Here is a 72,089-nt window from a genome sequence, read left to right as displayed (position 1 = left end):
GAGATGATGTGACCCAGGAAGGACACCTGATACAACCAAAATTCACATTTTGTGAACTTGGCGTACAACTGGTTCTGCTGGAGGGTCTGTAGTACTATTCTCAGGTGCTCTGCGTGTTCTTCCTGAGTTCCTGAATAGATAAGAATATCATCGATGAACACGATGACAAACTTATCTAAATATTCCCTGAATACTCTGTTCATGAGATCCATGAAAGTAGCTGGAGCATTTGTCACGCCAAAGGGCATGACTACGAACTCGTAGTGTCCGTATCTAGTCCTGAATGTTGTCTTGGGTATATCCCCTTCTTTAACCTTCACCTGATGATAACCTGATCTGAGGTCTATCTTGGAGAACACTGCTGCTCCCTTTAGCTGATCGAACAAGTCATCAATTCTGGGAAGAGGATACCTGTTCTTAATGGTGACTTGGTTCAGTGTTCTGTAGTCTATGCACAAGTGCATGCTCCCGTCCTTCTTCTTCACGAACAATACAGGCGCTCCCCATGGTGAATGACTAGGGCGTATGAAGCCTTTGTCAAGCAGCTCCTGTAGTTGCTCATGAAGTTCCTTCAGTTCTGCTGGAGCCATGCGGTAAGGCGCTTTGGAGGTAGGATTTGTACCGGGAATGAGCTCTATCTCAAATTCGATCTCCCTGTCTACTGCTAAGCCTGGTAACTCTTCAGGGAAAACGGCTTGGTAGTCACATACGATTCGGACCTCTGCTAGCTGTTGGTCCTTGTCCTGACTGGTATTGACTACATGTGCTAAAAATCCCGTACATCCTGAATCCATTAACCTCTGTGCCTTCATAGCTGAGAGAAACTTCTTGGACTTTCTCTTGGGTTCTCCGAGGAACTCGAACTGTGCTTCTGCTTCAGGTTGGAATACGACCTTCCGTTTACGGCATTCTATGGAGGAACCATATTTGATCAAGAAATCCATCCCGAAGATGATATCGTAGTCAGTCATATTTAGCACTATCAGATCACAAAAGAGTTCTCTGTCTGCTATAATGACTGGCACAGCTCTGAGCCAGTGCGTGGATTCCATAATTTCTCCTGAAGGTAGCGTCGTCAGAAACTGACTACTGAGTACCTCTGGAGGTACTGCTAACTTCTCAGTTAATGCCCTGGATATATATGAATGGGTTATCCCAGTATCGAACAAGACAGTTGTACTTTGCTGTAAAATACTAATCTGACCTATAACAACTGTCGAGGCATTTGCTACGTCCTCTCTGGTCAGTGAGTAGATCCTCGCATTGGTCGTAGCTGGAGGGGCTTCTAATCTGCCCTGGCTGATGTGGGGACCATCTAAAACGACCTGCATCTGATGCAACTGTGCTGGCTTGGCCTCGTACTGGATCGGCTGTGGTGGAGGAAAGCTGGCCTTGTTCAGACACTGCTTGGCCATATGCCCTTCCTGTCCGCATTCAAAGCATCCTCGTGCGCCCTTACGACAAACTCCAGGATGGAATTTTCCACAAGTAGCACACTTTTGATAACTCGGCTGCTTGCTGGCTGGTCCTCCTTTTGGATAACTCCCTGGCTTGCGCTTGTTGCTGGAGTTCCCTTTCCAGTTAGAGCCGTGGGAGCTGTGACCCTGCTGTTTCTAAGTGCCTGAGCCTCCTTGACCTTTCAACTCTGAGAGAACTTGCTTCTGCTGCTTGATACTGTTCTGGTAGTGCTCAGTGGTCAGAGCACTGCTGACTAGTTCTTTAGTGGTTTGCGGCCTATGGATGCCGCCAGCCACATTCATCGCTATTTCCGACCTCAGCATCTTGAGCATCAACCGGACTCGTTCTTTCTCTGTGCTGGCTAGTTCAGGGCATAGACGAGCCAATCTATTGAATTTCTTCACGGCTTCCTCAACTGATAGGTTGCCCTGACGAAACTCAGTGAACTCGTCGTAGTGGCGGTTGGTGACCCGCATGTGAAAGAACTCCTCAAAGAATTCCTTCTCGAAGTCAGCCCATGTCATCTGGTTCACTGGGCGCTTCGCTCTGATTCTCTCCCACCACATGCGTACATCTCCTGTCAGACAGAAGGAGGCGCACTTCACCTTCTCATGTTCTGGCCAGTCCAGAAGCTCCATCGTACTCTCCAGTGTTTTGAACCAGGCCTGAGCATCCCATGGTTCACTGGTGCCTGAGAAGTTCTCGGGCTTGACTCTCTGCCACTGGATCAGATAGGCTTCTCTCTTTGCCTCTACTGCTGCTGGGGCTACTGGTGATGTAGGCTGGACTGGTGGAACCTCTAAGACTACTGGTGTTGCTAAGTTTGGTTCCGGGGTGACTGTGGGAGTGTTCTGCTGGTTAGCCTTCAGGGTGGCTATCTCCTGCTGCTGCTCGGCTAGCTGCTGCTGTAACTGAGCCACTAATGTTGTAAGGTCTGGGGGAGGCACTGAACTGCCTGCCTCATGCTGGGGCTCAGTAGCTGGTGCCCTTCTAACTGGGCGTCCTCGTTCCATCTCTAGAGACATGGAGGACATACATGACTAACACAATCATAAGGGAATAACTATTGTTATCATGTTAACTACTATCATAAACAAGCATACTTTAGTTATATCTAAACATGGAAACAAGAAACATGGAGAAAGTGAGAGATGTTCTTACTTGGAAGCTGCAGGTTCAATGCTGATGTGTGTGAAGGAAGTATGAAAACTGCTCTGATACCACTCTATAACGACCCACCTTCTACTAACTAGGCTGTAAGGCCGATCGTCACATTATGCTGTGCTAAACTATTCCCCGACCATCATTAGATCTAGGTGCGGAAGCTGTACTAATTAAAATCTTGCTAACTATTAACATTTCTTTACCCTATGTGTGCTATGAGGTGTAATCTAAGCTATTCAGATCATGTTTTACATCCTCCATGGTCAAGGAACGGAAATGAACATTTTCCAGCTGTTATCAGGCCTCCCAATCGATCAGCTGATCGATTGGAATGGTTGAATCGATCCGGTGATCGATTCAGCAGGCTACTGTATGCGGGACGTGGGTTGGATCGATCCAATGATCGATCCAGCACGCTACTGTGCTCGGGACAATATTCTGGATCGATCGGTTGATCGGTCCAGTCTGGTCAATCGATCCAGCGATCGATCCCAGAGCTCTCTGTTCGCGACCGAAATTGCTGGATCGATCGACTGATCGATCCAGAAACCTACTGTTCATGGAACAAATTGCCCAATCGATCAGCTGATCGATTGGGAACCCCCAATCGATCCACCGATCGATTCGAGTTTCTGATTTCGTGCCAAAGGTCTGATTTCAGCACTGTCTCGTGCCAAATCACATATAATGACCCCAAAAATGGCTAAGAACACCCTAACAATAATAACTAACATTCTAACATCATACAATTAGTGTTCTAAGCATAATAGGGTGCATGGTTAACTAATTCATAGCAATTAACATACTAAAGTGCAAAATGATAAAACACTGAAAAGTTCTAATGCTTAAAACGAAGCTTGCTAAAATTCTCTAAGATCTGCGTTCCAAGTCCCATCCACACACATCTTCATCGCATTGCCCTCCAGCCTCCGCTAGTCCATCTTTCCTTTACCTTTATCTGCAGTATAAGGAAAAAGTATCTGTAAGCTTTCGCTTAGTAAGAAACCATCTACCTCACAAAACATGCATTCGATGCAATGTGCTTTTAAAACATGCTATTTGAAAAATGTACTAATTAGACTGAAATATGGCATGCTATCATACATACGTGTGTAACAAAAGCTTAACATGAACACCAAAGCATGGCATACAAAGTTAACCATAAACTATCATGTGTAACAACAAAGAAAACTGAGCTGAACATGAATTAAGCTAGTCTGGAACTGAATTCAAACTCAACTAACATAACTGATCTTTGTGAGTTTTGAAAAGCTATAATATAATAGATTAAAATACATAATCATGCTGCTAATGGGCCCGGCAACTGTACATGCTATGCGCGCATCCTTAACTAGACCCGGGGTTGCAAATCTCGAATTTAGTAAGGTTTACTAGGTTATCTAAACCTAGGGACCGACTATGAGAGCCCAACCCAGTGGATATCTAATCCTGTACAGTGCCCCTACTGGAAGTAAAATACTGGATCATAGCTAATTAATTTACCTTGCTTTTACTAGGTTATCTGAACCTAGAGGCGACTGTGGGTGCCCACCTATTGGACCGTAGTCCCATATATGCTGTGGCAAGGCTAACTAAACTATTTAAATGCTTCTATTGCATTTACTGAGCTATTAAAATGCCTAAGTTACATTTTTCTATGCTAAATAATTTAATCGAACACTTAGTATGCACTAATTTGCATCCTTGTGCCGAAAGTCTACATACTACTAAACTAAAACATGGAATTCACACGGAAGCTACTTATACTGCAGGTGAGGGGTTTCTTACCTCCTGTGCTAGATTTCTTACAAATCTAATCGCTAGATCTCTGGAGGAGACGATCCTTTCGACGATCTTCTCGCGTCTAAGCGTTCCTCTCGCGGAGGGGAGCGTCCTCGTGTCGAAGTCATCGCCGGAAAGTGTCCTTGGGCCGAACCTCAGCCTTCCTTGTGGTTGGCGCCGAGAGAGGGAGAGGAGAAGTGGGCGGCGGAATTAGGTTGGGGTGGAGAAAGCTACGATCCAAGAAAATAACTCTTCACCTAATTATTTCCTATTTATATTAAGTGATAATTCCGGCCCAACTCCAACTTAAATAAAATTATTTCCCTTTCCTTTCAGCACGGCCCTGCTGGGTTCACTTGGTTACCATGGTTCACCATAAGTCATAGGACCCATAGGTCTCGGGTTCAATTCCCGCTTAGGCCATTTTCGTTTTCTATTTGTTTTTGCTACCTCCGCTACTCTAAAAATTCTGTAAAAATATCCTAAAATTCCAGAAAAATTATAGAATATTTCTAAAATATTTTTGAGAATTTTCGGGCGTTACAGTAGAAGATCAAGAGGTTATTTTTGCTTACAAAGAAAGGTATAACTAGTAATTGTTTTCCGCATCATACTAGTTTTCTTTGTATTGTTATTTTTAGAAATACCAAACACAAGAGGCATATGATTCTAGAGTTTTCGAAATAGTTTTTTGAGTTTGTGTTTTCTTCTTTTTCGAATTTGTGATTTGATTGTTCTTTTTGGTTAACCTAGAGTTATTTAAGGAAATAAATATTAGCTTTCCTTAAAAGGCTTTGCCTAGGCGGTGGTGGTTGCTCCCATATCCAAGAAGGCCATGTGCCTCGCCATGCAGTCCTGGAAGCCAATTTTGGAAATTAATATTTATGGAATTAATAACTTAGGTAGATTTGAATCAATAGTGTTAAGTTCCGCTTGCGATTCAAATCTAAATCATTAAGAACAGATAAGTTAAATTTGGAATCAATGATGTTAAGTCCTATCTGCAATTCCTAATTTAACTTTTAAAGAACACAATAGGTTATTTAAGGAAATGTTCGACACTTGTACAAACAAAATTTGTACAGTGGAACCGGTACGATTTTCTTAGAACTAACCAACATAATCAACCAAGAATCTCCGATAATCCCCCTAAACACATGTACACAGAAGATAGGTACAATCAACATGTACCCTCCAGTAAAACATATCAGACACGTGTATATACAACAAATATACAATCAACACAACTCCTCCGATCATCACACCAGACAAATGTATACACGACATACCAATGGACAATCATCATATGAATACCACTAAAGAAGTACCCCCTACCATACATACTATACATGTAAAAATACCACAGAGTATAGATAACCAAAGTGCAGACTGTATAAGAATTAAATAGATCATCGCAAGGGTTAAGCATCAGTATCAAGCAGGAAAACAACAAACGAACACAATATAAGGTAATGCAGCCTAAACCATTACATAATAACCATGCACTAAGATCAATAAAAACTACATAGAGGACAAGGAAGAAATACCCGTCTTTAAAAGTCTCGTATCCAATAGAACCACCCCACGCCACGTTGCTTATCCAGATAAAAGTCCAATGTCATATATATATATATATATATATATATATATATATATATATATATATATATATATATATATATATATACTACGATGTATAAATCATGTACTAACAGAACTAATTATCCTTAACACATTTACTAAACCTTATTAGTGTCTCCTATCAATTAAATTAACCACTTCTCCTCTCCTAATTGTCTAAAATGGAATAACCCTAACATTCCATAAATAATTAGATTAAACTCCAACATGATTCACCTTTAAATTCTCACCCATATCCATAGTTTCCAATCCAAAATCCCTAATCTAATATCAACAGGGAATACAATAATACCTACCCATAAATCTAAGCAAAACAAAACCCTACAACTCATTAGCAACGCTAATCAAATAGCTTACTACTCAGAAATCAAAAGTATACCCTAGAAATGTGCTTACTGTGAGGTATATCAGTAAATCCAGTAGCAGCCTCTGCCCGAACTCTACAAAAGAAACCTATACACCAATTCTTTCAAAAAAATCAGTCCCAGAAGTAATCATACATCAATGTATCTGCTGGAATCCTACAATCAAAACCACATTCACCTCAAACAACCCCAAAATCTTCAACCAAAACTCTCGACCGCAAGAATGTAGAGGACAGTGATCTGCCCAGAGGAAATCCATCAAGGAGTTGTTCCTATGCCTTCCCCTAATCCAAAATAGGAGAAACATCACAATTAGAACCCTATAAACCAAGAAGAAGGAAACAACATCGAATCGAAGCTAGGGTTCAGGAGGCGGTGGCAATGTCGAGCACTGATCCAACACGATCGGTGAAGATCAAAGGCTCGGATCAGAGACAAAGGAAAAAAAAATGGCGACGACTGACCGAAAGCGAAGAAACAACATCGCTGGTGCTCACGGTGATCCGATGACGCCGTGGGGTCAGGGGTGGATGGGAGGGCTCGATCGGTGGTGCATCGATATGATCAAGTTGCCAGCGACAGTGACGCGACAGCAAGGGAAGAAGCAACGCTCGGGTCCGGCGATCGACCTTGGCTCATTCTGTTAGTTAGAGCCCTAGAGCCAATCATTTGATAATTGTATGGACTCATGTATATCATATTCTTGTATATATATTAAGGCATTTGGTTTTTGGTTATTATGCATATTTGTATTAGTGCCAGATAAAATAAGTACAGTAACGTCCTTGAGTAGAAGGTTCTTACCTATATCAATCGATTGGTTGAATCGATAGTGAGATGATATAGGGAACACTACTCTAAATCATTCCTAGTCAAGTATTAACATTCAAGGACAATGTTAATATAATAAGACTAACATGTAGGTCAGCTCGATGACTTGATCTCACAAGTCATGGATATAGAGATATCAAGCTGACACATGGGTATGCATTAGAGAATGTATACTGAATGACCCGCCATGAGAAAGTATCATGGATCGTTATATGAGTGTCATATACTTTCTCATGTGGCTATTAGTATGACTATTAGTCCTTTGACCTGAAGTCACCATGGATCCCTACATAAGGAGTTATGTACTTTGGTTTCGTCAAACGTCACCCGTAACAGGGTGGACTATAAAGGCGATTACTGGGTATGTAACAAATTATGCAGAGGGATATGAGTGATGTTGATGGGATCTATCCCTCCCATATGACGGGAGCGACATCAATATTCTTGATAGAATTAGACCACGAAGTGCATGGCCATGCCCAAATGAGTCAACATTAGATGTTGAGCTCATTTGATCGAGTGAGTCTACTTGGAGTTCAAGATTTAGATTGATTAGAGGATGACACGGTCTATGCCTCATATTGATCAATCTAGATGTCTAGGATAGAAGGACAATGTCACATATTATGAGGAGTCACAATTAGTAGTCACAAGGTGATGTTGGATCTCAACATTTCTTATAACTTGGGTAGCAATGATGTATTGCTAGATGCCGCTCATTGCATATGTTTCTAAAGGAGTTTAGAAACATTCCCAACGTTACAAGAACCTATTGGGTCACACACAAAGAACAAGTGGATGGAGATTAGGTTCATATGATGAACCAATTGGATTAGGTTCATATGATGCACCAAAGATTGGATTCAAATTAGACTTATTGAGTTAGACTCAATTAGATTCAATTGTTGAATGAGTCTAATTTAAATTTGATTCATTGAGTCAATTTATATTAATGAATTGAGATTCATTAAATTAAAATTGACTTGAATCAAAAAGGTTGGATTTAACTCAACAAGGAAGACAATTGGTCAAGTTTGACTTGACCAAGTAGAAGTTGAAACATCAAGTTTGACTTGATGTATTGCCACATCATAAGGATGACTCATCCTTGCCACATCACCTCCACCTCATGAGACATGCCACCTCATGGGGGTTACACCTTCCTCTTGGCTTTAATGTGGCCGGCCACATTAATTGGGAGGTTACATTGTGTGGCCGGCCACACACTAATGAGGAGGGGTTTTTCATTTGGTGTATTGATTGTGTGGTAATTGTATCTTCTTCTTCCTTGCTTCTTCCCTCTCTTGGCTAGGGGTTGCCGTGACTTTCATGGTGGAAGAAGGTGGGTGAGTGAGTTAATCCAAGAAGTCCAAGAAGAAAGGTAATATTTTTAGATGAGTGTATTGTATTCTCTTCTTTGCTTTCCTTTCTTCTTCCAATCCCATCCGAGAGCCCTAGAGAGTGTGCTAGCACACTTGGGGTCTTTCTTCTCCATCCTTGAGTGCTAGAGAGTACTCCTTGTTCGTGTGGATATCACTAGAGAAGTATCTACCTTGATACTTTGGAGATCCGACACGTACCTTGGACGAGCGGGATTTGCGAAGGGCACGCTTCAATGGTAAAATTCTCAACACATAGATCTAGGAGTAGATCTAAAATTTTGAAACTCATACTCGTAATTTCCGTTCGGTTTTCCTTGCACGGATCTACGACTTTGGGTGATTCGGGGTTTCCGCGACGCGAAAAGCGGTTTTCGCGGCCCGAAAAACCCAACAGTGGTATTAGAGCCACGTGCAAGGCTTGTACGAGTTTAATTTTTGGTTTTATGAAAACTAAACCTTCTGTGATTTTCTGTAAAATTTAAGTTTTTATGTTTTTATGGGTAATTTTTCCGTAGAAGCGAAGCACAAGTGTCTCGGCACTTGTAGGCTTCAGCTACCGGAAAGATTTTTCCAAAACGGCTTCGTTTCGCCCCAAAATTTTTTGGGACAGCGGGCTTGGGTGCCATTAGATCGCTTAGGAGCAACTCACGATGGTTAGATCGCGGGTAGGGGTACTGCCCCTAACCCCGCAAGGGGATTTGCTCCGCGATTGCACCCGAAATAGCTAAAAACGAACCCGCCGGGAAGATTTTTCCGAAACGGCAATGTCTCGGCCCAAATCGTTTTGGGACAGCGGGTTTAGGCGCTGTTGGATCGCAAAGGAACCCTCGCGATGGTTATATCGCGGGTAGGGGCGCTGCCCCTGGGCCCCGCAAGGAGATCCGTTCCGCGATTGCGCCCGAAACCGCTAAACGGGTCCGCCGGGAAATTTTACTCGTAAAAATTGTAAAAATTAATTTTAAAATTACAGAAAATTATGAAAAATATATAATTTTGAATTATATATTAATTTTGTGATAGTCATGGCCCAAAAACCTAATATGATTGGATTGTGTTGTAATTCATAATACGGCCTGCGTGTCGTGTGTTGTATGTTTTTATTTTTCCGTGACCTGCGCGTCGTGCCTTTCTCATATATTCTGGTTGTAAATTAGATTTAGACTCGAATGTAACTCGAGTTTCAAATTGTAATGTACAAATTGGAGCGGTGGAGGGTCCACACGAGACGGAGTTCCGAGGCGGGCACGAGCAACACAAGGTGGTCAAAGGGAGGAGCTTGGAGAAGCTGTTGACCCTAGGTTGACCATTCGATCTTCTCATTGGCTTGAAAAGATCGTAGTAGGGCCATGACTAAATCAAAAATAGATTAATTAGTTAATTGCTTATGTATATGATGCATGTTTAATGAGTAATTAATTAATTAGTGTCTTACGATTAGATTAGATCTAAGTCGTGCACATGATGCACCCTTGCGATTAGATTAGATCTAAGTCGTGCACAAGATGCATCTTTTTCGATTAGATTAGATCTCAATCAAACCAACTTTAAATGCCTAACCGTGCCGTGATACCTATCACTACCTCGATCACATGTATTGTTGAATCTGCCAAAGCAGAGCAATACATATTATCTTGGTAGGGTACGGAGGGACAATCTTGGTCCCGCCTATCAACGCATGGGTGAATACAAACTCAATTAGATTGAGTATTCCTAGTTACTCGGTTGGATCGAGTCAACTATAGGCATTCTTCTAATAGTTGGAAAGGCAAGACAAAATCACGTTTATATTAACTCTCGGGCATATTAGCCAAAGCTAACTTGAGTTTTAATATAAATATGGATCTTGATCCTATAAACAAGAGTTGCATAGAGATGTAATTGGTAATCGTTACCTACCGATCATACTAAGCCTTGGGCGTATTAGCCAAAGCTAACTCAAGGGTAGTATGATGTGGATCTTGTCCCAGAAGAATTATAGAATTCAGTGGGAGCATCATTTAATTAAAGGCCTAATTAAATGATTTTAAGAATATGATATTTATTTCTGCAAATTTTCTGTTGTAGATAATCATGACGTCGAATACGAACTCTTTCTCCCTGCGTTCAGTCCTTAAGAAGGACAAGCTCAACGGAGCAAATTTCCGGATCGCAGGATCACGAGAATAGTTCTCACTCGAACGTAATCAGACGCGTTGGAGCAGCCCATTCCGAGGCTCCTCGCTGCAGCTGGCCGGGATGCTTACAAGAAGCATCAAGATGACGCATTAGATGTATCTGTCTAATGCTCGCAACCATGAACTCGAGCTTGAAGCAACATGAGTTGATGGGTGCTTACGATATAGGTTGCACATCTTCGCCAACTATATCAAGGACAAGCGAGGAAGAGGAACTTCACAGGATACCTGGAAGATCTTAAGAAGAAGAGAAATAAGGTTTCTACTTCAGGTATAAATGTTATAGAAGTCAACCTCTCTATTTCTTCGTCGTGGGTATTAGATACCGGATGTGCTTCGCACATTTGTACTAGTGTACAAGCACTGAGAAATAGCAGAGCATTGATAAAGGGCGAGATAGACCTACGAGTAGGCAATGGAGCACGGGTTGCTGCTGTTGCTATAGGGACTTATTTTCTATCTCTGCCCTCTGGGCTTATACTAGAGTTAGACGATCGTTGTTATGTGCCTGCATTGACTAAGAACATTATATCAGTTTCTTGTTTGGACAAGAAAGGATTCTTGTTTATAATAAAGAACAAATGTTGTTCTGTCTATTTAAATGAAATGTTCTATTGTAGTGCACCTCTGATGAACGGACTCTATATTCTAGACCTTGAGAGCTCTATCTATAATGTTAGTACCAAGAGGTTCAAATCGAATGATATGAACCACACCTATCTCTGGCACTGTCGCTTAGGTCATATAAATGACAAGCGCTTATCCCAGCTCCATAAGGATGGTTTGCTGGACTCATTTGATTTTGAATCATATGAGATATGCGAGTCATGCCTACGAGGCAAGATGACCAAGACTCCCTTTAGTGGGCATAGCGAGAGAGCGACTGATTTGTTAGGACTCATACATAGTGATGTATGTGGCTCTTTCAATGTCACTGCTAGAGGCGGTTATAGGTACTTCATCACGTTTACTGATGACTTCAGTAGATACGGTTATGTGTACTTGATGACACATAAGTCCGAATCCTTTGAAAAATTCAAAGAACTCAAGAATGAAGTACAGAACCAGCTTGGCAAGAGTATTAAAATATTTCGATCAGATCGAGGTGGTGAATACTTAAGCCATGAGTTTCGTGACTATTTAGCTGAGTGTGGGATTCTATCCCAACTCACTCCTCCTGGAACACCACAGTGGAATGGTGTGTCCGAAAGGAGGAATCGTACCTTATTAGATATGGTACGGTCTATGATGAGTCACACAGATCTTCCGACATATCTTTGGGGCTATGCTCTAGACATGGCAGTTTTCATTCTCAACCGAGTTCCATCCAAGGCCGTGATAAAGACACCATATAGGATATGAACTGGGAGAGATGCCCAGGTGTCTTTCATGAGGATTTAGGGCTGTGAGGCTTACGTACAACGTCAAGTCTCAGACAAATTAGGACCCAAATCCGACAAGTGCTATTTCATCAGATATCCCAAGGAAACTAAGGGATATTACTTCTACATTCCAAGTCAGCACAAGGTAGTTGTGGCAAAGACTGGGGTCTTTCTAGAAAGGGATTTTGTTTCTAGAAAGACTAGTGGGAGCGCGTTCGATCTTGAAGAAGTTCAAGATGCGAACAATAGCACTGATGCCTCGATGGAAATTGAACTGGAACCACAAAGTGTTGTGGATGATGTTGTTCCACAAGGAGTTGAGGAACAACAACCGGTTCAAGTAGACATACCTCTTCGCAGGTCTGATAGGGTACGTCGTCAGCCTGAGAGATACTCATTTCTCTTGTCTGACCATGATGACATTGTGCTCATAGAGGATGAGCCCACCACCTATCAAGAAGTTGTGATGAGACCAGATTCCGAGAAATGGCTAGAGGCCATGAAATCCGAAATGGAATCCATGTACACCAACCAAGTATGGACTTTGGTTGATCCACCTGAAGGGGTAAAACCCATTGGGTGTAAGTGGGTCTTTAAGAGAAAGACTGACATGGATGGACTTATCTATAAGGGTCGCTTGGTAGCTAAAGGTTTCAAGCAAATTCATGGTATTGACTATGATGAAACCTTTTCTCCAGTAGCGATATTTAAGTCCATTCGGATCATGCTTGCTATTGCAGCCTACCATAACTATGAGATATGGCTGATGGATTTCAAAACCGCGTTTCTGAATGGAAATCTACTCGAGGATGTGTACATGACACAACCAGAGGGTTTTGTAGATCCACAGCATACTAGCAGAGTATGCAAGCTGCATAGGTCCATTTATGGACTAAAGCAAGCTTCTCGGAGCTGGAATCTTCGATTCGATGATGCGATCAAACAGTTTGGTTTCATCAAGAACGAAGATGAGCCTTGTGTCTACAAGAAGGTTGTAGAAAACACAGTTGTCTTCCTCATATTGTATGTGGATGACATACTGCTCATTGGGAAGGACATCCCAATGCTTCAGTCTGTCAAGACCTGGCTAGGGAGTTGCTTCTCAATGAAGGACTTAGGTGAGGCATCCCGCATTCTAGGGATTCAGATCTATAGAGATAGATCTAAGAGATTGCTTGGCCTAAGTCAGAGTACATACATTGACAAGGTACTCCTTCGATTTGCCATGCAAAACTCCAAGAAGGGATTTCTGTCGATGTCACATGGCGTGAGTCTTTCGAAGACTCAAGGTCCCTCTTCTAGAGAGGAGAGAGACCGCATGGATCAGATCCCTTATGCCTCAGCCATAGGATCGATCATGTACGCCATGCTATGTACTCGACCTGATGTCTCGTATGCTTTGAGCATGACGAGCAGATACCAGTCGGTGAAAGTCATGGATAGCGGTCAAGAATATTCTTAAGTACTTAAAAGGACTAAAGAATATTTCTTGATATATGGAGGCAATGATGAGCTAGCGTAAAGGGTTACGGTGATGCAGCTTCGGACCGATCATGATTATCGATCGCAGTTGGGGTTCGTGTTTTGCTTAAATGGTGGTCTGTGGAAGAGTTCAAGCAGGACACGATGGTGATTCTACAATAGAGGCCGAGTATATTGCTGCATCAGAGGTAGAAAAGGAGGCAATTTGGATCCGCAAGTTCATCACTGAACTTGGGGTGGTTCCTAGCATCGCTGACCCAGTTGAGCTCTATTGTGACAACACTCGAGCTATAGCACAGGCGAAGGAACCTCGCTCACACCAGCGGACCAAGCACATACTACGGCGCTTCCATCTCATTCGAGAGATTATCGATAGAGGAGATGTGAAGATTTGCAGAGTACCTACAGAGGCTAACATCGCAGATCCCTTGACCAAGGCTTTGGCACAGAGGAAGCATGATGGTCACACTAGGTCTTTAGGCCTTAGAGCCTATACTGATTGGCACTAGTGCTAGTGGGAGATTGTTAGTTAGAGCCCTAGAGCCAATCATTTGATGATTGTATGGACTCATGTATATAATATTCTTGTATATATATTAAGGCATTTGGTTTTTGGTTATTATGCTTATTTGTATTAGTGCCAGATAAAATAAGTATAGTAACGTCCTTGAGTAGAAAGTTCTTACCTATATCAATCGATTGGTTGAATCGATAGTGAGATGATATAGGGAACACTACTCTAAATCATTCCTAGTCGAGTATTAACATTCAGGGACAATGTTAATACAATAAGACTAGCATGTAGGTCAGCTCGATGACTTGATCTCACAAGTCATGGATATAGAGATATCAAGCTGACACATGGGTATGCATTAGAGAATGTATACTGAATGACCCGCCATGAGAAAGTATCATGGATCGTTATATGAGTGTCATATACTTTCTCATGTGGCTATTAGTATGACTATTAGTCCTTTGACCTCAAGTCACCATGGATCCCTACATAAGGAGTTATGTACTTTGGTTTCGTCAAACGTCACCCGTAACAGGGTGGACTATAAAGGCGATTACTGGGTATGTAACAAATTATGCAGAGGGATGTGAGTGATGTAGATGGGATCTATCCCTCCCATATGACGGGAGAGACATCAATATTCTTGATAGAATTAGACCACGAAGTGCATGGCCATGCCCAAATGAGTCAACATTAGATGTTGAGCTCATTTGATCGAGTGTATCTACTTGGAGTTCAAGATTTAGATTGATTAGAGGATGACACGGTCTATGCCTCATATTGATCAATCTAGATGTCTAGGATAGAAGGACAATGTCACATATTGTGAGGAATCACAATTAGTAGTCACAAGGTGATGTTGGATCTCAACATTTCTTGTAACTTGGGTAGCAATGATGTATTGCTAGATGCCGCTCATTGCTTATGTTTCTAAAGGAGTTTAGAAACATTGCCAACGTTACAAGAACCTATTGGGTCACACACAAAGAACAAGTGGATGGAGATTAGGTTCATATGATGAACCAATTGGATTAGTTTCATATGATGCACCAAAGATTGGATTCAAATTAGACTTATTGAGTTAGACTCAATTAGATTCAATTGTTGAATAAGTCTAATTTAAATTTGATTCATTGAGTCAATTTATATTAATGAATTGAGATTCATTAAATTAAAATTGACTTGAATCAAAAAGGTTAGATTTAACTCAACAAGGAAGACAATTGGTCAAGTTTGACTTGACCAAGTAGAAGTTGAAACATCAAGTTTGACTTGATGTATTGCCACATCATAAGGATGACTCATCCTTGCCACATCACCTCCACCTCATGAGACATGCCACCTCATGGGGGTTACACCTTCCTCTTGGCTTTAATGTGGCCGGCCACATTAATGGGGAGGTTACATTGTGTGGTCGGCCACACACTAATGAGGAGGGGTTTTTCATTTGGTGTATTGATTGTGTGGTAATTGTATCTTCTTCTTCCTTGCTTCTTCCCTCTCTTGGCTAGGGGTTGCCGTGACTTTCATGGTGGAAGAAGGTGGGTGAGTGAGTTAATCCAAGAAGTCCAAGAAGAAAGGTAATATTTTTAGAGGAGTGTATTGTATTCTCTTCTTTGCTTTCCTTTCTTCTTCCATTCCCATCCGAGAGCCCTAGAGAGAGTGCTAGCACACTTGGGGTCTTTCTTCTCCATCCTTGAGTGTTAGAGAGTACTCCTTGTTCGTGTGGATATCACTAGAGAAGTATCTACCTTGATACTTTGGAGATCCGACACGTACCTTGGACGAGCGGGATTTGCGAAGGGCACGCTTCAAGGGTAAAATTCTCAACACATAGATCTAGGAGTAGATCTAAAATTTTGAAACTCATACTCGTAATTTCCGTTCGGTTTTCCTTGCACGGATCTACGGCTTTGGGTGATTCGGGGTTTCCGCGACGCGAAAAGCGGTTTTCGCGACGCGAAAAGCGGTTTTCGCGGCCCGAAAAACCCAACACATTCACCCCATACGACGAGAGGAAAAGAGAGGAAGGGAGGGTTCGGGCGAATTCGTTAAGGAGGAGAAGATATCGGGAGGAAAGAAAAGGAAAAAAGAAATAAAAAGAAATAAAACCTAGGTTTATTTTAATTAAATCCTAAGTCAAATCCTCGATCAACTCCCAATTAATTTGGATATTCCAAATAGGCCTCCGCTGTACCCTGAAATCATCCCCTCAAAACGGGTCATATAAACTCCATTTAAACCCCGAAAAAATTCTAGAAATTTCTAAAAAAATCCAATAAGATTATTTCTCCAATAACCTTATTTTATAATTATTATTTGGGTGTCGTATTTTATATTCTCCCCCACTAATAAAAATTTGGTCCCAAAATTTCCTGCTCAACTCAGGGATCCATACCCAGGGGTAACAACTAAGCAACAACTCATATACCACTCCATCCATGTATCATGAACAAATCTCCAACTCTAAAGAATGACTTTGTAGGTTATGAGTTTACCCTACTTCTGTTACTCCCACACTGTTACCTAAACAACCGTGAATAAATCAACTATCTCAGAAATCCAAAATCTACTATCAATAGATCCTCCCACATCTGTATAACGCACTCAAACTATCCATTAGTCTAAGGGTGAAAAATCTCTACTAAAGTAAAGCTCCTAACGCAAAATCCACTGTAATCTCGATCGAACCATGATGTGAAATAACGGATTTCCATCTGATACAATACTCAGAGATATACCATAAGGTCCGGTAATCTCTCTACAGTATAACCCCACTAATCGATCCACTGAATCCATCCTACGGATCGATGGAAAGGAAGTAAATTCGTCAACCAAACCACGATTTCCCAAAGCATCAAATCCTCTCTGTATCCTAGATAATCCCACAACAAAGTTCATCATAACATGCTCCCAACTCCAATCCAATGTACGAGTCTACTGAAACGATCCTACTGATCTCCGATGTTCAGTCTCCACTTGCTGACACACTAGACATCAAGTTAAAAAAAATCTGTGATGTCTTTCTTCATATCATTCCACTAATAAGAATACTCTAAATCTCCATACATCGAGTGTCACCTAGATGTATCACAAATTCGGATCAATGTGTGTCCTGCAGTAACTTCTCCTGGATAAGAAGTGACTCGGGAATACACATAATCTCCCACGGAAATAAAGAATCTCATTCTCATTATATGAGAATTCTAACTACTGGCACGAGACTACTCCGCTCATGCTACATCAGAACTGCACCGACTCCTAGGTACGATACATCAGTGTAGAGTACAAACCCATCTACACTAGAAAGTACTACTAAGAAAGGTACAGTTATCAACTTTTCGTTTCATCTACTGAAACTAGTCCCGTAAGCATCTGTCCAAGAAAGTTCTATACCCTTTCTAGATAGTTCATTTAACGACATAACAATGCTGGAGAAACCCTCAACCAATCTCCGGTAATACCCAGCTAGACCAAAGAAGCTGTGAGTCTCCTGTATAGACTACAACTACTCCTAACTGGTAACAACCTCTATCTCCTGTGAATCCACAATATACCACTATTGGTGACCATGTGTTCCAAAACTATCACAGAAGACAATCACAATACGCACTACTGACTTCACATATAGATGTTCCCGTCCAAACATCTTTAGAACTATACGAAGATAATGTACGTGATCTATCTTGGATCGGGAATAGATCACAACATTGTCAATGAAGACAATGAAAACTGATCCAACCACCCTAGGAATACCAAATACATCGAGTCCATAAAAACATCTAGAGCACGGTATGCCTAATTAGTAACACCAAGGACAACAGACTCACTCAACTGTAAGATCCCCAACAACAAGTTTGAAATCTAATCACCAACTATAAATCACCAAATCCATAAATATCACACATGTGTTACTCCTCATGTCGCTATCAACATCAAGTATCAAACAATAGATCATCAAGTCAGATATCCACTAACAAATTATTAAAAATAACATATCACCACACCTGATCTCACAATATCCACCAAACTCTAACCATCCTCCACCTCAATCTCACCTGATAGTCTCTTATACAATATTAGAGAAAAGGAATGCATCCGTCCTTCAACACCCACTGCCAACAATTGAGACATATCCACATGGTTCAACATTCCACGTCCATATCGTACCACTACAGGGGTTATATCTAATGGGGAAGTTTATTATCATAAATCTCTAGTGAGACAGACTAGTCATGTCCTCACAAATCTACTTCCCAATAACCCGCTCTCGTCAAGGGGTACAATCAAGATGTAGAACTATATCACCATCCTACCAAAAGTGTATGACTACAGAAGTCTAAGGGATTTCTCATGACTTCTTGATTGCTAATCATCCAACCTTTAACACTCGCTGCCAACAAACTAGTTGTATCCAAAAAGTCTGCCAAATCTCATCATCTCATCCTCTTAGATACTCAAATATCCATAGTAAAAGAATGTCAATCCCAAGTCACAAAACCTCCTAACTGAGATTCTACCCATCAAGAAGATATCTCCACCACTCTCATAATCATCCTATAAATGTCCCTCGACAAATATTAATAAAAAGTCGAACCCTCTAATCTGAGATATAACCTACAAGACATGGTAAAATGATCATGTGATCAAGGTCTTAAGTTACTTGATAGAGACAATGTTAGTCGAGTCGTCTAACCATTGTCTTGTACCTCATCTTACTGTGATTGCTCCATTTGAGGTTCAGTAACCTCCAGTATTTAGCAATGCACACAAAGGTAAAGGAGCACTATCTCCAAAAAACAAGTCGAAATAACTATCCATCGACGCCTTGCTTCTCGAACCTCATAATCTAATCAAATAACACCACCTTCTCTGTATCATTATGGGTCATAGATCTCTAGGTACATCAAGGATATCTAATCATATCCAATCAGTCCATGAGTCAGGATCTCCCATGGAACAACATTAGGCGAGTCAACTGATCATCGCCTTATAAACCATCATGCTACTGAAAGAGGTAAAGAAGTACTATCTCTCCAAACACCTCAAAGAAATCACTAAGTGATGACCTAATCTCCAAAAAAACATTCTCTGCTTCTTCCTTCACGTGGTACCGGGTCACGTAAAGGTTAAGCAGCTAACTTCAACTTTCTCACGCTAGAACAAATCATATGTCCGTATGTACTCTCCAACTCATACACCCTAGTAACAGTTGTATCTCATAAGTGTTAAGCAGGTACCTTTACACTTTTCCACATCAGTGGAGGTATCCTATCCGAATGTACCTTCTAAGTCAATCAACTAGGTACAGACAGTCCATGGTCAAAGTCCCCATGAAATAGGATACGTCGATCATCTATAAACTGACCAAGCCGACAATGGTATACGGCTAATTCAATCCTTTCTATGACAGTACAAGTCATGTACTCACATACACCTCAAAATATCTAACCAAGCATGAAATAACCCAAAGATTAAAATCCCTATAATATAGAGTTTGTTGGCTCCCTACTGGTCGAACCAACAAAATAAATCGATCATCTACTAACTGATCCAATAAGAATAATCAATCATCCACTGATGAACCTAGCTAAGGTTAAAGTGATACACAACTACCCAAGTCACAAAGGTAAATCGGTTCTCTACTAACCGAATCAACAAGAGTAAATCAATCTTCTACAGACCGAACTAATAAGATCATGAAACCAATTAAGATAAGTCAATCCCCACTGCACAAGTCAAACGGAAAACCAATCCTAAACAGGAGTAAATCGGAACTCTACTAACTGAGTCAACATGAGTATACAGATATCATCCACTACCCAACTAATAATAATAGAGACTAGTATGTGACTCTAACTCTCAACCAACTAATAGTAACAGACACTAAAACTACTAGTAGTATGATATAACAAATCCCCTGAGACTGTAATCTTTGATCTCCAGTAGGGTCAACCGTGATCAGTGATTGACCCAACACATGAAATGCATGCTACAAATAACTGGACAGGTACTAACAAAAGTGTACTAACACATGTCATAACTGGCTATCATGGACAACAATATATATACCAACAGAAATGTATGATAACAATATGCAAATATACCTCCTATAGTCTGGAGATGTCCTGCTGCTGCCTGGTCCCAAAGCCCGAAAAAGCTCGAAAAGTCACATCAATAAAATTGAAACACGAAATCCCAAAACATGAAAAGCAGACATCGTAATCCTGCTCTGATACCAAAAGTTGATATCAGATTAACTCGAAAATCCAAAACAACAGGCATCGTAAACCTACTCTGATACCACTAAATTGTCACGCCCTCAAAGGAGTCCCTATCGAAAAATTTCGATAACATCTCCCCTGTACCGGGTGACAATCTGAAACATACATACATACAAAATACATCAGTCATATGCAACTGGAATATATACACAACCACGCAGTTTATATTCAACTCACTCGGCTGAAACATAATAAAACACAACTACGCAGTTATATATATACAATGAACAACCCACTCGGCTGCATTAAAAACCAACACAGCGGAAAAATGATAACGGAAAGCCAAATACAACACAAATCAACACACTGCTAGTTGGCTAGGCTTTATACAACAACCACAATAACAAATACAACAGCACACCAAATACAGCAAATACCAAATACAAATAAATCATATACAAAACCCGAAACGGTCTTCGGATGTGACGTAGGACCCGGCAAACAGGATACTCCAAGCGACACACCAACCATCTATTTGCCACCTGAAAACATATAGGTATAAATGCGGTGGTGAGTATAGGTAACTCAGCGGGTAATAGACAAGATAGTGCATGGACCATAAATAACATGGAGATCAAAAGTATACAGTCTCAGTAGAGAATAAAGAACATGATCATACTAACATATCCAATAAACACAACTACCAGTATCAGTCTATCTCACATGGTATAACGCTCATAACTAACATACAAAAATTGCACATACTACAACTGACAAAATGATAAACACATACCCAATCTGGAAATGACACATGATACAATGATCAATAAACTCATCGGATCTGCAACAAACCCACTCATGACACCTGTGCAATATAAAACAACTGCATATACATGTAAAATAAATGACATGTATGTAGCATGACAACCATATGCAACAAGCATATCTCAAACAAGTGCAACAACCACAATCACATGCATCTAGTATCTACTAGGCATGTATGCAAATATATCTCCAAAGATGCATCGTGCATCATATGCAAAAATGTGTGTGCATGCTCCATGGTCACCCCCGCCACCTCTCTAGACACCACGACCCCTGTATGGCCGAGAAACTTGGGTCTATGACAAACCGTACTAACCTCCAGTACATGCACCGCTATAGGTGGCCGAAGCAGACGGTCAGCTAAGTAGTTATCTAACTACATAGCTAAGGGTCCCTGGCCACTCACATCTCTAGCCCTCTGACTACTGTACCCTCAAGACTCACTACTCCAGAGTGGTCGAAGCTGATAGAACACTGAGCGGCTGAGTAAGCGCGACAGGACTAACTCCACTCCTAGCTACCACTCTCCATCAGTGGCTGAATGGACAACTATAAAAGACTGACAACCATCTCAACCACAAATGAGACAATAGTCGTCAATATGTAATGAATGATGAACATGATATATATACATAATCATGATACGAACACTGTCATCATCCATGCAAACTCTAAATCCACCTAAGTACCCCACAACATGAGTATGATCATCATGATACATCCACAAGTCCCACCAAACACATATACACAACTACATATGTATAATCAACCAAGAATCTCCGATAATCCCCCTAAACACATGTACATAGAAGATAGGTACAATCAATATGTATCCTCCAGTAAAACACAATAGACACGTGTATATACAACAAATGTACAATCAACACAACTCCTCCAACCATCACACCAGACAAATGTATACACGACATACCAATGGACAATCATCATATGAATACCACCAAAGAAGTATCCCCTACCATACATACTATACATGTAAAAATACCACAGAGTATAGATAACCAAAGTGCAGACTGTATAAGAATTAAATAGATCATCACAAGGGTCAAGCATCAGTATCAAGTAGGAAAACAACAAACGAACATGATATAAGGTAAAGCAGCCTAAACCATCACATAATAACCATGCACTAAGATCAAGAAAAATTACATAGAGACCAAGGAAGAAATATCCGCCTTTAAAAGTCTCGTATCCAACAGAACAACCCCATGTCACGCTGCTCATCGAGATCAAAGTCCTATGTCATATATATATAATGTATCAAATTATATATATATATATATATATATATATATATATATATATATATATATATATATATATATATATACTACGATGTATAAATCATGTACCAACAGAACTAACTATCCTTAATACATTTACTAAACCTTATTAGTGTCTCCTATCAATTAAATTAACCACTTTTCCTCTCCTATTGTCTAAAATGGAATAACCCTAACATTCCATAAACAATTAGATTAAAATCTAACATGATTCACCTTTAAATTCTCACCCATATCCATAGTTTCCAATCCAAAATCCCTAATCTAATATCAACAGGGAATACAATAATACCTACCCATAAATCTAAGCAAAACAAAACCTTACAACTCATTAGCAATGTTAATCAAATAGCTTACTGCTGAGAAATCAAAAGTATACCCTGGAAAAGTGCTTTCCGTGAGATATATCAGTAAATCCAGTAGTAGCCTCTGCCCAAACTCTAAAAAAGAAACCTATACACCAATTCTTTCAAAAAAATCAGTCCAAGAAGTAATCATACAACAATGTATCTGATGGAATCCTACAATCAGAACCACACTCACCTCAAACAACCCCAAAATCTTCAACCAAAACCTTACTCGGCTGCAAGAATGCAGAGGACAGTGATCTATCCAGCAGAAATCCATCAAGGAGTTGTTCCTATGCCTTCCCCTAATCCAAAACAAGAGAAACATCACAATTAGAACCCTACAATCCAAGAAGAAGAAAACAACATCGAATCAAAGCTAGGGTTCAGGAGGCGGTGGCGATGTCGAGCACTGATCCGACACGATCGACCAAGATCAAAGGCTCGGATCAGAGACAAAAGAAAAAAATGGCGATGACTGACCGGAAGCGAAGAAACAACGTCGCTGGTGCTCGTGGTGATCCGGTGACATCGTGGGGTTAGGGGTGGATGGGAGGGCTCGGCCGGCGATGCGTCGATATGATCAAGTTGCCAACGACAGTGACGCAACAGCAAGGGAGGAAGAAACACTCGGGGTCCGGCGATCGGTCGTGGCTCATTCACCCCATACGACGAGAGGAAAAGAGAGGAAGTGAGGGTTCGGGCGAATTCGGGAGGGAGGAGAAGATATTAGGAGGAAAGAAAAGGAAAACGAAATAAAAAGAAAATAAAACCTAGGTTTATTTTAATTAAATCCTAAGTTAAATCCTCGATCAACCCCCAATTAATTTGGGTATTCCAAATAGGCCTCCACTGTACCTCGAACTCATCCCCTCAAAACGGGTCATACAAACTCCGCTTAAACCCAAAAAAATTTCTAAAAATTTCTAAAAAATCCAATAAGATTATTTCTCCAATAATCTTATTTTATAATTATTATTTAGGTGTCGTATTTTACACACAATGTGAAGTCGTCTAGCGTCCTCCATTTCCTCAACTTGGATGCAAGTGTCGTTCGCACAGATGACGCCAAATATGTTTCTGTCCTAAAGTTAAGGCAACGGATGCTGGGAATGTGGCGTTCCTACTGATCACGTGTAGACTTCAATCGAACTTGCAACCACAACTACGTCAGTGCCGAGCCTGGGAAGGGGTCCCCGACGTTGGCCCTCTGATGCTCAAGTCAGTCACCGACGTGCATGTGGAAGCAATGAAGCAAATGAACAGTAGCGGCAACAGTAGAGCGCATACCTCTACTGAAACTTGGACCCCCATTATATAGAGCTCCTGTAGCGCGCATGCACGCTTCCCAAGGCATGCATGCTTCTCTAAGGTTTCCCTGAAAAGACGCGTTAGTAAAGTGTGCATGACACAATACCTTAACAAACTGAGCATATCTCTAAAGTGACAGTGGAAGCTTCCACCATACGATCTTCTGCCTGACATGCTGGCAACCATGCTGCCTGTTAGTGGCACTAGCTCCCAAAAGGATGTCGAGGAATAGACCCCCTTTTGTTTGTTGCTAGGCCGAGTGGAGTAGCCGCTCGGTAGGCGTTCCGCTGTCCGAGTGATGTCTGCCACTAGGCCAAGCGGGATAGCCGCTTGACCGACATTCCACTATCCGGGCGATCTGTTGATGGGCTGAGTGGGATAGCCATTCGGTTCGGATCTCCCTTGTCATGCTGAGTTTGTCGCTAGGCCGAGTGGGATAGTCGCTCGGCCTGAATATCATTGTCTATTCGGTCCTGCTTCTGCATATCGTGCCGTTTGGCACACCTTTTTATTGAGCGGCAGGTGCTCGTCGTGCTGCCAAGCCATAGCTAATGTTGGATCGGGCCTTCTTTCTTCAGGTCGAGTGACCCACGTGCCCGACCGGTTGGTGCTATCGGCACGTTTACCATCTTGACTTTGACCTCCACCGTGCCACTGACCTTCCATAGGGTGGGCCCCTCCTTATCACCGCATCAAATCTTATCATGAATTCCCATTAATTAAAATTTTTTATTCTCTAGTTGAATCTCTCTTTAAATTCGCAGACCAGTTGAAAATGTATATATCTTTATTAATATTATTTCAATGGCAGTTATTACCTTCTTTCGCCTCCTCCTACTAATCTCCTTTGTGCTCGCCCTTGTCTCATCAGACACTATCTTCGATGTCGAACTGGTCGACCGTGACTCCCCCAAGTTGCCACTGTACAATATCTCGATGACATCATTCAATCGCCTATAGGCCGCCATCGTCCTTAGTCAATTGAGCTACCTACTTGGACAAGCGCATGGACATGAAGACCTCCATCGACATAGAGCTCGGCTTGAGTAACGATGACGGGGAATACTTCATGGGTTTCTAGCTAGGCACACCAAACTCATAATTTGTGTTGTGCATCGTCAACACTGGTGGCGGACTAACCTGGGTCAACATCGTTGGCTGCAAATGCTTCAAGAAGAAGACCACCACCCTATTCAATCCTAATGCATCCCTCTCCTACAAGGAGTTATCTTGCTTATCCAATGAGTGCAAGAGTTTTAGACTGGCTCTTTGCAATTTTAATCGATTGTACCAGTACCATGCCACCTACGGTGACGACTCCAACGTCGACAGAATTTTATCCTCAGAAACCTTCAGTTTCACCTCAATAGGTACGAACCAAAATATCGTCATTCCAAATATAGTATTCGGTTGCAACTTCCGATCCTTGAACAACCAAATTGACGACCCCGGCACTTCATTGGATTGGGCCCCAGGTCATCGTTTCTGATCCAACAGCTCGCCCCTAAGTACATTAGCAAGTATTTCTCCTATTGCCTGGACATGCACCGTAGGGGAGCCGCCAACAGGCTCTTCTTGGGGCATGGCAAACAGACGGTCACCGGAAAGACGATGGTCACGCCGCTCATGACGTAAGACGGCTTCTACGCCGTGCAACTTCACACCATCTCGATCCCGGGTGAGTTCAACATCTTCCTTACTAGGAGGTCCAAGTGGGGGGCTAGCAACATCATCTTTGACTCCGGCACTGTCATGACCATGCTAGACACTCAAGTGGCGAACCAGTTAGTGAGGAAATTGATTGATTACATTAGCTTGTAGATTGTGAAGACCGGCGATTACAAATTGTGCTTCAATGTGTCCTCGACAGAGCAAGAGGAGCAGCTACCAGGGTTCTTCTCGTTTGATGGGACATTGGGAAACTTCAAGATGAGCCCTTATAACTTGTTTAGGTGGTATAGTGCTAATGTGAAATGCATAGTGATACTGGGAACGAGTGGTATATAGATCTTTGGGAATATTTTGCAAGAAAATAATTTTGTTGAACATGATCTAGATAAAATAGAATTGACCATTATAGAGAAAAAGTGCACCGGATTATACAATTCCCAATAAGCATGTATTTTATATATATGAATTACTAAGTTGAGCATTCAATTTAAATTTATATTTATGGTCATAAATCAAGGAATTTCAATAAAAGGAAATGTGCATTTGTTTTTTGTTTTTTAATTATTTAATTAGATAATTTAATTAATTAGGATTAGTCTGATTGAATATAATTTTCTTTCTATCTACCTCTTTTAAATCATACAAATTAACTTTACATGTCATTTTAAAATACTAGGAGGTGTTTGTAATTTTTCTATATTAAAGTTATTCGAGTTCCATATCCAACTATTGAGAATTAGAGAGGGCGAATAATGGCTCGCGCACATTCTTTTCAATTGTTGATAGTGTTCTCGTATATAAGATGTTAATGCATTATGAAAAATAAATGAATTTTACTTTAACAAGTATTTCCTCATAATAAAAATTTTTCTCTAATTTTTTGATCCAATATCAATCTATTAGTAACATACTAGAAAATACAAATCAATCTATCTGAAACCTCATGCCTCTATATATATATAATAAATAATTAAAACTATTAAAATTTGAGGTTATAAAATTAATTAATAAAAATAATATAATATAAGGGATAATTTAAAAGAAAATAGATTTATATGAATTAAAAGAAATTTTAAAATATTTTCTAGATTTTATTTATTCAATTCGGTCCCACCACTATTCATACATATTTTTTTTTGGCAGCAATTAATGATCTATATGTGAGCAACATTCAATAATGGAGTTTGGTTGGTAGATATCCTGTCAGAATCAAAGCCTATCCACTGATTTTGAATGCATCAAATACAATTAGAATAATTTAACTAAACTTGGAAGCGGATCAAAGTTCCTTCCAAATATATATCAATTAGTCGAAGGAGTGTAAGAAAACTTACAACTAGTTCCTTTTGGAATTAATTAATTATATAATAAGCAATTAATGATATTTTTTCCACTTCAAACTTGATTTGGACCATTAATCAAATTGATGAGATTCATAGCTCCCATTAATTTCCAATTCCTCTCCGACTTTTCAAGTTAAATGCGATTCCGAATCTCACTTCCTTCCAAATTTTATTCAATCAATCTTATCATTAATTCCCATTAATTAAACTTTTTTATTCTGCCGTTGAATCTCTCTATAAATTCACAGACCAGTTGAAAATGTCTATATATATCTCCATTAATATTATTTCAATGGCCGTCATTAGTACCTTCTTTTGCCTCCTCCTACTGATCTCCATCGCGCTAGCCCTTGTCACGCAGGACACTGTCTTCGACGTGGAGTTGTTCCACCGTGACTCTCCCAAGTCACCACTGTACAATAGCACGATGACACCCTTCGATCGCCTACAGGCCGCCGTCGTCCGATCGATCAACCGAGCTAGTTACTTGGACAAGCGCATTGACATGAAGACCTCCATCAACATAGAGCTCGGCTTGAGTAATGATGATGCGGAATACTTCATGGGTTTCAAGATAGGCACGCCAAACACGCAATCTATGTTGGGCATCATCGACACTGGTAGCGGACTAACCTGGGTCAACAAAGTTGGCTGCAAATGCTTCAAGAAGAAGACCACCACCCTATTCAATCCTAATGCATCCCTCTCCTACAAGAAGTTATCTTACTTATCCGATGAGTGCAAGAGTTTTAGTCTGGGTCATTGCAATTTTAATCGATTATGCTAGTACCATGCCGCCTACGGCGACGGCTCCAATATCGATGGAATTTTATCCTTGGAAACCTTCAATTTCAACTCAATAGGTACAAACCAAAATACTATCATTCCAAATATAGTATTCGGTTGCAACTTTCGGTCCTTGAACACCCAAATTGACGACCCTGGCAGCTTCATTGGGTTGGGCCCCAGGTTGCCGTCTCTGATCCAACAACTCTCCTAAGTACATTAGCAAGTACTTCTCCTATTGCCTGGACATGCTCCATAGCGGAGCCAACAGCAGGCTCTTCTTGGGACGTGGCAAACAGACGATCACCGGAAAGACGACTGTCATGCCACTCATGACGCAAGACGACTTCTATGCCGTGCAACTTCACACCATCTCGATCTCGGGTGAGTTCAACATCTTGCATACTAGGTCCAAGTTGGCGGCCGGCAACATCATCTTTGACTCCGACACTGTCATGACCTTTCTGGACACTCAAGTCTTGAACCAATTAGTTAGGGAATTGACGGATTACGTTAACTTGCCAATTGTGAAGACGAGGGATTACAAGTTGTGCTTCAATGTGTCCTCGACAGAGCAAGAGGAGCAGATGCCAGGGGTGTTGTTCTCATTTGATGGGACATTGGGAAACTTCAAGGTGAGCCCTTATAACTTCTTTAGGTGGTATAGTGCTAATGTGAAATGCATGGTGATACTAGGAAAGAATGGTATATAGATCTTTGGGAATATTATGCAGGAAGATATTTTGGTTGGGCATGATCTAGATAACATGGAATTGATCATTATAGAGAAAAATTGCACTGAGTTATACAATCCCTAATAAGTATGTATTATGTATATGAAGTGCTAAGTTGGGCATTCAAATTTATATTAATGATCATGAATAAAGGAATTTCAATAAAAGGAAATGTGCATTTACTTTGTATTTTTCAATTATTTAATTAGATAATTTAATTAATTAAGAGTAGTCTTGATTGAATATAATTTTCTTTATACACTACAAAAAAACTGTAATTTAGCGACAAATATTTGCGACAAAATATATTCGTCGCAAATTTGCGACAACTTTTGCGACAAAAAATATTTTATTGCCAATTAGCAACAAAATAATATTTGTCGCAAAATTTATTGAAAATTAGCGATGAACAAAATAATTTGTTGCAGAAATTGCGACAAAATTAGAAATCGTTGCAATTTTTGCAACGAACTTAGGTTTCGTCGCAATATTTGCGACGAACTCAGGATTCGATGCAAAAAATCATCTAATTCCCAAGCAGCATCCAAAATTCAAAATTTATATATTTAAAAAAACTGAAATTTGCGACGAATTTAAATATTCGTCGCAGAATCCATGATGAATTTGTAATTCGTCGCAGAATCCGCAACTAATTTGAAATTCGTTGCTGAATCTGTGACGAATTACAAAATTTGTTGCTGACTCTGCGACAAATTTCAAAATTCGTCGCAGAATTGTATTTTTTTTTATAGTTAAAATTAAATTTTCCGGGCCGATTGAGGTACCTAGAGAGCTCGGAATGAGATGAAATCAGATCCTATGGGTTCCTAAAAATCCCCTGATCATGAGAGTATCATCAAAAAAATAAATTTACCCATTATACTTATTCCTAATTTGCTAAATCAATTATGAGCATTTTTGGACTTAGTTAAATTTTTTATACGAATGTATAGATTTACAAGTCACATGTATTTTGAAATATCCGAAGACGGTTGAGGTACATAGAGATGTCAGAATGAGGTGAAACCGGTTCCTATGGGTTTCTATAAATTCCCTGATTTTATAATTGTCCACAACCTCTAATTTTATGCTACCGGTGAATTTTTTACATCAATAAGGTCCAGGAAATGGTATTCACCTTCATAAGACCAAATATATCAATTTAATATATCAAATTTATTTTTTGATGACATTTCCATGATCAAGGGATTTTTAGGAACCCGTAGGATCTGATTTCATCTCATTCCGAGTTCTCTAGGTACCTCAATCGGCCCCGGAAAGATTTTTTACATATAAAAAAATGAAATTTTGCAACGAATTTTGAAATTCGTCGCAGAATCTGCAACGAATTCAAAAATTTGTCGCAGAATCCGCAACGAATTTCAAATTTCGTCGCTGAATCAGCGACGAATTTCAAAATTTGTCGCAGAATTGCATTTTTTTTATAGGCAAAATTAAACTTTCCAGGCCCGGTTGAGGTACCTAGAGAGCTTGGAATGAGATGAAATCAGATCCTATGGGTTCCTAAAAATCCCCTGATCATGGGAGTATCATCAAAAAATAAATTTACCCATTATACTTTAGTTAAATTTTTTATATGAATGTGTAGATTTACAAGTCACATGTATTTTGAAATATCCGAAGACGGTTGAGGTACATAGAGATGTCAGAATGAGATGAAACCGGTTCCTATGGGTTTCTATAAATTCCCTGATTTTATAATTGTCCACAACCTCTAATTTTATGCTACCGGTGAATTTTTTTACATCACAGAGGTCCGTAAAATGGTATTCACCTTCATAAGACCAAAAATATCAATTTAATATATCAAATTTATTTTTGATGACATTTCCATGATCAAGGGATTTTTAGGAACCCATAGGATCTGATTTCATCTTATTCCAAACCTCTAGGTTAGGTAGGATTAAACATATAAAAAAAATGCAATTTATGACAATTTGAAATTGTGTCATTTAAATTGGTAAGACTAAGTCATTTCTGCCAATCATACCATGGAAAATTAAATATTAACTGTAAGATTCTGAGGTACCTAGAGAGCTCGGAATGAGATGAAATCAGGTCCTATGGGTTCCTTAAAATCCCCTGATCATGGGAGTATCATCAAAAAATAAATTTACCCATTATACTTATTCCTAATTTGCTTAATCAATTATGAGCATTTTTGGACTTAGTTAAATTTTTTATACGAATGTGTACATTTACAAGTCACACGTATTTTGAAATGTCCAAAGACGATTGAGGTACATAGAGATGCCAGAATGAGATGAAACCAGTTCCTATGGGTTTCTATAAATTCTCAAATTTTATAATTGTCCACAACCTCTAATTTGATGCTACCGATGATTTTTTTACTTCGAAGATGTCCGAAAAGCGGTATTCACCTTCATAAGACCAAAAATATCAATTTATTATGTCAATTTTTTTTTTGATGGCATTTCCATGATCAAGGGATTTTTAGTAATCCATAGGATCAGATTTCATCTCATTCCGAGCTCTCTAGATATTTCAATTGGCCCCGAAAAATTTATTTTATATATAAAAAAAATGAAATTTTGCTACGAATTTTGAAATTCGTCACAAAATCTGCAACGAAGTTCAAAATTCGTCGCAGAATCCGCAACGAATTGCAAAATTCGTCGCTGAATCGGCAACGAATTTCAAAATTCGTTGCTGAATCAGCAACGAATTTTGCAACGAGTTATCTTTTTGTCGCAAAAGACCTAACTTTAATCACTCCACGACAGCCCCTTTGCCTTAACTTTGGTGGCGGCTCGATCCCTCCTTTTGCCCTAGCTTTGGTGGCGACGCAGAAGCTGCGATCCGAGGACGGAGGACGTCGGTTAGGGCGATTTCAGTCCAGGTAAACTTGTCTCCCTCTCTTCCAACTCCGGTGGCAGTTCGCGCTGGGCGGTCGCAGGTGCTCGCGCCTGCCTCTGGTTGGCCGCGGGTGGTCGCGACTGCCGCTGGCTGACCGCGGGTGCTGTCCTGCTGCTGGGAGGCCGCGCCTGGCGCTGGCCGGCCTCGAGAGTGAGTTGCTGGCCCTGGCCGGACACGTGGGGCAGCTCCTTGCCCTGGCCGGACACTCGAGCTAGATCATGGATATGGTCTGGCGGAAGAGGCCGAGGTTGGCCCTTGTCGGTCGCGCAAGTCAGCGGCTGGTCCTGGTCGGCCACGAGAGGCCGCAGTTGGCCATGCCTGGCTGCTGCAGAGCTTGGCTGGCCCTGGCCCTGGTCGACAGCAGCTGGCCCTGGCCCTGTCCGACAGTGGCTACCACTGTCCGGCAGCGGCTGGCCCGACCGCAGGTGGCCCTTGATGTCGTTGGCCAGCCCTTACCCGACACTTGCTGCCCTTGCCATGGCCAAGACGGCCAAGACTTATTGGCTAAACCAACCATATAGTCTTGTTTATAGCGACCTTATTTGTGTTATTTGACCTATATAATTGACTGTGTACATTGTTTATGCAGGTGTATAGTAGATGTGTTTGAGAGACCCTCGACGTCTTTGTTGACCTCTGTTTGGTATACCTACACCCTTGACTTTAATTAATAATGATAGCATTAGTATACAATTTTATGTTATTTATTTTCATTTGTACGTGCGCTTGAAACATATTAGTGATTAGTGTATTTCTTGCTATATATCTAATATCTCATTCTTAAACTTATATATATTATTTGTTAATGCTCTGTATTTCTTGCTATATGTTATAGGTGATTAGAGGTGATATCTATCATCAAAGGAATCTCACACAATCTCTTTTAATAAATATGGTAAGTTTTTTTTATGTTATTTATTATGCATCATTATTTTTTTAACTTTATCCTATTTTTGAATTTCAGAACATCTTTAGACGGGGGGAACTAACGAAGTTCACATGGCCATGCAGCAACTAGCAGTGTACCTACGCCTATCCCTGATCAGCCTGTACGACTATCAAATTCACCTTCGCCAGTACAGCCAGGACCATCACATCTCTCTACGCCAGTACAGGCAGGACCATCACATTCCCCTTCGCGAGTACATGCAGGACCTTCACATTCGTCGTCGCCAATACATGCAGGACCATCACATTCTCCTTCGCCATTACCTTCACCGCAAAATTTGGCAGATCCGGTTCCTACCAGATACTCATTTTCTGAGACTCAAGATGTTCGAATATTTATTGTCCCCTCCGGAGATTCGTAAGTATAAAATTAATATCTTAATTTTTTATTCTATATTTTTTAAGTATGATTATTGATACGGTTAGTAATGGAGGGGCCCAAGAGGAAAGGATTAGGGGAGTCAAAGGTCATGTGACGGTCAAAAGTCAAGAGGAGGTGGCAGTCAATAGTCAAGGCGACCTGGCGGTCAAATAGTCAAGCTGACGGGGCAGGCAGAGCTGAGCAGAGTTAGCTCGAGCTACAGGTCTGCAGTGGAGGGCCAGGAAATACAAAGCGCAGAGGCAGGTTGGGATCGGCAGAGATGAGCAGAGTCAGCTCGATCTACAGGTCTGCAGTGGAGGGCCAGGAAATACAAAGCACGGAGGTAGGTTGGGATCGGTAGAGCTGAGCAGAGTCAGCTCGATCTACAGGTCTGCGTTGGAGGGCCAGGAGATACAAAGCGCAGAGGCAGGTTGGGATCGGCAGAGCTGAGCAAAGTCAGCTCGATCTACAGGTCTACAGTGGAGGGCCAGGAAATACAAAGCACAGAGGCAGGTTGGGATCGGCAGAGCTGAGCAGAGTCAGCTCGATCTACAGGTCTGCGTTGGAGGGCTAGGAGATACAAAGCGCAGAAGCAGGTTGGGATCGGCACAAATGAGCAGAGTCAGACCATCCGGCAGGTGACACTTAGAGGATGGAACTGATAGGGAGAAGCGAAACCGGTACAGGTCACAATGGATCGGAGAAGCTAGGGCAAGCGAAGGCGGAGGTTCCTGAAACGAAAAGATGCCCTCACAACCAGTAGCAGCCTGCCAGCTGTCCATCAATACAAGACAAAACCTATGTGCAAAGGCGGAGGTTCCAAAACAGAAAGATGCTTTCACGAAAAATGGCAATACGACAGGTGTCCGGGACTAGACGACAAAGCCCAACGTCTAACGTTTTCTGACAGGATGGCAGGTTCTAAGGAGGACAACGCATAAAAGGGGAGAGATCCCTCGGACGTAGGTACGCGCAGACACTCCCTCGTCACTTTTCTTCCACAACTGTTTTTTCTTCTTCTCTCTGCTTTTTTCAGGGGAAAAAGGACCTGACTTGAGCGTCGGAGGGCCTGATCCGGGGACTTTTTCCCTGGGTTTCGGTCTCTAACGTGAAGGGGGAGATCGTCTGAGTGTGCGCAGGGTCCTGTAGCAGCGTCCGCCACCCGTGGGAGCCGAATCACCTGCGACTTCCCGTCAACAATCGGGACACATCGACCAGCCTCCGTCCGACTCAGCCTCCGGACGGGATCAAATTTGGCGCCGTCTGTGGGAATCACAACAGCCTGATCCGGAGTGTGAAGATGGAGGACTCTGGTCGAAGCTCTAGCAGAAGGATCAACGTAACCATGATCGCGGGGGAGTACGAGCTCTTCAAGGAGGTTAGAAAGCAAGCCGCCTCTGAGAAGCAAGGAACAGTTTCACGTCCCCGACTAGCGCCTGAAGTGTCCAAAGAACCAGCCCCTGCCTCCGACAGGGGCTCGAAGAGGAAACAGCCGGAAGACCCCCCCCCCCCCCGTGCCTCTTTCCGGGAGCCTCGCCGCAACTATCATCGAGTTGAACCCCGTGAGCACAGTCTGAAGAGGGAGGAGCCGCCAGCATCGGTGGCGGAAAGCTCTTTACACCCACCGCGGGATTCAGGAAAGGGAAAAGCTATAATCCTTGCCGGATATCTACCTGAAGATCCGGATGACAAGGTACCCTTCTCGGCTCATATCCTGAGGGAATGCCTGCCTAAAGGGTATCGAGCCCCGAACATTGGAGAATACGATGGGAGCAAGGACCCGGAAGAGCACCTGAGGAAGTTTAAGAACGCGGTTATCTTGTATCAATCAATGACAGCAGCGAATCAAATGCCGAGTGTTCCTACACACCTGTCGGTCGGCACAAAAGTGGTTCGATGGATTGCCCTCGGTCCATCAATCGTCCGTGGATTTCAAAACGGCCTTCTGCGGGTTTGCGAGAGTCGAAGTATCAAAAACCGACCACTGTCTTTTGCTCTCAAACAGATTCGACGGACCCTTGAAGCTACATCAATCGGTTGGTCACGGTGGCCAACGATGTCCCCTCCGCCACCTCGAGATATTGATGGCGCCTTCTCCCACGGATTGCGAGAAGGGGAATTCTTCAGGACCTCATCAAGAACCCCGAAGCTTGACGATATGGTGGAGAAGGCTTCTTGCTACATCAAGGTGGAAGAAGCGCAGTCGCTAGGCGGAAGGTCGAGAAGGCGGTGGCTCGAGCAGCCGACACGAAAGAAAGCACCACCACCATCCCAGCCCTTCCGGTAGCGTTGACCGAGCTGACCTCTCAAAGTCGGGCCAGCTCACATGATCGCCAGTACGTGAGGGCCCGGACGAGGGGCACCATATCACATATCATCGGTCCAGACGCACGATCTCGATGCTTCCACCCGCCGTGACTCGTGTGAGCTACGGAGCGTGGCTTGGGTAGTCTGAATGGAGGAGGGCTGCATGGCTCCGACTGCTAACCAGGCGGCCCGGGAGGACCGAAGGGATGCCGGAGAGCTGGAGAACCGGGGCAACATTGCTGTGCGAGAGATCGGTATGATCTCAGGAGGGCCCACTGACGGGGATTTAGGCCGAGCCCGCAAGTCGCACGTTCGGCGGTTGTATGTGGGAGTCGTGGGATGCAGCCACGAGCAGGCCTCCGGCCATGTTATTAGCTTTGGGCCTCAAGACCAGGGTGAAGCGCCTCACGATGATGCCCTCATAATCAAGGCGTTATTGCTAACGGTAGGTGGCTCGGGTCTTTGTAGATCACGGAGCTCGGTCAACATTTTATTCAGGCTGCGTTTGAGGAGATGCAAATCGGCGCGATGAGCTCAACATAACCACTTCCTTGTACGGGTTTCAGGTAATGAAGTCAAACCCATGGGTCGAGATCAAGCTAGTCATTTCCATGGGCGAGCCATTGCACGCCGGAGGAGCACTTTCATTGTGGTGGATTCACCTTCCTCCTACAACGTCATCCTGGGAAGGCCGGCTCTGCATGAGTTCCGGGCTGCCGTCTCCACTTTTCATCAGAAGATCAAGTTTCCGGTCGGCGAGCAAGTCGGGGAGGTCAAGGGAGAGCAGAAGATGTCTCGAAGCTGCTACATAGATATGGTCCGGGTGGAGGCGCGCAAGAGCCGGCGGACTCAGGATGGTGGAGTACATGCTATCCAAGAAGAGCCTCTGCCTATTGCAGAGGAGCCCATTCCTTGGGAAGAAATTCGGCTGCATGAGGACAGAGCAGAGAGCATCACCCGCATTGCCAGTGACTTACCGCTGGAGCTTAAGTCTGAGCTAATACAGTGCCTGATCCGCAATAGGGATGTTTTTGCTTGGTCACCAGAAGAGTTGCCCGGGGTCAGACCAGAAGTAGCTGAGCACAAATTGCATATTATTGATGGTTGCTACTCGGAAAGCCTATAGGTTCCACTGTACAAAAATTTTGTACAAAGATCTGAACCTTTTCCTAGCTACCATGTGTTCTTTTAAATTAAATTTTGGATCTCCTGCGGAACTTAACACGTTTGATCCAAAACTTAATCTATTTGTTCTTTTAGGTTTTGACTTGGATCTCCTGCGGAACTTAACACGTTCGACCCAAGTCTCCTTAAGTTATTAATTCCATTAAATATTAATTTCCATAAAAGGTTCCCAGTACTGACGTGGCGAGGCACATGGCCTTCTTGGATATGGGAGCAACCACCACCGACTAGACAAAACCTTTAATAGAAAGCTAATATTTAATTTCCTAAAATAACTTTAGGTTAACCAAAGAGAACAATCAAATCACAAGGAAAAGAAAGGAACAAAAGAACACAACTTCGAAAAACATATTCGAAATACTAGAACGTAAGCCTCTTGTATTTGGTATTATTTCCATAAATAACTAGCATGATGCGGAAATAAAAATTACTAGTTATACCTTGTAGAAAAACCTCTTGATCTTCTACCGTATTCCTCTTCTAACCTCGGACGTTGTGTGGGCAACGATCTACCGAGATGAGAAACCACCAACCACCTTCTTCTCCTCCAAGCAAGGTTCGGCCACAAAGGAAGAACTTCACCAAAGAAGAAAACCAAAATACTAACCAAGCTCCAAGAGATGCTAGCTTTCTCTCCTTCTTCTTCTTCTTCTCCAAGTAGTATCTGGCCACCACAAGAACTCCAAGAAAGATGAAGTATTCGGCCACCACAAGAGGAAGAGAGGGAGAGGATGGCCGGCCACACCAAAGAACAAAAGAGGGAGAGAAAATAATAGAGGTTGTATCTCATGAAAGCACCCCTACCCCTTCTTTTATATTCCTTGGCCTAGGCAAATTAGGAAATTTATTTACAATAAAATTTCCTTAATTTCCTTGACATGATTTATTTGAGAAAAATAAAATAAAATTTCCCAAATAAACTCTAATGGCCGGCCACATCAAGAGGAAGCAAATTGGACAAGTTTCAATCAACAATTAAAACTTTCCTTATTTGTTTCCGGAAATTTTAAAAATAAAATTTCTTCTTTAAAATCTCTTCATGGTTAATAAAAGGAAATATCTATAATTTTAATTTTATTAACATGTGAATAATTTTAAAGAGAAAATAAAACATCTCTCCAATCTACAAATAAGGAAAGAGATCTAATCTCTTTCTTTAATCTTTTGTAAATCTTTTACAAGAGAGATATTTTAATTTTAATTCTCTTTTAAATTAAATCTTCCACATAATAATAAACATTAAAATTAAATTTTTATTTTAATTAATTATGGCCGGCCCTACTAGCTTGGGTTCAAGCTAGGGCCGGCCACCCAATTTTAAACCTAGGCCGGCCCTAGCTTGGTTCCCAAGCTAGCTTGGCCGGCCCCTTATAGGTGGGTATAGAAGGTGGGTATATGTGGGTATAGTACTCTATAAATAAGAGGCTACGATAGGGACCGAGAGGAGGAATTGGTTTTGGTCTCCGATAAAATTAAGCATCCCATGTTCGCCTCGAACACACAACTTAATTTTATCAATGATAATTCATTCCACTAGAGAACTATCATTGAACTACACCGACCAATCCCAAATTACATTTTGGGCTCCTTCTTATTATGAGTGTGTTAGTCTCCCGTGTTTAAGATATTGAATGCCCACTAATTAAGTGAGTTCACGACAACTCATTTAATTAATATCTAAGTCAAGTAGTACCACTCAACCTTATTATCATGTCGGACTAAGTCCACTGCAGGGTTTAACATGACAATCTTTATGAGCTCCTCTTGAGGACATTATCAACCTAGTATCACTAGGACACGGTTTCCTTCTATAATCAACAACACACACTATGAGTGATACCATTTCCCAATTTATCGAGTTTATTGATTCATCGAACTAAATCTCACCCATTGATAAATTAAAGAAATAAATATCAAACATGTGCTTGTTATTATATTAGGATTAAGAGCACACACTTCCATAATAATCGAGGTCTTTGTTCCTTTATAAAGTCGATATAAAAGGAACGACCTCAAATGGTCCTACTCAATACACTCTCGAGTGTACTAGTGTAATTATATAGTCAAGATAAACTAATACCTAATTACACTACGACTTTCTAATGGTTTGTTCCTTTCCATTCTGGTCGTGAGCTCTCGTTTATAATTTATAAGGCTGATAACATCATCTTCCGTATGTGACACCACATACTATGTTATCTACAATATAAATTAAATGAACAACTACAAACAAATGTAGATAATTAGACCAAATGTGATTCTTTATTCATAATGAATGTTTACAAAGCTTAGGCTTTCAGATACACTCCAACAATCTCCCACTTATATAATGACTAAGGCCTATCTTCTACCATACATCTGATTCCCATTCCTCCACATGCCGATCGAAAGCTTTCGCCGGAAGGGCCTTAGTGAAAGGATCTGCCAGTTATCCGCTGATGCAATCTTGGCGATGACAACCTCTCTCGTATTAGGTGGTACTTGTGTCAGATATGTTTACTTGCCTTATGGGCTCGTGGTTCCTTCGAGTTTGCAACTGCATCACTGTTATCACAATAAATTGTGATGATTTTGGGCAAACCAGAATCACATCTAAGTCCATTAGAAAGTTCCTGAGCGATACGCTTCTTTAGCGCCTCAGAGGCTCACATACTCAGCTTCCATGGTTGAGTCCAAACGCATTTCGCTTAACACTCCTCCATGAAATGGCTCCACCTCCTAAAGTAAACACATAGCCTGATGTAGACTTACTATTATCCTTATCAATCCGAATCCATGTAACCCACAGGGAGCAGATCATCTGCCTTGTAAACTAGCATATAATCTCTAGTCCTTCTCAAGTACTTTAATATATGCTTTACCGCAGTCCAATGTCCTTGTCTGTGGTTACTTCGATATCTGCTGACCATGCCCACGGCAAAACAGATATCCAGTCTATAACATTGCATACATTAGGCTTCCTACAGCCGAAGCATAAGGAACCGCTTTCATGTCTTCTATCTCTTTTGATGTCTTTGGAGACATCTCTTTAGATAAAGCTACTCCATGTCTAAAAGGTAAGAAACCTTTATTGGAGCCTTGCATGCTAAAACGAGCAAGGATTGTATCTATATATGAAGCTTGGGATAGACAAAACATCCTTTTCTTGCGATCCCTTATAACTTTGATCCCAAGAATGTGTGCACATTCTCCTAAGTCCTTCATATCAAATTGTTTGGACAACCATACCCTTACATCTGATAATACCTTGACATTGTTGCCAATTAACAAAATATCATCTACGATAGTACAAGAAATACCACCACGCTTCCGTTACACTTCTTATATACACAAGACTCATCCGGACTTTGAATAAATCCATATGACCGGATTACTTCATTAAACCGGATATTCCAAGACTTGAAGCTTGCTTCAATCCATAAATGGACCGATTGAGCTTGCATACTAGATGCTCTTTGCCTTTTCAATAAATCCTTCTAGTTGCTTCATATGGATGTTCTCTTCAAGACTTCCATTAAGGAAAGCTGTCTTGACATCCATTTGCCAAATCTCATAATCCATATGAGCAGCAATGGATAAGAGTATCCGGATAGACTTAAGCATGGCTACCGGTGAAAAGGTTTCCTCATAATCGATTCCCTCTTTCCGAGTGTACCCTTTCGCAACAAGCCTAGCTTTGAAGGTTTCTACCTTCCGTCGTCCCTCTTTTCCTTTTGTAGATCCACTTGCATCCAACGGCTTTTACACCATCAGGTGGTTCTACAAGACCTTATTAGAGTACATGGACTCTATTTTCGAATTCATTGCCTTTTGCCAAGATGTGCATCTATATCTTGGAGTGCTTCGTCATACGTCGGGATCAGGTTCATGTTTACCCGGATCAAGTCCCAAGACTCTCCCAAAAACATGAATCTTCAAGTTGCCTCACAACCCTCCCACTACGACGAGGCACATCCGTGGTTGTGTATCATGTGTGACACGTGTTGGCGTCTCTTGTGGTACTTCATCTTGTCCGTTGGTATTGAAGTAGACATGTCCTCTCTAAGTTCTTCTAAAACAATTTTACTTCTGGGCTTGTGATCCATTATATAGTCTTTTCTAAAAGCGGGCATTGGTGCTAACAATGACCTTCGGTCTTTAGGACTATAAAATAAACCACCTTTCGTTCCTTTGGGATATCCTACAAACACGCGAACACATGCGAGATTCTAACTTATCGTCTGGTTTGACATGTGCTGGACTACTAAATCCGAATATGTCTTAGACGGGTTTTCGCCCATTCCACAATTCTATGGGAGTAGAATAAAGTTTAGAAGGTACTAAGTTCGAGCATATCGCTATTTCAGGAGCATATCCCAAAACGAATTTGGTAATCGAATAACTCATCATCGATCTAACCATCTCCATAAGAGTCCTATTCCTTCGCTACACCATTCTGTTGGGGTGTTCCAGTGCGGACAATTGGGATTGAATCCCAGCCTCTGATAAGTAATTCCTAAACTCTCCTAAGAGGTATTCGCCACCACGATCAGATCGTAGTGTCTTGATACTTTTACCTAATCGTTTCTCCACATCAGCCTTGTATTCTTTGAACTTGTCAAAGCATTCGGACTTGCGGCGCATTAGGTAAATGTATCCATATCTTGAATAATCGTCTATGAAAGAGACAAAATATTCAAAACCTCCTCTTGCCTGGGCAGACATAGGACCACACAAATCAGAGTGAACCAACTCTAACACTTCTTTGGCTCTATACCCCTTGGCCTTGAACGGCCTCTTGGTCATTTTACCTTCTAAGCAAGATTCACAAGTTGGAAAATTTTCCAACTCTAATGAACTCAAAAGTCCATCGGCTATAAGCCTCTGAATCCTACTTAAATTAATATGACCAAGTCTTAGATGCCAAAGATATGCTTGGTTCATTTCTAAAGGTTCTTTTCTCTTATTAGAATTAGAAGATGAGTTATAAATTTCCATGTTTTGCTTTGTGGAAGAAATTGGATTTAAAATATACAAATTGCCAACTAATGCACGAGCAGATAATCACTTTATTTCTTTTAATAACTACATCGTTCTTGAAAACCGAATATCCATCTAAAAACAGTTTAAACTGAAATTAAATTCTTTCTAAAACTGGGTACATAAAGACAATTTTTAAAACCAAATTTCTATTTCTACTAAAAGATAAGTAGACGTCTCCCACTGTAACTGCCACCTTAGTGGCATTGCCCATGTAGACAGTATCTCCTTCAGATAGTCGTCGGGTTTCTGGAACCCTCCAAGGTGCAGACATGATCGATGGCTCCGTATCTACACACCGGTCTTTGGTAGATAACACCTAAACATGTTTCAACAACTAGAGTATGAGATATACCTTTGTTTTGGTTCTTACGAGGACAGTCCGCCTTCAATGTCTCGCCTGCTTGCAGATGAAGCACTTTCCCTTGGCTTCTTCATTCCATTTAAATCCCGTACTCAGATATTTATTCACTTTCTTTGCTGAACCAGTTTGTTTCTTCTTCTTCTTACCTTTCGGTTTAGAAGTAGAACCATTTTCAGCATAGTGAATTTGAGCATTGTGACGAAATAACCCTTCTGCTGCTTGAAGTTCTGTCAGTAGTTCCCCTAATGAATAAATCCTTTTATTCATATTATAGTTCAGGCGGAACTGCTCAAAACTTCTAGGTAGCGTTTGGAGGATCATATCGATCTGGGTTTCCCCATCAATTTCTCCTCCAAGGATCTGTATCTCGTTCAGATAAGCCATCATCTTTAGGATATGATCCCTTACAGGAGTACCCTCTTGCATGGTGGCTGTCATTATCTTTCTCATAGCTTCTTGTCTAGAAGCCCTATCCTGATGACCAAAGAGTTCCTTGAGATTGTTCATAATATCATAAGCTGTTGGTAAATCTTTATGCTGATGTTGCAATACATTTGACATTGAAGCCAAAATGTAACACCGCGCCATCTCATCTGCTTTTACCCATTTCCTATGATATTCAATCTCCTCTTGGGTAGATTCACCAGTAGGTGCTTCAGGGCAAGGCTCAGTCAGTACAAATTTATAGCTTTCAGCAGTAAGAACAATATCCAGGTTTCTTTTCCAATCTATGTAATTTGGTCCAGTAAGTCTATTTTGTTGAAGTATGATGGACAATGGGTTGAAAGTCATCCTAAGAATCACAAATAACTTTTGGTCGAACTCTAAATTTAGAATAATATTGATTCCTCAAACAATACTATTTTAAATTAACCAACACCTTAAAACACCGTGAATTTTGTATGCCACGTTAGTGTGGACGTATACAAATTCAACATTTGTAAAGGAGGGTTTAACCCATTAATTTTATTATCTTGTCAACCTAACTTTTGACAAATAAAATTAATAGTTGGTATTTTGGTCATACAAATAATAGCAGTGACTCCGTTGGGAGGATACTATTAGATGTGTCTAAGTGTACACCATTACTTGACACTAAGTCCATTAATAAGATTATGCCCCTTCCGTTGGGGAAGATCACACGCCTAAATTAACTTCCTATAGTCATCCAAAATGGAAGTTTAGTGATCCGCAAACAAGCTCATCCGTTATGGAGGAAGGCACTTAGAGCCGCGCAAGCTTGTTTGCATCACTTACAAACCAAGAATGGAGACCATGGAATTTACTTAAAATCCCTCTCCCTTAGTTATTTATAAATGAGGAATTTTAACTATGCTAGCCTACTAAACTTGTAAACTAACATGCACACAGCACAATATAAAAGCAATAAATAGAAAATCTAATTTTCAACTATTATGGCTTTTATCTTTAATTGTCCTCCGTGTGTTGTCATCCGAAGCTGCTGCCATATTTGGCCACCGCCACCGGGTCTAACTGTCGCATCCATCTTGCTCCGAGTTCCGCTGCGCCTCTGGTCCTTAGAAGGTTCCACGCTTTGTAAGATTCGATCCGCGACATAAATAGAATTTTACATTTTGATCCTATATTCCATAAAAGGAATGTACATGTATCTAGATCAAAAATAAAATCCTAATAAAACTAAATACAGCTCCTGCTGTATTTTAATACAATCATGCACACACATATAAATTGCCCTTGACATGTCCAAGGGTCCAATCACACACATAATTAACTAAAAGCTATAATAGTTGGATCCTGCATCCATAGAGTTAGCACATCCTACTATTAACCTGCCTAAATTATGTATGACATGTGCATAATTAAACTAATTACCAAATACACAGAGGCAAAACTTTAGCTCTGATACCAATTGATGGTTGCTACTCGGAAAGCCTATAGGTTCCACTGTACAAAAATTTTGTACAAAGATCTGAACCTTTTCCTAGCTACCATGTGTTCTTTTAAATTAAATTTTGGATTTCCTGCGGAACTTAACACATTTGATCCAAAACTTAATCTATTTGTTCTTTTAGGTTTTGACTTGGATCTCCTGCGGAACTTAACACGTTCGACCCAAGTCTCCTTAAGTTATTAATTCCATTAAATATTAATTTCCATAAAAGGTTCCCAGTACTGACGTGGCGAGGCACATGGCCTTCTTGGATATGGGAGCAACCACCACCGACTAGACAAAACCTTTAATAGAAAGCTAATATTTAATTTCCTAAAATAACTTTAGGTTAACCAAAGAGAACAATCAAATCACAAGGAAAAGAAAGGAACAAAAGAACACAACTTCGAAAAAACATATTCGAAATACTAGAACGTAAGCCTCTTGTATTTGGTATTATTTCCATAAATAACTAGCATGATGCGGAAATAGAAATTACTAGTTATACCTTGTAGAAAAACCTCTTGATCTTCTACCGTATTCCTCTTCTAACCTCGGACGTTGTGTGGGCAACGATCTACCAAGATGAGAAACCACCAACCACCTTCTTCTCCTCCAAGCAAGGTTCGGCCACAAAGGAAGAACCTTACCAAAGAAGAAAATCAAAATACTAACCAAGCTCCAAGAGATGCTAGCTTTCTCTCCTTCTTCTTCTTCTTCTCCAAGTAGTATCCGGCCACCACAAGAACTCCAAGAAAGATGAAGTATTCGCCACCACAAGAGGAAGAGAGGAGAGGGGAACCGGCCACACCAAGGAAAAAGGGAGAGAAAACAATAGAGGTTGTATCTCATGAAGGCACCCCTACCCCTTCTTTTATATTCCTTGGCCTAGGCAAATTAGGAAATTTATTTACAATAAAATTTCCTTAATTTCCTGACATGATTTATTTGAGAAAAATAAAATAAAATTTCCCAAATAAACTCTAATGGTCAGCCACATCAAGAGGAAGCAAATTGGACAAGTTTCAATCAACAATTAAAACTTTCCTTATTTGTTTCGGAAATTTTAAAAATAAAATTTCTCTTTAAAATATCTTCATGGTTAATAAAAGGAAATATCTATAATTTTAATTTTATTAACATGTGAATAATTTTAAAGAGAAAATAAAACATCTCTCCAATCTATAAATAAGGAAAGAGATCTAATCTCTTTCTTTAATCTTTTGTAAATCTTTTACAAGAGAGATATTTTAATTTTAATTCTCTTTTAAATTAAATCTTCCACATAATAATAAACATTAAAATTAAATTTTCTTTTAATTAATTATGGCCGGCCCTACTAGCTTGGGTTCAAGCTAGGGCCACCTTAAACCAAGCTTAGGCCGCCCTAGCTTGGTTCCCAAGCTAGCTTGGCCGGCCCCTTTAGGTGGGTATAGAAGGTGGGTATATGTGGGTATAGTACTCTATAAATAAGAGGCTACGATAGGGACCGAGAGGAGGAATTGGTTTGGTCTCCGATAAAATTAAGCATCCCATGTTCGCCCGAACACACAATTTTATCAATGATAATTCATTCCACTAGAGAACTATCATTGAACTACGCACCAATCCCAAATTACATTTTGGGCTCCTTCTTATTATGAGTGTGTTAGTCTCCCCTGTGTTTAAGATATTGAATGTCCACTAATTAAGTGAGTTATCGACAACTCATTTAATTAATATCTAAGTCCAAGAGTAGTACCACTCAACCTTATTATCATGTCGGACTAAGTCCACCTGCAGGGTTTAACATGACAATCTTTATGAGCTCCTCTTGAGGACATTATCAACCTAGTATCACTAGGACACGGTTTCCTTCTATAATCAACAACACACACTATGAGTGATACCATTTCCCAATTTATCGGGTTTATTGATTCATCGAACTAAATCTCACCCATTGATAAATTAAAGAAATAAATATCAAACATATGTGCTTGTTATTATATTAGGATTAAGAGCACACACTTCCATAATAACTGAGGTCTTTGTTCCTTTATAAAGTCAGTATAAAAGGAACGACCTCAAATGGTCCTACTCAATACACTCTGAGTGTACTAGTGTAATTATATAGTCAAGATAAACTAATACCTAATTACACTACGACTTTCTAATGGTTTGTTCCTTTCCATTCTGGTCGTGAGCTACTGTTTATAATTTATAAGGTACTGATAACATTATCTTCTGTATGTGACACCACATACTATGTTATCTACAATATAAATTAAATGAACAACTACAAACAAATGTAGATAATTTGACCAAATGTGATTCTTTATTCATAATGAATGTTTACAAAGCTTAGGCTTTCAGTATACACTCCAACAATTATGCCCGAGGCCAAGCCAGTCAAGCAGAAGAAGTGAAACTTCTCCGCCGATCAGAATAAGATTATCCGAGCTGAAGTGGATCAGCTCAGGAGGGCAGGACATGTGCGAGAGGTGCAATTTCCGTCCTGGCTTTCTAACGTTGTGTTGGTAAAGAAGCCAAACAACAAGTGGAGGGTGTGCATAGACTTTCGCGACCTCAACAGAGCCACTCCCAAAGACTGTTATCCTCTCCCGCGTATCGATCAAGTGGTGGATTCTACTGCTGGCTGTGAGAGGATATGCATGATGGACGCTTATGAGGGATATCATCAGATACCCTTGGCCAGGGAGGACCAGGAGAAAGTCAGCTTCATAACGGCCGACGGTACTTTTTGCTATACTGTCATGCCGTTTGGGTTCAGGAACGCTGGAGCTACCTACCAAAGGATGATGGATAAGGTTTTTCGGAGTCAGATCGGGCGGAACGTAGAAGTTTATGTTGATGACATCCTGATCAAGTCCCCCCTGGCGTCCAGTCTGATAAAAGATATAGAAGAAACCTGTGGGACTTTGAGGCAATATGGGGTGAAGCTGAATCCCTTGAAATGTCTGTTCAGGGCCAAAGGAGGGAAGTTTCTGGGCTATCTGGTGACCGAACGAGGGATAGAGGCCAACCCTGAGAAGGTGCAAGCACTTCGGAACATGCAGATCCCTCAGAATTTGAAGGAAACGCAGAAGCTGGTCGGCAGGATAACAGCACTGTCCCGATTCATCTCCAGATCTGCAGATAGAGCGGCGCCCTTCTTCAAAGTGCTCAGGAAAGCGGCCAAGTTTAAATGGACGGAAGAATGCACACAGGCCTTTGAGGAGCTAAAGCAATACCTGGAGTCCTTACCATCACTGTTCAAGCCTGTTGTGGGAGAGCCCCTTTGGGTCTACATGTCAGCTACCCCCAAGGCCGTGGGGGCCGTGCTGGTTAAGGAGCAAGACAATGTACAACGGCCTGTGTATTTTTTCAGTCATCTATTGAAGGGGGTTGAGTCTCGGTACATGGCCCTGGAAAAGTTGGTTTACGGACTTGTTCTAATGGCTCGGCGCCTCCGACCGTATTTTCTGGCGCATCCCATCACCGTCCTGCAAACAGTACTATGGGTCGAGCCCTCACCAAGGTGGAGGTAGCGGGTCGGCTTATCAAATGGGCGACCGAGCTAGGGGAATATGATATACAGTATCAGCCCCGAACCGCGATTAAAGCACAGGCTCTGGCGAATTTCTTGACAGAAGTTTACCAAGCAGACTCGGAGGAGGTCTGGAAGATTTATGTAGATGGATCAGCTACCCATCGGGGAAGTGGTGTAGGCGCGCTTCTGATATCCCCGCAGGGAGATATTATACAGTTGGCTGTACGACTAAATTTCAGAGCTACCAACAATGAGGCAGAGTATGAAGCCCTATTGGCAGGTTTGCAAGCAGCTCGGCATGTGGGGGCGAGCAAAGTCGTGATACATTCATATTCGCAGCTAGTAACTCAGCAGGTGACTGGACACTTCGAAGCAAACAACGAAAAGATGCAAGTTTACAAGGAAGCCTATGAGAAGATGAGGAACGATTTCAAAGAAGTCACAGTTACCAAGATTCCCAGGGCTGAAAATGAAAGGGCAGATGAACTAGCTAAAATGGCCAGCTCTCTGACTACTTGGGTACTTGACAGACCTATAGCGCAGACCTTCCTTATAGCTCAGATCGATCTGCAAAATAATCTGGGAGAAATAATTGATTGGAGGGCGCCCATAATAAGTTTCCTTCAGCAGGGAATTATACCCACCAACCCAGAAGAGGCACGAATGCTCAGGAGACAGGCCCATTCTTATATCATGATCGGAGATCAGCTCTACAAAAGGTCTTTCTCTAGACCTCTGCTCAAGTGCTTGAATATGGGAGAAGCAGATCAGGCCTTACGAGAGATACACTTGGGGTGCTGCGGTAATCACGCAGGCGGTAGAACCTTGGCTAGGAAAGTACTGTTGGCCGGGTATTTCTAGCCTACTTTGCAGAGGGACGCGCAAAAGGTGGTGAATACCTGTCTATCATGCCAAAGATACCAGAACCTGACACACCGACCTACAGAGCTGCTGAGAACTTCTACAGTATCTTGCCCGTTTGACCAGTGGGGTATGGATATCGTGGGCCCTTTCCCGATGGCTACGGGGCAAAGACGTTTCTTGTTGGTAGCAGTGGATTACTTCTCCAAGTGGGTGGAAGCGGAAGCTCTGGCTAAGATCACCGAAGATGCGGTGATCCAGTTCTTATGGAAGAATATCTTTTGCAGATTCGTCTTGCCTCACAAACTGGTGTCAGACAATGGTAGGCAGTTTCAAGGGCGCAGGATACAAGATTGGTGCAAGGGGTTCGGCATAACTCAGACCTTCACTTCGGTGGCGCATCCGTAAAGAAATGGTCAGACAGAGGTAGTCAACCGAGAAATAGTACGGGGGCTCAAAGTCAAGCTGGACCACACGGGAGGCAGTTGGGTGGACGAGCTGCCGAGCATCTTATGGGCCTATCGTACAACACCCCGGGAAAGTACAGGTCTGACACCTTTCCATTTGGTATACGGTAATGAAGCAATGGTGCCTCTGGAGGTCGGGATACCGTCCGTGAGAAGAACGATGTATGATGAAGGGAACGCAGAGCGACGGCTGGCCGAGCTAGATTTCATCAGTGAAATCCGTGAGCAAACAGCTGCCAGGTTGGAAGCCTATAGACAGAGAATGAGGCAGAACTATAATAGAAGGGTGACCCCCCGATTCTTTGGAGAAGGAGATCTTGTTTGGAAGCAGATAAAGCCCTTAGGGGAAGTGACGAAGTTGACTCCTCAATGGGACGGACCGTACAAAGTTATCAAGAAATTGGCATCGGGAGCCTATTATTTACAGGACGCTCAAGGAAGGAAGCTAGATCGACCTTGGAGTGCTAACTACCTACGGCCCTATCGAGTTTGAGGGGGCTGGCTCTGTGGACGTAGGCCGGATCAGACGAAGGGCATGGAGACAGTAGGACAGTCAAGTGAAAACTCGAAAAGACATGTGTACATGTAACAATTTCCCAGTTTAAGTGGCTAGTACAGATCATTTGAAAGGAGCAAAAATCTCATCCGGAAAGCCTTGAATGATTTGGTCGTGATTCAAGAAGTCTGCTGCGAGGATGGAGCTCAAGAAGCCCTGCGCGTGTAGTTGCCTGATAACTCCAGCCGTCGTATATGGCATGGTCGTAGCAAAGCATGCCCCAGCCTGGGATAGAAATTTGGGAGAAGTCAGATACGACCGTCGGCTTCGCAGGCAACGAACCTCCTCTCCTTCTCGATAGACGGTTAAGGCGGTGGATACTCCAGTCAACGCCGCTCTGGACTAGGATAGTTCTGCCTTCAGAGCTCTCAGTTCAGCTGCCTGAGTCTCCAGTTGAGCTGCCTGCGCTTCCAATTTTTTGCTCCTCTCGTGCAGAAGGGTATCTCTGGACTGTATCACCTGAGCTTGATGAGCAAGTTGCTGCTGATACCCTGCCTCAGAGGCAGCTCTCTCCTCCCTCATAGCTCAGAGCTCATCCTTCACCTGTGTCAGGGACCGTTTCTGTCGGTCGGTCTGATTGGTTAGGGCCTGAATCTCCGCTCGCAAAGCATAACTGGCTTGGGCGGGATCGTTCAATTGCAACTCTAATTCGGAGACTCTCTCCCGGAGTTCCTTGCTTTCATGATGAAGGGTGTGAAAAGATTGGTTCAACACTATGGATTCTGCATGAGTCTGGAGGAAAGGTATAACCCTCAGTTAAGGCCAACCACTACCCTGTGTAAGGAGAAGAGTACTTACTTTAGCCCAGGACTTCGAAAACCTGTCCATCTGGGCTAATGGAGGGGCGTCACCCATTTGATCCATGCTCTCTGCCCACAAACTGCCGAGACAGCCTTTCATCATCAGAAGGCTCGTGGGGGCGTCGGGCCGCCGAGCTAGAGCAGCTTCGGAGGGGATGGTGGTCCTGTAACGATGGCGAGCAGAGGAGGAAGGTTGAGAAGGGCCGGCGTCGACACCAGGAGGAGCATAAGGTGGCTCGGGAACGGACTCAGTGGGCACAGGGTTTTGATGATCGCCGGGGATGTCTCCCTCTGCAGCAGTAGGGGCAGAGCAGAACGCAGCTGGTCGCCCCCTGTAGGGGTTGGGAGAGGCTGCCAGATAAGGGAAACAGAAGTAAAGAGGGAAGTAAGGTCAGAGCTAGTCAGGACAGTAGCAAAGAGCAGTGTGGTCATATAAAAAACAGAACCAAGCGTTAATGAAGTCAGACCTGGTCTTCGGCGCCGCCTGTAAAGTAGGGGCTGGTTGTCAGAGTTAGAATCATCAGAGCGAGGTTGACCCTGTGAAGAGGCCGCCGCACTCCTTTCTGTGGCGCCCCTGCCGGATGAGCTCTGACCTGCGCGATGAAGATCCGCGCGACCGCGTCCGAATGCCCGCGAGGCTCCTCGAAATGCGCTTTTGGCCGGGCGAGTAGCTCGGCCCCGACCCCGACCTCGGCTCGAGGCTGCAGGGGAAGGGGAAGCGGCGTGTGAAGCAGGGCTGGGAGCAGGATGAGTCGCTACCCCGACTGAGGCAGACCCAAGGTGAGGGAGTAGCCTCCTGTCCAAGATTGCCCGACCGCGCCGCATTATCTCCATGTCATCGAGGGGCAGAGGCAGAACCTCTGACGCACGACGCAGAACCTCAGCTGAAGGCGCCAATACGAGAGGTTATTCTCACAGGGAAAGTGATCAAAAAGGAGGCACTCAACACGAACTTACCCAAGGAGCGCGGTGTGTCAGAAGTACAGCGGCTTAGCCTGAAGAAAGAGAGTAGCTCTTCAGATAGTAGTCTCGTCAGATTCAAGCGCCACTCCTCCATTCGATCAGCAGCCATGGCATAGGGGAGGTCCATGTGGAATTCGTCCAACGCTGGAGTCAGGGGCAGTTCAGGTTGCCAGTGCATGGGCCATTCTGTTTCCTCCGGAAATCGGAGAAAAAAGAACTTTTTCTTCCAGTTAGCACTGGGAGAAGAAAGAGAAGAAAAGAAAGCAGTTTGACTGCGAGCTTGGAAATCAAAGAAACCATCGGCACACCGAACGAGAGTGAAGAAGCAATGAAAAAGGGGAGCTGACCAGGATACCTCACAAACTTCGCAGAGTATTACAAAGCCACATAAAATCTTTATGGAGTTGGGGGTTAGCTGACCTAAGGGAATCTTGATGTAGCGGCACACTCCAGACAAAAAAGGATGAGGGGGCAGACGAAGGCCAGATACAAATTGCTCAGTGAAGAAAGTGCACGAACCAGGCGGAGGGTCGAAATACAAGTTCACGCCAGTAGGAATGATGGGGCGAAAGCTAGTAGGGATTTCGTAAGTGTACCGTAGGTCATCCCAGTCTAACTCAGCGAAAGTTGAAGCGCCTGGGAAATGCTCTGCCAGCAAGGAAGCCCAAGAAGGAGAAGCCATTCCAGGGAAAATTATAGCAGGAGGCAGGAGGAACAGATGAAAAGAGGGGGGCTTGGAGGAAAAAGAAGAAGCGCAGCGCAACCTCAGAAACGAGCAGTCGGCGGCGGCGACGTTTGAGTACTTCGTGGGGATGGCGAATCATAACAAAAAGGAGATAGGAAGAAGATACTTATAGGTATGGTGGAGGAAGGATATTTTCGTAAGTCCGCAATGGACGGTGGATGCAGGGGCGAAGGCAGGCAGGGAGCGCTCTGTGATGAGCCTTGGAAATATAACCAGAGGGCATTATGGGAAAGGCGAGGGCTCGAAGCACGAAGCGTCCCCTAAAGGAGTCGCTCCAATCAAGACAAAAGTATACGCTAGAGCCAGCAGGGAGACAGGTAGTGCAGGTCAGCAGGCTTCAAGGACATGCGAGGCAAGAGTTAGCCCGGGCCGGGCTAGATACCAAGGCAACTATCGGAGGAAGAGCTACGTGGCCGAACAAAGCACGCAAAATGAGCAAGGGCGAGCAGTTTAGCGTAGATCTATTAAAATCACGGGCGACCTACTAAGGGAAGAAACAGGCTAAGAATGCAGGAAGGGGAAACGAGACAATTATCCGAAATTCAATACAGTCATACGAACAAGTACAACCACGGGAGGTTCAACATCAATACCCAAAAAAGGAACATCACAACGCATCGCTCGTCATACCACACCCGGGGGAGGAGGCACTGAGTCAACGGAAGCCAAAGGAAGGAGCCCGGGGGCGGCTGGTGTTGTGTCGGGAGACGCAGGATCAGTAGACGTGTCAGAGGCAGCGACGGGAGGGGCCTGGGCAGAGATATCCCCGAGAGCTGGATCGGCTGCAGGTGGAGGAGCCTCTAAGAGGAAAAGTCCCTCATCCGCTTCAAAAGAAGGGAAGGTGTCCTGCAGTAATTCCCTGGTCAGGCGAGCTGTGTCCAAGAACGTGGCGGGAGGTGCCGAGCATAGGAAGCCCTACTCAAAGGCTTGTCTGACCCCACCAGCAGCCCCATGGCAGAGTAACAGGACCATCCATCGCCCCAGCTTATGGAGGAAAAAGGAAGAGCGGACGTAGGCCAGTCTGTACATCTTCAGCCGCTCTAACTCGCCAGCCCGGTATTCCTCCAAACTGTTTTGATTCGCCACAGCCTCGGCTCGAGCCACGGTTAAATCGCCCTGGCCTCGAGACACTGCTTCCTGGGCCTTCACGAGATCCGCTTGCAAGGATTGGAGAGTGGCTTGGCATGCTTCCCACTGAGTCTGCATGGTTGTTTCTCGGGCAGCGGCGGTACTAGCCAGGGCCTGGGTGTCGGCCAGCCTCGTCTGCAAGAGCTCATGATCTTGCCGTAGAAGCGTCAACTCCTCTGATTGGGAGAGAAGCTCTGCCTCTTTGGCTTTCAGCTCAGAAACTGTCGCTTGACGAAGATCCACTTCAGAAGCCAAGGAAGACTCACTTGTTTTCAAAGCCGCCTCCAACTGTTGAAGTTTATCAAAGGCAGCATGGGAAATGGTCCGAGCAGAGGTCGCCGACTCCCCGATGGCACGCAAATAGGCATCCAAGCTTCCTAGAGAGGGCTCGGGAGGAGCTGAGGAAGTCGCAGGGTGCTCTAATTCTTGGAGACGTGCCTTGAGCGCCGCGTTCTCTCGCTGAAGCTCGGTCGCTCGTTGCACGGCACTCAGACTCGCGGAGCAGGTCTGCCAGTAGCCGGAAGAAGAGGCAGGAGTTACAGAAATACACGGATATAAGGGAACATAAGAGAAAGGACTTACCGCGACCAGGGAACGAGCAATCTGATCGAATTCCCCCAAAGGAGAACCGCTCTCCCAGAACTGCTGGCTGGCTGATTGCCAGGAGATGGCCAGGTCCCCAAAAAAGTCGACCCTACCGAAGATAGGCGACGAATCAGCAGCAGGCGTGTAGGCCGGATCGGTCTCCGAAGGGAGCCTCCAGAGAGCTTCAAAGGCTGGGTCTGCAGAATGCGGGTTTAAAGTCGGCATGGCCGAGCTCGAAGACGGCATGGTCGAACCCACAGGAACGAAAAGAGGAGAGGCGGAGGGAGTCAGTGAGTACGGGAGCTGGTCGCCAGAGGACGAAGGTGGGGCAGGCAACATACTCTGGATTGGCGCCGAAGCAGTCAGGCCCAACGGTGGGTCTGCCACCTCCGGATCAGAGGCCTTCTCCTGGACCAAGCTTGTCTCTTGGACTGAGCTCGTATCCGAGGACCTGGTGGGGGAAGAAATGCTCACTACACGCTGGCGGCAAGGACGTGGAGGAGAAGTTACGGTGGCTGGGGCTGTTCTCTTGCCCTTGCGCCTAAGGCGCAGCTTCATAGTTGGCGGGAGAGAAGACACGGGCTCTGCGGGCGATGGCTCGGCCGCGGGTCGATCAGCGAGGCGGGGCAGGGCTGAGTCTGCAAGGCTGAGAGCTGGTGGCTCAATGAGCATCAGGTCATCCTCTGCCTCAGAAGTCTGAGGTTCCGAAAGTTGTAGGCCGGCGGCGACGGCGGGACCAGAAGGTTGTCCTTGAGTCAGCTCTTCGTTCAGAGCTTGCAGAACGGCAACCGCAGGTGTCTCTTTGCTGGAAAAGGAACGGAGGATGGCGGCCGCTACAAAAAGAAGAAGAAAAAGCACCTCAGTTAGCGAAGAGCAGCGTACAAAAAATATCAACTTACCAAAGGAGCTCCAATTTCTGTCGGGCTAGGGCTAAGACCAAAAGCGTGCAGAATGCCCTCCAGCATCAGCACGGACAAGCGAACGACAACGCCGCTCAGCTTGCCTGAGGCGGTGTAGCAGGCGGAATCGTGAGCATGTGAAGGAAGGTCAGTAGCAAGGATAGGCCGCCATTGGGAAGGCCTAGCTAAGGGGGCAGGGGGCTTAAGGAAGAAAAAGCGAGATCTCCAGCCTTTATTGGAAGAAGGCAAGTCGTCAAAAAACTTAAGGCCCGGCTTGGCCTGAACATTGAATATCCCTGCCTCAGCTCACCGGAAAGAATAGAAGTGATGGAATAGTCTAGCGGTCAAGGGAATTTGATAGATGCGGCACAAGATGATGGTTCCACAGACCGCCCGGAATACATTGGGGGCAAACTGAGAGATACCAATCCCGCAATACTGACTCAACTCAGAGAGAAAAGGATGTAAAGGGAAGCGAAGACCGCCTAAGACCTGATCCTTAAAGACAGTGATAAACCCTGCGGGGGGAGAAGAAGGATGTTCGTCTGTCGTGGGAAGGCGAAGCTCATATGTGGCGTCTAGCCCCAGGTTGGATTGTAGCGAAGACAGGTCGTGATGATCTAAATCAGAAATGTAATGTGAATACCAGAGGGGGTCCTTACCATCCATGGCTGTGATGAGCAAGCGGGCGAGGGGGATGAAGACAAGAAGGGTCACAGGTCAGGTGTAGGCAGGAAGACGAGGGGCTGCACTGGTAGAAGCGGCCGCGAACGAAGGGAGGAGAATGGCGAAGCGTCGGGGTATGGAAAGCGGACTACCTTTAGGGTTTATAAAGCCCATTCATTCCTAGGAAACATCGAAAGTTGAGCCGCATATCTTTTTGGGGCAACGTGCCTCAACACCGTCGGATGGGAAATAAGCGCCGAAGGGTGCAAAAGGGGTCAGATGCTGGCGTCAGGGGGCGTGCGCAGTAAAGGCGCTGGACAGGTGTCATCGCGAGAAGGAACGCATTAAAGGTCGACAAGGCAAGGTAATCATGAAGGGGCGTGGCCTCAAAGAAAGAAGTGTTCTTCGTGAAAGGCTCTAGGCTGGGCGGGAAGTTTCATGAAGCTGCAAAAGCCGAGCAATCCAAAAGGGTCGTAGGTAAGACGGGGCAGCAGAAGCGATGGCCAGACCAGGAAAATAGCAAGCAGGTCTGCGGGGATGTTCCTCGACCGAGCAAGCAGCTCTGCGTAGGTAGCCTTGATCTGAGCAGCTAACCGGGCGCGTCGCGAGGACTGCGGGGTCATCATAAGATGCAAGGGCACTGTGGCCCAGGGGTTGAGTAAGGGTTTTCACGCTCCCTCTTCCATTCTTAATTATATACTGTGCGTAATACAATTTCAGGAAGAAACGCGACACAAATGAATACGCCCAAAGCTAGCAATATCGACCAGATTAACTAAAGCAATGGGGTCGACGGAGGCGGGACAGATGAAAGGAAAGAAGAGATGGGCATCTATGTCTTTACCATTTGAGTATCATTACTGGTCTCGAACCATCGCCATCGCCACCGGTCTCGGACCGGAGCATCATTACTGGTCTCGGACCAGCGCCATCGCCACCGGTCTCGGACCGGAGTAGCCCAGACTCTCGCCCCAGTGCGAGTTATAAGTGAGCTCTGCTCTCACGCCCAACGACCTTTTAGGTCGGCTCCCATGCGAGAATTAAAAGTGAGCCTCGTGCTTACGCCCAACGACCTTTTAGGTCGGTAGTCCCAGACTCTCGCCCCAGTGCGAGTTATAAGTGAGCTCTGCTCTCACGACCAACGACCTTTTAGGTTGGCTCCCATGCGAGAATTAAAAGTGAGCCTCGTGCTCACGCCCAACGACCTTTTAGGTCGGTAGTCCCAGACTCTCGCCCCAGTGCGAGTTATAAGTGAGCTTTACTCTCACGACCAACGACCTTTTAGGTCGGCTCCCATGCGAAAATTAAAAGTGAGCCTCGTGCTCACACCCAACGACCTTTTAGGTCGGTAGTCCCAGACTCTCGCCCCAGTGCGAGTTATAAGTGAGCTCTGCTCTCACGACCAACGACCTTTTAGGTCGGCTCCCATGCGAGAATTAAAAGCGAGCCTCGTGCTCACGCCCAACGACCTTTTAGGTCGGTAGTCCCAGACTCTCGCCCCAGTGCGAGTTATAAGTGAGCTCTGCTCTCACGACCAACGACCTTTTAGGTCGGCTCCCATGCGAGAATTAAAAGTGAGCCTCGTGCTCACGCCCAACGACCTTTTAGGTCGGTAGTCCCAGACTCTCGCCCCAGTGCGAGTTATAAGTGAGCTCTGCTCTCACGACCAACGACCTTTTAGGTCGGCTCCCATGCGAGAATTAAAAGTGAGCCTCGTGCTCACGCCCAACGACCTTTTAGGTCGGTAGTCCCAGACTCTCGCCCCAGTGCGAGTTATAAGTGAGCTTTGCTCTCACGACCAACGACCTTTTAGGTCGGCTCCCATGCGAGAATTAAAAGTGAGCCTCGTGCTCACGCCCAACGACCTTTTAGGTCGGTAGTCCCAGACTCTCGCCCCAGTGCGAGTTATAAGTGAGCTCTACTCTCATGCCCAACGACCTTTCAGGTCGGCTCCCATGCGAGATTCAAAAGTGAGCTCTGTCCTCACGCCCAACGACCTTTCAGGTCAGCCCCATGCGGGAATCAAAAATCAGCCCCTCTGCGAAAATCATAAGCGAGCTCGGTGCCTATGCCTAACTACCTTTCTGAGAGATGTGCCTCACCTTGAGCAGAGCGTTTTCCATAATCAGGTCAGCTATATCTGGCTTTACTTTACGCAAATTTCAAATATGCAGCAAATACGCAGGGCACATGATGCGGAACGTCATCTACCCTACTCCTAGAGCGTCAGTATTAACTACGAAATCAAGTTTTGCGCGTTCATTATAGTTTTAAGTCTTAAGCACTATGTCGGTTTTATTATCCAAAATTCATACATGAAAAGGAATCATGAAGCGATTCTTGACTCTTACATACAGACCAGTTCCTGAAAAATACTTGCTAGATGAAAATTGAGCAGGAAAGACCATGTCGAAAGGAGACGGATGTACGAACACCGCAGCACAGTCCAATAAAAAGGTGATACAGCCAAGGCTGCAGGCAGAAACGCCTCCTGACAAAGGAGTCACTGCGACAACTATTCCCCAGGCCAACTTTGACTCGGGGAAGGAATGGGCCCTGGGGAATGAACGCTCCCGCGTGAAGACCTGTCGGGAGATTCAGGGGCGTTCACAGCTCGAGCCAGCTCCTCGCGTAAAGATCTGATGACCGCTTGCTGCTGAGTGATAGTGCGTTTCTTATCCTCGAGGCTCGCGCGGAGGAGGGAGAGCTCCTTTTCATGCTCTCGACGCAACTGTTCCTGGAGACCAAGTTGACGTTGCAGGCTAGACTGGCATTGCTCCTTCCTCGTCTTCTCCACATCCACGCAGTACTTTGCAAGGCGATACTGGTCTTCCATGGAACGCAGAGCAGCTACCTGGCGATCTCGATCCTGAGACACGCGATTTAGCTTGCGCTCTCTCGAGACAAGTAGCGTGGTGAGTTCGTTTACCAGCGTTTGAGAGGGTTGTTCGTCAACTTCCTGAGAAGAAGGAGGAGAATGCATCATGAGGGGAAGCGGTTGGTGGAACGCGGGTAAGACAGCGTAAAAAAGAAGGGATAGCATGGGGAAGCGACCTTAAGGCTCCTTATAAAGAGGAGTAGCAGCTAAGTCAAAGCAACTGCATGGGCACGGCGCCCCAAGCGGCTGGCGACGCAATAAATGGGGTATGGTATCCCAAGTGACGCGACATAGAAGTTGACGCCTGAGGCAGGAAGCAGGGCGCGCAGAGATATGCTGAGGTCATAGAGATACGCTGAGGTAAATACACAGAGATATGCTGAGATCACAGATATATGCCGGAGTCACAGAGATGTGCGGAGGTCTAGTCAGTCAGACTGTCGTCCTCCTTCGACTAGACTTGAGGAGGAGGCTTGTGATACGGTTAGTAATGGAGGGGCCCAAGAGGAAAGGATTAGGGGAGTCAAAGGCCATGTGACGGTCAAAAGTCAAGAGGAGGTGGCAGTCAATAGTCAAGGCGACCTGGCGGTAAAATAGTCAAGCTGACGGGGTAGGCAGAGCTGAGCAGAGTCAGCTGGAGCTACAGGTCTGTAGTGGAGGGCCAGGAAATACAAAGCGCAGAGGCAGGTTGGGATCGGCAGAGCTGAGCAGAGTCAGCTCGATCTACAGGTCTGCAGTGGAGGGCCAGGAAATACAAAGCACAGAGGCAGGTTGGGATCAGCAGAGCTGAGCAGAGTCAGCTCGATCTATAGGTCTACGTTGGAGGGCCAGGAGATACAAAGCGCAGAGGTAGGTTGGGATCGGCAGAGCTGAGCAGAGTCAGCTCGATCTACAGGTCTGCAGTGGAGGGCCAGGAAATACAAAGCACAGAGGCAGGTTGGGATCGGCAGAGCTGAGCAGAGTCAGCTCGATCTACAGGTCTGCGTTGGAGGGCCAAGAGATACAAAGCGCAGAAGCAGGTTGGGATCGGCACAAATGAGCAGAGTCAGACCATCCGGCAGGTGACACTTAGAGGCTGGAACTGATAGGGAGAAGCGAAACCAGTACAGGTCACAATGGATCGGAGAAGCTAGGGCAAGCGAAGGCGGAGGTTCCTGAAACGAAAAGATGCCCTCACAACCAGTAGCAGCCTGCCAGCTGTCCATCAATACAAGACAAAACCTATGTGCAAAGACGGAGGTTCCAAAACAGAAAGATGCTTTCACGACAAATGGCAATACGACAGGTGTCCGGGACTAGACGACAAAGCCCAGCGTCTAACGTTTTCTGACAGGATGGCAGGTTCTAAGGAGGACAACGCATAAAAGGGGAGAGATCCCTCGGACGCAGGTACGCGCAGACACTCCCTTGTCACTTTTCTTCCACAACTGTTTTTTCTTCTTCTCTCTGCTTTTTTCTGGGGGAAAAGGACCTGACTTGAGCGTCGGAGGACCTGATCCGGGGACTTTTTCCCTGGGTTTCGGTCTCTAACGTGAAGGGGGAGATCGTCTGAGTGTGCGCAGGGTCCTGCAGCAGCGTCAGCCACCCGTGGGAGCCGAATCACCTGCGACTTCTCGTCAACAATCGGGACACATCGACCAGCCTCCGTCCGACTCAGCCTCCGGACGGGATCAATTATAAAGTAGGATTAAAACTTAGTTTCATCACTTCAATTGTCTTTTCTTTAGCATGTTTATTTAAATGTAATATTTAAGTTCTGATATGCATTACTTCATTCTATTCCTTGCTCTAATAGTATAATTGATTTACTTTATTTTCAATCATATCATGAGATTACTTAATTCTATCTTTAATCATCCTCTCATTATTTGATAAACTCTGAAAATTTTTTGATGTGCTATTTTATTTTCAATTACACATCCTTATTCTCAATAATGAAAAGTTCTAATAGTGGTTTGATGTGCAACCTTTTTTTTAATCAATTAGACAATTAGAATAGTGTATGATCATTGGTCATTCTTGCATTTTTTAACAACTCTGAACAATGTTTAATTAGCAATGATACTCTTTTATTTAATATATTAAATAATTAGACTATTTAACCGTTGGACTAGAATGGATTATGGTAGTTACAAGACAGTCAATTAACATTACTAGTTTAGGGATCTTAAAAATATGGTTACTCCTATCTTATATTTTTTAGACTTTTCTTATTACTATTATATTTAATATTCTTCATTAACTATAGGTTCGAAAATTCGGTACGTGTTGTTCACGAAATTAATCAAATCGTGAATAATCATTGGATGGGGGATTCTATGTCTTATTCAAGCACTCCATCATCAATGAAAGAGTTATGGTGGAGCGAGTTTAAGGTATAAATGATTCATTTTATATCTAAAAATTAAATCTATATACTCAATTATTTTATTTTCTATTCAGCGGATATATAATTGGGACCTTCTTGTATGAATTTTATTTATCTCATAATTAGTATTTTGGAATATTAGTTATTCTATTGTAGATGTTTATTTTTTTGTTAATAATACTAATTTTTTTGAAACAGGATTGGTCAGACCCAATGAAAATCAATGTTGGAGTAACTAAAAAATTATTTTTTTGTTCATATATAGTAATTTCTTTATTGTAATTATTGATATTGTTTATATTATGCAGGAAGAAGATAAAGAAGATAGAGAAGATTTAGTCATATTTCGGATTTTGTTGAAATATGGATGGTTTAGAACTTATGATGTTTGGATTGTATGGATATTAGATCTTTTGTGATGTTTATATTTTGATGTATTATATGTTTGGCTTGCCAGGATATTAGATCATGTTTGTATTTTGATGTATCATATGTTTGGATTGTAAGGATATTAGATGATGTTTGCATTTTAATTTATGGAATGCTTGGATTTTTTGTGATATTTGGATTTGATGTGATTTGGTTTATGTATAATTTTATTGTTAGATATAATGCCTATTTATTAGATGCATATTTGTGTATTAATCAGGTTAAATATAGAAATAATAAAATATAGGATGGCGGTTGTTTTGTTTTGCGACAAACTTTGCGACGAAAATATTTTTGTTGCAAGCCTATCGTAATATATCGAAAAAAATAGTACTAGATTCTGCAACAAATTTTCAGATTTGTCGCAGAATCTGTGACAAATTACTAGATTCGTCGCAGAATCTGCGACAAATTACTGGATTCGTCGCAGATTCTGCGACGAATTATCAGATTTGTCGTAGTTTCTGCGACGAATCTGAAATTCGTCGCAGAATTTAAGATATGTAGATGTTGCGAATTTTTTTGTCACAGAATTCGTTGCAGAATTTGCAACGAATTCTGTGACAAAAAAACTTCGCAACATGACTTACATTCCGCGACGAATTTTCAGATTCGTCGCCGAATCTGCGACAAAGCTAATAATTTGTCGCAAATTCTGCGACGATTTCTGTGACGAACGTGAAATCATTGCAAAATTCAAAATTCGTTGCAAATTGAATTGGTCAAGGTTTATGATCTTCCAACTAACTCTGTGACGAAAATATAATTCGTTGCAAAATTTACGACGAATTTTAGTTTTGTCACAATTATCAGCAACGAAAATAATAATTCGTTACAAAATCGGCGACAAAATATATTTTCGTCGCAAATTATTTGCGACGAATATTGTGACGAATTTTATTTTCGTTGCAGATTTTGCAACAAATTCTTTTTTTTTGTCGCAAAATATTTTGCGACGAGATTTTTGCGACGAAATATATTCGTCATCGATTTCGTCGCAAACAAAATTTGCGACGAATTTTTTTAAAAATTCGCCGCCAAATTTGTCGCAAAAGGAAGTTTTTTTTTGTAGTGCTATCTCTCTTTTAAATAATACAAAATTGTTGGAACCCCAAGGTTGGTTTTGGTGTGATCAACAAGTTAAGTTAGGTTCTGTTGTTTTCTAACCTTGTTACCTGTGCAGGAGCTTAGGAGTACAGGTACTCGAGCGGAAGACGCAGCTAGCGAGAAGGACGACACGCGGTGCGTCCGAGGGACGAGGCGCTGCGGAAGAGTACACCGGCGGACGAGAAGGAAGTGCGCGCGATGGTTCCGAGGTACGAAAGCCGGAGCGGAAGATTGCTCGGGGAGCAAGAGACGCAGCTAGCGCGAAGGTCGGCACGGGGTGCGATCAAGGGACGAAGTCTGCGGATGAGTACGCTGGTGGACGAGAAGGGACACGCGGCAATTCCGAGGGACGAGAAGCCGGAGGGAAGCACGCTCGAGAAGACCGGAAGATGGGTTCGGGTGAGCCCTATTCCGGATGTCAGAGATCACCCAATCAAGCGGATCCGGAGCAGAAGACCCGGACCGAGACGGGGACTTAACGGAGAAGTGGTCCCGGACAAAAAGTCAACCACAGTTGACTTTTTGCTCCGGGGCGCCCGGAACCATCCGGGCGCCTGGGCCGGGATCCGGGCGCCCGGACCTGATTTTGACCAAGATCGCGATTTACGCGATCTGAATGTTGGGGATAAACTTTATCCCCCAGTCTGGAACCCTTCTAGGTGCCCGACCAAGGCTATAAATATAGCCTTGGTCCGTAAGCTCTTCAGAAATTGTAAACAATACTTGTGTGCTTCCATTGTTTAGATTAGCTTCGTCTTTACGTACTTCTGTAAGAACGAGGCTTCTCCTTTGAAGGAGCTCTTAGTGCGATCTTCATCCTTGGATTAACAACCTCCCCGGTTGTAACCAAGTCAAATTCGGTGCCTCGTTTTTATGCTTTATTTTCTGTTTAATCTATTTTTTATGTGTTAGCTTAATCGTACGAGAAAGGGTTGTGTTTGATTTTTCAGGGCTATTCAACCCCCCCTTCTAGCCGACCGCATCGGTCCAACAAGTGGTATCAGAGCCGAGGCACTTCAGGAGGACTAACCGCCGAACGAAGCAACAAGATGGCCGGATCCAACATCCACGCACCAAAATTCGAAGGGGACTTCGCTAGCTGGAAAAAGCCAATGGAGGTATTTCTTGAAACAGATTATGATTTATTACTAACAATGGAATTTGGCTATGAAGCACCAGAGGGCAAAGCAAGAAATCAATGGTCAAAGAAGGAGCAGGCTGACCACGTGGCAAACAAGAAAGCAGAATTTCATCTGCTAAGTGTACTTCCAACACAAGAAGTCAATAGAGTCGGTACCTACAACTCGGCAAAGGAGCTTTGGGAAAAATTCCTTGAGTTACACGAAGGAACATCCGAAGCCAAACATGCAAGACGGGATTTACTTCGTAACCAGCTTGCAAACCTCCGATTTGAAGAAGGTGAAACAATTGCACATCTACACTCGAGGATTCAGGAACTCATCACCAGACTTACGAATCTCGGAGAAGAGGTAAGTAACCGAGATTCGCTAAGGTGTGCCCTAAATTCCTTTCCTAGAAACTCAAAGTGGGCATCACTAGTAGATGCCTTTTACATTTCAAAAGATCTAGAAAAAATTTCATTAGACGAATTCTTTTCAACTTTTGAAGTGCATGAGTCAAGATGTGCAGGTTCGAAGGAGCCCAAGAATAATGTTGCCCTTAAAGCTTCGAGAGACGAACCTGAGTCAGAATCTTCTCTCGACGACGAGGAAATGGTAATGATGGTAAGACGATTTAAAAATATTTGTAAATCTAGGAAATCTAACCATCCGCAGGGAAGAAAGAAAAGAACCATCCGCTGCTACCATTGCGATGAAGAAGGGCACGTCAAGGACAATTGCCCTAAACTGAAGAACAACGGGAAGGACAAGGGTAAGAAGTCTATCCAAAAGCGCAAGGTCCTAAAAGCGACGTGGGACGATACGTCGTCGGAATCAGAAGTCGAGGAGTTCTCCGGGCTCGCGTTAATGGCGAGTCATCAAGACGACGACTGCGAATCAAGCTCTTCGAAATGAGCATCGAAGCATCAATGAGAGAGCAGCAGTTCAGGGGGAGAAACTGACAACGAGATCGACAAGGTAAGTGAGGTACGATCTCTTCCTCCTAATAAAATGTTTAAATTCATTAAATTTTAACAAAAGATTGCTGCAAATTAGAAAATGAAAATAAATATTTAAAAGCAATATTAGCTACATCTTGTCCGTTAGAAATGCTAGATAAATCAAATTTAGAAAATGAAAAATTAAAATTAGAAATTCAAAATTTAAAAATTCAAGTAGAAAACTTGAAAAACTCTGCTTGCTCATCTAAAACTAATTTTAGAAGGTTCAATAATTTGAATTGGTATTATAGATATCACCAGGGACAAATTAAAAATATCTCTAGAAAATATGTCCCTAAGAAATTTTTAGTTAATCCAGTAGGTTGGAACCTTTATTGGGTTCCTAAATCTTGCTTAGTGTAAATTTTAAAATCAAAGTTAGCGCTTTAAGTGAGAAAATTAAACAAAAATTTCTTTATGGGCTTTGACTAGAAAGTGGTTGTTGCTCCAATAACCAAGAAGGTCTAGTGCCTCGCCACTGCCTAGAAGCCAAATATTGAAATAAATGTTTAATTAATAAAGCATTAATACTAGAATTATTTAATGCTTTAAAAAGTTATTCAAACATGGTTCAAAATTTTGACTTAAATTTTTTTTAAAATAATTAGTTTTTTTTCAAATTCTATTTTCAAAAATAACTTTTACTTAGAGTGTTTAGAAAAATTTTCAAAAACTATTTTTTCCTAAGTTAAAACCTTAAAAAAATAATAATAAATAAATAAAATAAATCTCAAAATTCTTTTACTTAAAATTTTACTTAGAATTTATTCTGCTTTTATTGATTCAAAAATATTTTTCAAAATATTTAATTAAGTTTTATTGATTGCAAAATTCTTTTTCTAACTTAGAATCTTTTGACTTAGAAATTTTTTTAAGGTAGCTTTTCAAAATTTTCTAAGTCTTTAACCCTTAGATTTTTTTTCTTGGAACCCCATTTTTTTTTGTGATCAAAGGGGGAGAAGGATAAGTATAGGTCTAGGGGGAGGTAGCCTAAAACTATTTTTTTTTCTATCTTTGTGCACTAAATTGTAAATTTAGTTAGTTTATTTTTTGTCTAGTTAACCCTAGCTTAACTTGGGTTGATCACACCAAAAAGGGGGAGATTGTTGGAACCCCAAGGTTTGTTTTGGTGTGATCAACAAGTTAAGTTAGGTTCTGTTGTTTTCTAACCTTGTGTCTAAGTGTGCAGGAGCTTAGGAGCACAGGTACTCGAGCGGAAGACGCAGCTAGCGAGAAGGACGGCACACGGTGCGTCCGAGGGACGAGGCGCTGCGGAAGAGTACACCGGCGGACGAGGCGCTGCGGAAGAGTACACCGGCGGATGAGAAGGAAGTGCGCACGATGGTTCCGAGGTACGAAAGCCGGAGCGGAAGATTGCTCGGGGAGCAAGAGACGCAGCTAGCGCGAAGGTCAGCACGGGGTGCGATCAAGGGACGAAGTCTGCGGATGAGTACGCTGGTGGACGAGAAGGGACACGCGGCAATTCCGAGGGACGAGAAGCCGGAGGGAAGCACGCTCGAGAAGACCGGAAGATGGGTTCGGGTGAGCCCTATTCCGGATGTCAGAGATCACCAAATCAAGCGGATCCGGAGCAGAAGACCCGGACCGAAACGGGGACTTAACGGAGAAGTGGTCCCGGACAAAAAGTCAACCACAGTTGACTTTTTGCTCCGGGGCGCCCGGAACCAATCCGAGCGCCCGGAGCTGTCCGGGGCGCCCGGAATGCTTCCGGGCGCCCGGACCCTGATTTTGACCAAGATCGCGATTTACGCGATCTGAACATTGGGGGATAAAACTTTATCCCCCCCAGGGCGCCCGGAACCCTTCCAGGCGCCCCGACCAAGGCTATAAATATAGCCTTGGTCCAGAAGCTCTTCATCAGTTCAGAAATTGTAAACAACACTTGTGTGCTTCCACTGTTTAGATTAGCTTCTGTCTTTCTGTGCTTACACTGCTGTAAACGAGGCTTCTCCGCCTGAAGGAGCTCTTAGTGCGATCTTCATCCTTGGATTAACAACCTCCCCGGTTGTAACCAAGTCAAATTCGGTGCCTCGTTTTTATGCTTTATTTTCTGTTTAATCTATTTTTTATGTGTTAGCTTAATCGTACGAGAAAGGGTTGTGTTTGATTTTTCAGGGCTATTCAACCCCCCCTTCTAGCCGGCCGCATCGGTCCAACAAAAACAACTTTACATACTATTTTTAAATACTAGGAGGTGTTTGGAATTTTATATTCAGGTTATTCAAGTTCCATATTCAAATATTGAGAGTTAGAGAGGGTGAACAATGACTTGCGTGCTTTCATTTCAATTGTTGATAGTGTTCTCGTATATAAGATGTTAATGTTGGATCGAGAAGCGCTAGAGGGGGGTGAATAGCGCTCGTGGCTTTCACTTTTCAAATTCGTAAATCGTACGAAAAACTAACAGAGTAATAAGCAGCGGAAAATAAGAACAAGCACACAGACACGAAGGAATTTACTTCATTCGGAGCCTGTGACGACTCCTACTCGAAGGTCCGCGATCCTTGATCGCTTTCCGTGGGCAACAACTATAAGCTCGATAAGGTTTTACAAGTATTACAATAAGTGCAAGATTGAGAAACAATAATACCAACAACAATAGAATGTAAACAGAAGCTCCGGGTCGTCGAAAGGTCGTTGCAGCGCTTCAGGAAAAGTTTTTGAGCAGAGCACAGAAGAAGAAAGCTTTTTTCAATTGATGCTAAGGCCGTTGCTCGAAACCTCCTTTTAAACAGTGCTCAAGGCGCCCTAAAGCCCATCCAAGGCGCCTTAAACTAGCCGAGTCTCCGGCGTGGATCAAGCCTGAACTGGTCGTGACTTATCCCTTCAAGGCGCCTTTTGTGCTCTCCAAGGCGCCTTCATCCACCAGTCTAAGGCGCCTTGAGCTTCCTTCAAGGTGCCTCCAATCTTGCTTCGTGGACAGCTCAGCTTTGCATCTGAGGCGCCTCCAAGCTCCATGGAGGCGCCTCGGACACCGTTCATCCGAGGCTAAGTTGTGCTTCTTTGGTCCTTCAAGAAGTGTTAGTCCCAAACACATACCCTGCAAAACAAAGTTAGCACAAAACAATATAGATATCATAATAGAATATGATGACAATCTCCGAATTGTCCGGGTCTGACTTCAGATTTCCGACAGGAAACCTTAGGTCGACCCGACGCCTATTGTTCCCTCTACAGGGAACGCGTCCTCACCTACTCCTCTCAGGAGATTTTACCTGTTGCCAGTGCGATCCTCCAGATCGACTGGACTTTTGCTCGGTGCTCGATGCTTCTGGACTTTCTGCTGGACTTCCGCTTCCCGGCTGGTCCAGTCTTTCACACTACAACAAAAATCCTCATAGACATCGGTTTTTCACCGGTGTCTATTACATTTTCGACCGATGTCTATGAAGCGATGTAAAAAGTCTGCCATTTTAGACATCGGGTTAAAATCGGTGTAGTATCACTTAACGACACTGGTGTTCGAATCGGTTATTAACCGGTGTAGTATCACTTAACAATACTATTTCATCAACGGTGTAAAACCGATGTAAAAATAGTTAATAACATCGGTTTTGCAGCGGTGGAAAACCGATGTAATATCAATATTGTTTAACGACACAAATTCAATTTCCGAAACAGTGAAAAATCGATAAAATACACCAATATTATTCTTACAACAGTATCCATAAAATACACAAATATTCATAAATTACACATATTCTTCTTCCAACAGTATCCATAAAATACTCAAATATTCACAAATTACATAAATATTCTTCTTACAACAGTATCCATAAAATACACAAATATTCTTTTTACAATATCAAAAGGTAATAAATATTGTACACATCAAGGTAGTATCTACAATTTACATTCCATGCAAATGCATGCATCATCCAAAATTTTCAAAAATCAAATATCTTTCCTACTCAAATGTAATCTAGCATGCATTCAGCCCACTTGAACCGCACTTCATCAATTTCAACTCTTGAGTACTTGAGATTTGTAAACTGTAAAAACACATAAATAATATATTAGTAAACCAAGACCAAAAATCATAGTTGAAAGAAAACAGTAAGAGCACTAGGTAACAAGATGGCTAATTGGAATGCTTAAAAAGAGAAACATTCATCAATTATCTCAACCACATCATATAGTGATAGATCTATCATTCCTGGGACTTAATATAATCCAAACCAAAAATTTTAATCTAACTACATAAACAACAATTTTAATCTTTCAAATTCAATTCATTAGTAGTCGACCCAATGACATAACTATTTATCACTTAGAGTATATGGAAAGTAAATAAATTCACTTTTAGTTTGCAAATAATAAATTCACTTTTATCACTAAGAGTACATGGAAAGTAAATAAATTCCTCAGCAGTAATAAAGATAAGTAACATCAATTCATTTATATGATTTCCAATGATACAATAACATCAAAACAAGTTTTTATTTCAAGTAGAAAATAACTAAAATGCTAACTAGTCAACATGAATTTCAAACCTTATCCTCTTCGAGCTAGGCTTATGAAATCATTTCTAAGAACAAAATCGACAAATTCAAGACTGTTCTTTCAACCAGACAGAAACTTTGTAGAACTAGAGGAAATCAAGTGAAAGATCAGATCATAAACCCCAAGCACAATAATTGGAGCAACGAATATCTAAAAGGGATCTATCTACTTGTTCATGTTTTACCCAAGTTCTGGATGCTCCAAGGAAAAAATGGAGGTTTGAGGGCTAAAAAAGAGCATCAAGGGTCAAAAACAGTGTCTAACTCGAGTAGTTTTTTTTTAAAAAAAAAATACACAACATAAACTAAAAAATATCAACTATAACATCCCAGGATCGGTCCTAATCAGTGTTCGACCTTATCAAGTACAAATGTACAATGCATTATGTTATATATATCATCTATGGGGAGAGAAATTCTTAAATATGAGAGAGAATACCAAAACAAAGCAACATGTTGTTATCAAAGAAATGCATTGAAGAAAACCAGCTGACAACACATTCATATACATATTCGGTAGTAGTGAGTGCAATAGCTAAAGACTTGAAAAATGCCCTACCTTGCAGATGAACCGGTTAGCTTTGCAACTTCCTCTTCCATCCTAGAGAGAATTGCCCTTTGCTCTTCATTGGAAGCACTCACGAACTCCTTCACTAAAGCATCTAAGCTTGCCACAATACCAGCCTGCATTAGTCAAACCAATCTTCAAATACGACTGAAGAACAAAGTTTGTCAATATGATCCTTCACAATCTATCACTCACCTGGAAAGTAAGTTGACCATTCGCATCACGGCTAGTGCCACATTTCTCATTAATAAATTTAACAAAATCATCCTACTCCCGTTCAGCCTCATAATCTTCACCAGCTTTGTTTTCCTTGGGAAAAAAACTTCAAGGTAGGATAACCACTAACTCCATACCTGAAATGCAGAAGGCATCCCGCTTAACAAACTAATTTCAGAATGACAAAGTTGAAAATTCTGGTCCTCCCACATAGGAAATGACTAAATAGTCTTTAGTATAGTGAATTTTTAGATGGAATCATTCATATCAAACCAAATTATTGCTAGCACCCTATCATAGTAAGGATGATATACCAAAAAAATGACTAAAGAGGACTTCATCATGATAATTTGAGAAATAATAATGATTAAGCACAAAATATAGTAGGTCATAATGCACATTTTTCACACAATTTTCATGTCAGATGAATGTTGGATAAGGTTGGAAGTATTTTAGCATTACACTTCTTCTCAAACATCAACGAATTCAAATATTAAATTTGTAGAAAACAAGAATTGTGAGTGAATCTGATCCTCCTCTCAATCAGATGTTGATTCTGCATTTAAGGTATCAACTGACATCACAATACCACAATTCCCCAAATCCAAATCTAGTGCATAGGTGATTAGAAATACAAAACTCTCAGTTTGACAACTATTTATCAATATGTAAGTTTCAAAATACATATAATTCAATAACTGATACCTACTTTCAACTTACTCTAAATTAACATCATATAATATTTCTCCAAAATCTAAATAGGTAGCAAAACTAATGAAGCATTCAAGGTACACAATTGACTGAATCCACATTAATGAATCAGGTTAGATCTAGTAATCTCATAATTAAAAACATGGCAAATATGACCTTAGGCTAATCTAGGTCTTAAGCCCTGTCTCAACAAAAATACTCATAGGAGCAAGATGCTTGTAGTGGCCACACCTGTTTGAAGATAAGAAACTTAGTCGTCTACAGTGGATAAGGAAAAATATCTAATGCTACAAATGGAGAGAAAAAAAAAAGAACCTGAGCAAATACACTAACCATGGTGCATAGAATTCAACAAGAACATCTTTATTTACATCAAGAACAATCTAATCAAATGTCTGGAGTCAATACTACTACATTAGAAGGGATAGTTGCTACTTTCACATTTGTTGCTACAACAATAAGCCCACAAATAAAAGGTAAAAAATTAATTCAGGTGAAAGAATAATATTTGACCATATCTAAAATTGTCATTTCAAGAATTTTTAGTAAATATAATTTGTAATGTACCCCCTTCAGTATTCACAAACTCAGTAAGTGCTTCTGCAGTTCGTGGACCTTCATATCTGCATGATTGTTCATATTTATTATGCATCATATGTAAAGAAGACTGTTTTGCGAAAGATTAAAGAAAAACATAAAACCAAAATGATGTATCTAATTCCAGGACAGGATCATACTCACTTTTTTGGTTCCAAGGACCCTTTAGGAAACCACTGAATTGTTGGGTATCCTGACACTCCATACTTGCTGCATATGCTCTTATGTCACAGTCCACCTAAATATAACAACAAAAAAGGTAAATTAAGCCCAATCACTACATGGCAGTATAGCACACTGGTAGAGTGCTACATTTAGACTCAAAATGATCAGAAAAGATAAAACCAAAAAAGGAATCTGAGCATGTTCTATTCAGTAAAAGAGATGATGCTTCTTGGCCTGATTTAGAACGATGCTAACCTTCCCAATCAAAACAGATTTAGCCTTTTTAAAGCTCGATCCAAGCTTTTCATATTCAGGGGCAAGCTTCTTGCAGTGTCCGCACCTGCGACAAAATGGTATTAGAAGGGTTAAAATTATGCAATTAAAATACACACACATGGAGATCCTTTGCTTTAAACTGGATACTTAATGGAGTCTACATTCATCTTCTATAGTCTTGGCAAACAATCAGTTATGAGAATCGACCATATATAGTGCATTTCAAGTGTATCTTCTAAAGAGAAATACAAGTCGTGGTTTCAATTTCCACACAAGAAGAAACAATGGTGAAGAGCAAATAAGAATTTCAACATCAAAGGGACAGAAGTAGGTTTCAATTTCTGAACTATAAGCTAAGATAGATAGGCGTTTTGTCGCAGACAGACCCAAGTTTAGCAAGTCCAAAATCAGACAGCTTGGGGTTGAAGTTTTCATCCAACAACACGTTTGCCGCCTTCATATCCCTGTAAATTACGGGAGGGTTTGCAACATCGTGCAAGTATGTGAGCCCGTTTGCAGCACCGAGAGCAATCTTCATTCGTGTGTTCCAATCGATCGGTGCCTTGTCAGGAGTCAGATTTGCATAAACCCAAATATTTAACAAATGACTAAAAGAATATTGTTGGCCTTGGATTCCTCCACCTCCACCACAAGTGTTAAACAGTCGATCTCAGACTTGGATAATCAAACAAGTAGCAGAGAACTTACCAAATAGGTGGTCTTCCAAGGTTCCTTTGCACATGTACTCTTAAACTAGCAGCCTCTCATCTCCCTCGGCGCAGTAGCCGATCAGGTTCACAATATTGGGATGCCGCAGCACAGTGAGCATTAGGACTTCCACCAGGAACTCGTTGCTCCCCTGATAGCCATCCTGCTTAAGCTGCTTGATGGCCACAATCTGGTTTCCGAGTTCCGATGTTCAGACGAAGCCGCAAGATGGCAAAAGCAAGAAGGAGGGGAGTAGGAGTGAGCAACTTGCCTGGTCTGAATCGAATCACCCTTTGTAGACTCTCCCGAAGCCGCCTTCTCCGATCAGATTCCACTCCCTAAAGTTGTGAGCGGCTGTGGCGAGATCTCTGAAGATAAATTTTCTCGCGGATTTGTTCCTCTCGTCGCCGTCGGATGGAGCCGGCTTCTCATTCTCTGGCGAAAAGGAAAAAAAATGTGTTTTGAAGAGAGATCGAATTGCGCCGACCAAAAGAAGAGATTTTAGGGTTTA

At 42.6% G+C, this 72,089-nt stretch overlaps 1 protein-coding gene, 1 long non-coding RNA gene and 1 pseudogene across 2 annotated transcripts; 2 read left to right on the top strand and 1 right to left on the bottom strand.

Moving 5' to 3' along the window:
* Positions 1-27,489: 27,489 nt before the first annotated feature.
* On the top strand, positions 27,490-28,801 carry LOC121978094 (aspartic proteinase CDR1-like). Its single transcript, XM_042530475.1, has 4 exons — positions 27,490-27,955; positions 28,061-28,166; positions 28,243-28,618; positions 28,718-28,801. Exons 1-4 carry the CDS (start codon positions 27,490-27,492, stop codon positions 28,799-28,801), a joined length of 1,032 nt encoding a protein of 343 aa, XP_042386409.1.
* Positions 28,802-31,512: 2,711 nt separating this feature from the next.
* Positions 31,513-32,601, top strand: LOC121977370. Its single transcript, XR_006110789.1, has 4 exons — positions 31,513-31,598; positions 32,205-32,258; positions 32,451-32,510; positions 32,580-32,601. It is a non-coding gene; the product is annotated as an uncharacterized LOC121977370 (long non-coding RNA).
* A 36,291-nt stretch (positions 32,602-68,892) lies between these two features.
* On the bottom strand, positions 68,893-71,408 carry LOC121978093 (annotated as a pseudogene).
* Positions 71,409-72,089: the final 681 nt, after the last annotated feature.

The sequence above is a fragment of the Zingiber officinale genome, chromosome 4B, assembly GCF_018446385.1.
Source record: "Zingiber officinale cultivar Zhangliang chromosome 4B, Zo_v1.1, whole genome shotgun sequence".
In the NCBI taxonomy this organism is placed as follows: Eukaryota; Viridiplantae; Streptophyta; class Magnoliopsida; order Zingiberales; family Zingiberaceae; genus Zingiber; species Zingiber officinale.
Note: the sequence above shows the minus strand (reverse complement) of the source record. Positions and strands in the feature narration are given on the sequence as shown.

Coding starts and splice junctions, on each gene's coding strand:
- LOC121978094 (XM_042530475.1), top strand. CDS start 27,490: ATGGCCGTCATTAGTACCTTCTTTTGCCTCCTCCTACTGATCTCCATC. Junction 27,956..28,060: donor GTGCAAGAGTTTTAGTCTGG/GTCATTGCAATT, acceptor TCAACTCAATAG/GTACAAACCAAAATACTATC. Junction 28,619..28,717: donor GGACATTGGGAAACTTCAAG/GTGAGCCCTTAT, acceptor AATATTATGCAG/GAAGATATTTTGGTTGGGCA.